This window comes from Crassostrea angulata, chromosome 5, assembly GCF_025612915.1.
Source record: "Crassostrea angulata isolate pt1a10 chromosome 5, ASM2561291v2, whole genome shotgun sequence".
Taxonomy (NCBI): Eukaryota; Metazoa; Mollusca; class Bivalvia; order Ostreida; family Ostreidae; genus Magallana; species Magallana angulata.
The window spans coordinates 10,592,632-10,664,720 of NC_069115.1; the positions used below are offsets into that span (position 1 = coordinate 10,592,632).

At 32.6% G+C, this 72,089-nt stretch overlaps 3 protein-coding genes, 1 long non-coding RNA gene and 1 pseudogene across 4 annotated transcripts; 2 read left to right on the forward strand and 3 right to left on the reverse strand.

The window, feature by feature from the left end:
* The first annotated feature begins 8,538 nt into the window (after positions 1 to 8,538).
* Positions 8,539 to 18,172, forward strand: LOC128183802 (uncharacterized; annotated as a pseudogene).
* LOC128185005 (uncharacterized) lies at positions 13,235 to 16,407 on the forward strand. Its single transcript, XM_052854677.1, has 4 exons — positions 13,235 to 13,442; positions 13,858 to 14,051; positions 14,313 to 14,381; positions 14,589 to 16,407. The coding sequence occupies exons 1-4, from the start codon at positions 13,247 to 13,249 to the stop codon at positions 15,237 to 15,239; spliced, it is 1,110 nt and encodes a 369-aa protein (XP_052710637.1). The 5' UTR covers positions 13,235 to 13,246; the 3' UTR covers positions 15,240 to 16,407.
* Positions 18,173 to 31,479: 13,307 nt separating the features above from the next.
* Positions 31,480 to 35,162, reverse strand: LOC128185035 (uncharacterized). Its single transcript, XR_008243810.1, has 3 exons — positions 35,023 to 35,162; positions 31,972 to 32,011; positions 31,480 to 31,877 (listed from the first exon to the last, which is right to left on the reverse strand). It is a non-coding gene; the product is annotated as an uncharacterized LOC128185035 (long non-coding RNA).
* Positions 35,163 to 35,379: 217 nt separating this feature from the next.
* On the reverse strand, positions 35,380 to 49,189 carry LOC128183803 (uncharacterized). The gene is made up of 5 exons (XM_052852960.1): positions 48,997 to 49,189; positions 47,056 to 47,150; positions 45,661 to 45,889; positions 45,065 to 45,184; positions 35,380 to 35,501 (listed from the first exon to the last, which is right to left on the reverse strand). The coding sequence occupies exons 2-5, from the start codon at positions 47,116 to 47,118 to the stop codon at positions 35,380 to 35,382; spliced, it is 534 nt and encodes a 177-aa protein (XP_052708920.1). The 5' UTR covers positions 47,119 to 47,150; positions 48,997 to 49,189.
* A 1,139-nt stretch (positions 49,190 to 50,328) lies between these two features.
* On the reverse strand, positions 50,329 to 54,456 carry LOC128183804 (uncharacterized). The gene is made up of 3 exons (XM_052852961.1): positions 54,361 to 54,456; positions 50,886 to 51,007; positions 50,329 to 50,548 (listed from the first exon to the last, which is right to left on the reverse strand). Exons 1-3 carry the CDS (start codon positions 54,454 to 54,456, stop codon positions 50,329 to 50,331), a joined length of 438 nt encoding a protein of 145 aa, XP_052708921.1.
* Between the last annotated feature and the right edge of the window lie 17,633 nt (positions 54,457 to 72,089).

The following is a 72,089-nucleotide window of genomic DNA, read 5'->3' on the forward strand; positions in this document are numbered from 1 at the left end:
TTGACCATCATGAGGAAACCCATAATTTTCATTTCAAAGTTACAAAATCAGTTTAGTTAAACAGTTATGAAACTCCTAAATCTTTTAGGATCAATGTTTGCATCCTTATTCCTCCTTAATCACAGTATTACAATGATATAACATTCATTAGTTATAGGAAATCTTCATTAATAAAAAATGTACACCCCCACAAGGAAACCCATAATTTTCATTTTAAAGTTAAAAAGTCAGTATAGTAAATCACTCAAATAAATCTAAAATCTTTTTTGATTAATATTTGCACTCTAATTTATTCTTTCTTACATTATTGCAAAGGAAATGTCACCATTTATTAAAAAAAAAATCCTTTAATTATTAAGTTAGACCCCAGGAGGAAACCCATAATTTTCATTTCAAAGTTACAAAATCAGTATAGTTAATCACTTATGAAACTCCTAAATCTTTTAGGATCAATGTTTGCATCCTTATTCCTCCTTAATGACAGTATTACAATGATATAACATTCATTAGTTATAGGAAATCTTCATTAATAAAAAATTTACACCCCCACAAGGAAACCCATAATTTTCATTTTAACGTTAAAAAGTCAGTATAGTAAATCACTCAAATAAACCTTTAATCTTTTTTTTATTAACATTTTCACTCTTATTTATTCTTTCTTACATTACTGCAAAGGAAATGTCACCATTTATTAAAGAAAAAATCCTTTAATTATGAAGTTTGACCCCCATGAGGAAACCCATAATTTTTATTTCAAAGTTACAAAATCAGTATTGTTAATCAGTTATGAAACTTCTAAATCTTTTAGGATCAATGTTTGCATCCGTATTCCTCCTTAATCACAGTATTACAATAATATAACAGTCATTAGTTATAGGAAATCTTCATTAATAAAAAATTTACACCCCAATGAGGAAACCCATAATTTTCATTTTAACGTTTAAAAGTCAGTATAATAACACACTCAAATAAAACTTTAATCTTTTTTTAATAATATTTGCACTCTAATTTTATTCTTTCTTACATTATTGCAAAGGAAATGTCACCATTTATCAAAAAAAAAATCCTTTAATTATTAAGTTAGACCCCAGGAGGAAACCCATAATTTTCATTTCAAAGTTACAAAATCAGTATAGTTAATCACTTATGAAACACCTATTCTTTCTTACATTATTGAATATTATCACATTGCTTGTTTATAATGAATTCTTGACTATGTATGTGGGTTCGATTCCCACCCTAGGCATAATGGAACAGAAAGCTGGTGCAAAGTGGGCAGATAGCCTAGTGGCCCCGCATAGTCAGAAGGATAGAATTTTTTTTTTCCTAAAACATTCAAAGTGCTTCTTGGAAAAATAAAATATCAATCACTGTTTTATTTAGATTAAGTCGTACGTATTTAATGATATATACATGTACGTTAAATTGGAAATAATAGATTAATATTATTATAATATATCTATGATAATTTTTAATATAGAAAACATGCATACGCGAAGAAATGTTCAAAATTCTGTCCCGCCTTGCTAATCTGGAATTTACTTACTATCATGCATATATAGTTCTCAACAATTTTGACAATAAATGCATATTGAGTATAACTTGAAAAATTGATGTACATAAGATTGGCCCAAAACAGGACTGAGGTGTATCAAGAGTATGCTCATGTATGGGAATATTTGCTGACGTGATTAAAGCTCTCAGTACACTAATTACACTTTTGCTATTTTAAGAAGTAGGACAAGTTGGTAGTTTATTAAGTTTATATCAGCTGCGTGTAGCATTTAACACACACAACAAAGGCAGTTAAAGTAAATACTTTTTCTTTATAATATGTATCAACAGTGTTGTGACTTGATGTCGGTATCAAAAATGTGAGACTTTGCTGTGTGCATCAACAATGTAGTGACTTTGCTGTGTGCATCAACAATGTAGTGACTATAGTGTGTGTCAACAACGTAGTGACTTTTTTGTGTGTATCAACAATGTAGTGACTATGATGTGTGTACATAAACAATGTAGTGACATTGCTGGGTGTATCAGTAATGTAGTGACATTGCTGTGTGTATCAGTAATGTAGTGACTATGCTGTGTGTACATAAACAATGTAGTGACATTGTTGTGTGTATCAACAATGTAGTGACTATGCTGTGTGTGTCAACGATGTAGTGACATTGCTGTGTGTACATAAACAATGTAGTGACATTGCTGTGTGTATCAGCAATGTAGTGACTATGTTGTGTGTGTCAACAATGTAGTATCAAAGGTGTATTGACTTGTTGTGGTGTTTGTCTAATAATGATACATATCTTTCTTTGTCTTGTTGCCTGCCTGTCTGTTTTAACTCTCTCTCTCTCTCTCTCTCTCTCTCTCTCTCTCTCTCTCTCTCTCTCTCTCTCTCTCTCTCTCTCTCTCTCTCCTTTGTTTTATGATGTTGTTTGTATACTGAAAAATAGCAAACATATACAACATTCCTATTTTGTTCAAGCAAAATTATAGTATTTTGATGAGCAGGACGTGATGAATCTCCAGGTCTGATCTGAATATATTAATTTTAATTGACAGGTGTAAATAACGTTGATTTATTTATCTATGTAAAGAAAAAAAATATTTGAAATGTAATAAAATGAAATTATGCGTCTCTCTCTCTCTCTCTCTCTCTCTCTCTCTTTCTCTCTCTCTCTCTCTCTGTTCAGTAAAGGATGATTATTGTTTTAAAGGACAAGAGCGTACAATGCCCGACAAATCCCCCGCACCAAGAATGTTGAAATGGGATATATACAGTCATATAAAAAGAAATTTACATTTGAAAATGAACATAAGTACATGTATAGTACAAAACATCATTCTCTGACAAATTAACAAATATATATTTATACTTTGTACTTATCTTATTTGTTTTATTAGTTTATTTTCTGAACATGAATATCATGGTCTCACATCTGTGCTAGCGCTATTATTATGCGACATTGTGTGTACAGAACATGAACATTACGCATTTTTTTTATCGTTATCTAGAGCGTTTTAAATATTTTTTTCAATAAATCTAATATTAAAAGAATGTCTTGTGTGAAACAACATAATTTTTTTTTAAAAAGTCGGCTAAGATTCGAACACCCTTATTCTACAAAAACTTATCCTTTAAAAGCACTTTTAGGATGGAGTCAAAATCCGTTCATACAGTATATGATCAATATTTTTGCATAAAACACCGTGCAGCTTAATTTGGAAACCCATATTTGTCATGTTTACAGAATGAAAACATTTTTTTGACCCACACCATAACATTCATACTATAAACAATGCTTATAAGCCAAATAATTATATTTTTACTGAAATTGAAAATCGTTCGTCTTTATTGCTCCACATGGGGGGGGGGGGGGTGTTGTTATACAGCGCCTTTTACGCCCCTGTCCTTTCTTTTTTTGCATCCACAATCGGCAACATTATTAAATGTAGTGACTTTCAGGTAAATTGAGTTGATTTACACACTGTAGTGAATTTCCAGTGTGTAATCACAGTGAGTCATGTGACCTAATGTAGTGATTATAAGGTGTAAAATCATGAACTTATAAAGTTAGATTTTCCTTGTTTCAAGTAGCAGAATAGTAAATAGAATCCCTATTTTACACAAAAATGTAAATATATATTGAATAGCATAACTAGAACATGGTGTAGCGAATTTCAGGTGTAAAGTCTGGTGTAGTGAGTTTCGACATTATACAAGTATGTGTGTGTGTGTGTGTGTGTGTGTGTGTGTGTGTGTGTGTGTGTGTGTGTGTGTGTGTGTGTGTGTGTGTGTGTGTGTGTGTGTGTGTGTGTGTGTGTGTGTGTGTGTGTGTGTGTGTGTGTGTGTGTGTGTGTGTGTGTGTGTGCATATATATATATATATATATATATATATACATATATATATATATATATATATATATATATATATATATATATATATATATATATATATTTAACTTAAAACTTTCAATATGAAATTAACTACATAGAGTATGATTTAGTGAACAAATGTCCAATGGCATGCAGTTTCCCATACATTTTAGTTTTTATATATGATCGTTTTGTTATATTTACATAGGGAGCATTTCTTCGAAAGAAATTTATAATTCAATTCATCGAGGACGAAAAACAAGTAAATCACTAATCCTATAATATTGACCTTTGTATGTGGGTTACTCATGTACTGGTCTTCCTGTTTATTATAGCATATCCTTTTAATTGGAGTTGTTATCTCCGTGTCAGTTTCAAAGTTCAATTACAGCAACAATTAAGTTTGAATTCAACACCACAGCATGTCCCAATTCGATAATATTTGTTGTTGACTTCTTATCTCTTATCATTATATATTATAACGGTTATTTGAGAGCTTGTATTGCATAATTCGATTAGGATTTAATTTTTGTAAGGTCAACTTATGATTAACCACTTCTGTGCCACATGGCCGATTTTGGGCCGATCACACAGTTGCATAGAGTGCCACTGGGCCGATTTTGGGCTGATTTAAACATAAGATATTTAATACATATTTTATGGTTTTAAAGATAACAGTAATGAAATTTTTGCACACATTAAATATTATATATTGCAATTTTTGTGGATTATATGTAATTTTTTCATAAATTAACAAGAAAAAAAATATTATACAGTATGGACATATGTCCTACATGTAATATTTAAAAAAAATAAAATTTGAGACAGAAATGATTCGATTCCAGGTTACTAGATGCTCTGTTTATGGTACGAACGAGTTCTTGCTCATAGCAGTATTGAATTAATGAAATAAAGATCAACTACATGTACTTTAAAAATGAAATAACTTGCACTGGTAGTCAGGTTAGAATTATAATTTGCACACGAAGCGATTTAAAATGACGTCGTTTTACGTAAGTGACGCCATAATTACATGTGCGAACTCGTATATTCAGCTGTTTGGTATCATGCCCCGCCCACTCAAACAAATGTAATTAACACCACAGAAAGTCATATCACTTATCACTTAATTACTATACTTACTGCTATTTTCTAACCAGAAATGTCAAAATATAGTTATTTGTCATACAAGTATTTGCCGAATACAGTGGAAAAAATATGAACAAAATATGTGAGTCGTATTATCTTTATGTGACATGGTGATCCAAACAATTTGTCAGAGTAGAATTCTTGCATGATACCATCATGTTATGTTTCACAGGTAAAACATTATGGTTTTGAAAATGTAATATATACTGATTTTTGTCAATCTTTTACCAACATACAGGCTTTAAGGGCAATGCTTATGTTTTAAATGTGTCACAATCTCCTGAACATTCATTTTCATATTTCCATCTTCCGAGTATAATTCATTCTATTTCTTACGGAAACGTATAGTTAATTCATAGCTCTATAGAAACAGTCAGAGTGAAAATTACGCGCCCCGTTTGTCGATTGGTCGAACCCTTCATCGACTGAAACTGTCAGGACTTAAATATACACGCTCCGTTTACGGATTGGCAAAAACCTACAGCGACCTCAGAGAAATCACGGACTGCACGAAATAATCATGATGATGTAAGACACAGTCTCACTGGAGACGATTTGGACGTTTCCTTTAGCTAACGTATTGATGTACATTAACAGTAATTTAGTGGATTTTACTTACTTTATACAATCAATTTATAATTTTTTTAAAAGAAAGATGTAAATATAAAAAATAAAATGCTTTTTTATGACTCATGTGGGTTATGAAGGTAGTGATCATTGCAGAAAAAAATCATGCATTTTTTCTGCAATATAGCCACTTTCATATTCCGCATGAGTCACCAAAGAAAGCATTTTAAAATTGTTTAAATAATCATCTACATGTTCTTATATCAGTTATCACATTTAAAATAAATAAAAGCCTTTTTTTCAAATAACCATTTAATGCCATTCAATTATTATCTCACGTAAAATTGTATGTTCTTCTGACAACTAGTGTTAAGATCGAGATCCAGTTAACTTGTTTAAAAGTAAAATTATATAAAAGAAAGGCGCCTGCATTTGCACGTAATGTACTCAGTCGTTTTTGTGACACGAGAAATGTATACCACACTCTCGAAATATTTACAATTATAGATTATCTTTTGTAAAAATGAATTTTGACTAATAGAATTACCCTAAACCTAGGCTCAAAATCATTTTACTGAATAAGAGATTTACTGTCATTCTAAAATTAAAAATCTACAAATATAATATTGTCTGCTTGAAAGGTTTAAATATTTGTTTGGAAAAATATTTGAAATTATATATAACCGTATTTCACCAAAATAATTAATCGAATTTTCATTATCGTTGTCATTTGCGTGAGAGTAAATTTGGCAATAAAGAGCACCCACTAAAAGTGCTGAGATTTGCAGGAAAAACAATTCCATAGTTCTCTTGTACGGAACTATGAAAATGCGACCTGAACTGTGTGCAATAATTGTTTATTAACTTTACTTTTGATCGGTTTTTTAAAACGCACTTTGAAAAATTACGCACTTTGATTTTTTTTTTTACATACATGTACTATTGATTCATATTTCAAAATCCCTGTCTACGCGATTCTTAAGACGGGTTCATATTTTTCTTTTCGAATTGTAGGGCTATTCAACAGAATAACTTAGAGTTAAATATTAAATTATAATAATTATGTTTATAATTAGCTAAAACGTACATTCAGTATAAAGAATGTTAAAATACTAGGATTTCAAAAATGAATACATTCTTTTACATGTTATCATCCATTTTATTATTTTGTTTTCATAATTTGATGCTAAAAGATATTCTTTACTCCACATAAGAACTGAAATTTAAATAACGACCGAATTAAATTCAAGAGCTAGCGACCTTATACTTAGACATCATAAACTGGGTTAGAACAACATTTTTAACGTTTAAAAATTAATACATTCTTTGTCTAAAGTGGAATAACACACCTTGAAAAAGTCACTCGAATTAACAGTAAATTATTTGATTATGAAAGATATTATGATAAATAAGCTGTACATATGTCAAATAAACGAAAAATTTGCAGTTTGGGAATAAAAAATGAATATCTAGTAATTCAATTCAGTAAGTAACAGCAAAGGCCCCCAATGGATTCGAACTCGGGATGTACGGATCATAAGCTCAATACTTTAACCACCCAGCTATGAAGTAAGCTACATGCTGTCGATAAAATCCTTTTAATATAATGAAATGTCGTTTCGATCAAAGGTCAGCCATTTTGTGACGATGTGTTATTCAACCTTAAGAAAGAAAATAAATTTAAAATTCATTGTTTATACTTTTATGTGGTGTTAAATGGTGTTAAATTGATTTGATCATCGCTTTACAACCCGCGAAGTTGGGAAGGGGAAGAAATATGAAATGTATATGTGCCCTGTTGAATCTATCTGTTTTTCTTTTCAATCGGCGCGGCAGGTGCAATAATCCCCTTCAAAAAATTGTTTCATAAATCTGTACATTTGTATCTGATCTCTAATAAATTGGCAAACACAATTCATCAGACATCTGGGAAGAATTGAATCCAGCGGCAGGATTCATGTTTTATGTAGAAAGCTCATCCAGCGCATGAAAAACGTCCATGTCAATACCATCTGACGATAATATCTCCCTTGCTAAAAGTTTCTTCTTCATTCCGGAAAGATTTTTTTAATGTAATTATTTCTATGTATATGTAACTATATCGATTTTACGAAAGCCCGTTGGTGCCATGTAAAAAGAAAGTTAAAAAAATTAATTAAAAATTTGAAGCTAAATTGCTCTTGTCAGTCGCTGATAAAAGATTGAATATTATAACAGGACACGGTGATTCAGTGACTGCATCATGTTGTTTACCTGACAAATGTAATTTGTCTCAATAAACTTTAATATTAATTATATCTCTAACTAACGGACCCACACTTTCTGTGTGCAGTATGCACGTCGATGATGACTTCATTTTATACAAACCAACAACAACAAAAATAACATATATATACTTGTTTCCTATCATATCGCGGGTTGTATGGTATTGCGATATTTCTGTCAACATATAGTACCACGCGCTGAAATTGACATTTGACATCGGGATATTTTTAGACATAGTTAACGGAGACACCCTAAACATCACTGAGGTTTATAATAGAGGAAACTTACAATAACATTAGTTTCTGGAAATATTTCCGTATTGATAGATTTTTGACAAAATGATTTAACTACCGCGATATCATAGGACCGGCTCATATGTTTTAATTTTGGTATAATAATTTATCAACGCAGATTAAAGTCACTTTTATTGACCACGATAGCTAGTACAGGCAATATTATCACGAGAGCGGATCCTACTATCCGATGACTTTATAAGGATAAACTAGGATAAGTGTCTAGCATTCATGGCCATATAAATGAAATTATTTAACTGACTGAGTTGTTAAACTCTTATTCCAAATCACATGGAAGGCAGTACAATAAAAAGATCGTGATCGGCCACAGTCTCTCTGGGTAAAAAACGAATACTCAGTTAAAAGACTTTACATGAATGACATGACTGATGGTCAGCATACCAAATTCAAACGTGAGAACATATTGGCTAAAAAAAACCAAACAACATAAACACTGAAATTACTTAATTTAATTCTTTCCTAAGAGTTTTGAAAATATGACTACAAGTTATATGTAAAATAACAAAATAAGGGGCATAACAAGGATAGCTTGCATTTTCATTCCATTCTTATTATGAAAATAATCATGAATGTAATCTAGCTTTCGACATGTTTATTTCGTGGTGTTTACATATTTCTTTGTAGGTAAACACCATTTGAAAAGACAGAGCTGCGGCTGTGTCAACATCCGTCTTCTCAACCAATTATAAATACACTAACACTCACGTTTAGCAAAATAATTTAGGTGGCGGCCGCTAGATAAATTATGCGGCGGCCGCCAGATATTAAGTGGCGGTAGCCAGAAAATTATATGGCGGCCGCCTGATAATAAATGGCGGCCGCCACATAACTATCTGGCGGCCACCAGATAAAATATTTTTCCTACGGGCACCATCGAGCTTCCGAACGATTTATCATGCATTGTATATGTATCTATTGTCATGCATTGCGAAGGTGTTTTAGTGTTGGGTAGTATACATGTACATTGTACTTACTGTACATGTATGTACGTATAAATGGTTAGCATAACTAAACACCAATTTTATGCTATCGTTCTTGATTCTTTTTTTAAATTTAATCTAACTAATTGCTGTTGTAGCTTGCGTCAATCCTTTTATTATTTTTTATGTCTACATATCTTTTTTTTAACGAGTTGCTCAGTATTAAAAATTTAAGAAAACCTAATAGCAAGCAATGACAATATTAATTTGAGCCATTTTACAGGTGCTTTGACTTTCGGTGGGATGTAACGAACTCTAGTCTGTTCATCAAAACAAGCTGTCAAATATTGATAACCATTTTATCTGATTAGCTACGAAAAACTCATTATTTGTTCGCACGCTTTTATATGTATATCTATGACATCACACATTTAAACTTTTCTTTATTATTCTTATGCATAATCTAAAACTTCTTGAAGCGCTTGCATAATCAATATGACGTCATTCATCATACCTCGTTTTTTAACTAGATAAAACATAAATCAAAGTCCAATCAAATCAAAGTTGCTATTGAGATACAATGATAAACATTACAAATTAAGATTAGAATTAAATAAATACAAATTTCTTCCGGTGAACATGATACTGTAACATCATGTTCGCACTACAGACCCTCGCTACAGAACAAAAATGAAGTTCGTGCATTTTATATGTATGTAACATTGTAGAAAAAGAATTACCCATAGTATTACATTCCTCTATCTCTATTAAAATGTTTACAGTTGCCTGCATCAAGTAAACTAACCATCTTTGTATATAAAATGTTCGTACCTATATCACAACTGGAAATAGATATCTTTTGTTTTCTAAACATAATCGTTGGTTATGCGTGCGATCGATGTAGCAGCCGTGACTTTCAAAATCAGAAAGTTCTTTTTTTGTGGGTTTTTTTCTTACAAATTTTGACGCTGTTTTAAAAAAAATATGCACCCCTAGATTAAGTTGGACAAGTGCCATTGCGTTCAATGCATTCATATCAGATCAGACTACAGTCAAACTGCTCACAGTACAAGCTCTTGTTAAAACGGCTCTAGATGAACAATTTGATAAATGATCATAAAGTACAAGAAAAAATGCTTTGATTATTAGAAATGATTGAACGATATTTTCTTTTTAAAGTTAAATTTTCAAAACCCAATAAAAGGTACATGTATATCAGATAAACACATGCGTTTTTCATTTCAAATTTACTTTTATTATTCAATATATACTTTTTAAAAATTCTATTTGGAATACTACGAGTAAAACAGGTGCGCTAAACGTCAATAAGTCAATTTGACGCGAAAGCCCTGCATTATATTATAACGTCATAAATTTCGTAACGTCATATACCAGTGACGTTACACATTTGGATAATTAAAAAATTTACGATGGCAGCGAAAGGGTTTAAACTACGTGCACGTGTTGTACAACTTGTAGAATTACGCGGCATGCAGAAATTATGACGTTTTACACATTAAATTAGGGAATTTCCCTAGTTACACGTGCTCGTACACGTACACGTTCCAATGCTTAACCTCTCTATTATTCCTAGCCAGTCAATATATATATATATATATATATATATATATATATATATATATATATATATATATATATATATATATATATATATATATATATATATATATATATATATATAATACACGTAGTTTAATCAGGATTATTTGTTTTTATATCAAATAGTCTGTATTAATTTTGAGACACACTGTATATTCGGAAAAAAACTCTGTACGAGCTAACCATTGCCTTATCCTGAAAGCCCCTGCAAAACCCCATAGTTTTCATTGAATTTTAGCAAGGAGCACGTGTTGCCTTTTTAGAGCAGTTCTACACAAATTTATACATATTTGCCCTCAAATCCCAGCAAGTGTTGGAAAGCATTCACCGTTCGCCTTGCCCCCAAAACGCAAAGCAGTGCCAGCAAAGCGTAAAGCACCCACAGGGACTCCAGCCCGAGCGCCAGGGAAAAACATTCCCCGCCATTCCAGAACAGGTAAGGCCCCGCTGCGGACCCGCGGCGGACCCGCCACAGGCCCCAGTGGAGGTTTTACCACCACCCCAGGCACGGGCTCAGGACCAGTTCCCCCCAGTGGTTCACCCCGAGGTCAACAACAACTCGGGTGAGTGCGAATTTGTACAACATTTAGTAGGCTTGCCATACCAACAGACGGCATTGCATCTCACGTACCAATAAAGTTAAAATTGATACATCTGGGAGGGTGGATTCATCGATATGTCTCTGTTGCTAACGTCGGCCACCGAATTGGAAGATTTTGACTCTCAAGGCGAAGTACAGTTTAAAAATGGCCGCCTCTGTGTAGTTAAACGTAAATAAATATCACAGTTGAGTATTGAAAATTGGACATCCGCTTTCATGATATATATGAGCATTATGTTTGAACACACAACCCTGGTTTAGCACAACAAATGCTTAAATATCTGTGCGATATCAGAATAGCTGCCAGTCGTTCCCATCACTGGTAAAAATATGATGAACAATGGTTTTCGCCCACGTCATTATGCGTTAGGTGGCGCTCGTGTACTATCGGTTATACAAGTATGGCGTCGCGGTCATATTTGACATGGAGCGTTCCCAAATTAAGGGCTGAATTGGCGACAAGGGGTGCCAGTGTTGGTGACAGAAAAACAGATCTTATTGAAAGGTATTGGATCTATTTATTTTATTCAAGTTTGTTATGGCTATGTTCCTCTTTCATCCCGACAAGTTCGATACAGTCATGCAACATGCACTGCACTGTAGTAAACAGATATACGTTACGAACGACTACACCTGCTTGCTTGCATTCATTTACATAAATAACGTCACTATAGAACGTATACTGTATTTTGAAAACTTATTATTATTTCTTATATAGACATTGATTTGCTGCAGTAGCTTTTGTTGAATTTATACACATCCCCGAATTTTCTCTACAAATGCAACCCTACGAACTAAAACCGCTTCCTAAAATCTATGTTTTAAATCTATGTCTATTTTCTGTTGTATATTTATTTACACATCAAGTTAAGGTGAGTTTTACTATTGGCAACGTTAAAAAGAAATATTCAGAGACCGTTTTATTATAAAAACTTTGTAGATTGAAAGCCTATGACAGGAACAGAGATTTCCAGCCCCCTCCATTAGAAAGTGTCCCTGTCCCTGTATCCGTTGGCTGGCCAGTGTCAGGCTATCAGCAGTTGCAGAAGGAGCACAAAGTTTTCTTGCCAAAAATAACAAAGGAACAAATAGACCAGTACTTTGTTTACCGTATGGCAGGTAACAAGTTAAACTTCAGAATGAGAGGCTTAATGGTGGTCTGAACTATACAGGAAGAAGTAAAAGTGTTACCCTGTAATTACTAAAAATATCATGAGAGTTTTTCAATTTCCTAAATCTTTTTCACCAATTAAATTATATCTTTGACAAATTAATTTGATTTTATCATTTATCAGTTTTAATTAATTTATATGGTCAATAGTTATACTTGTGATACACAAAACTATTTCTCAATAACACTGATGAAAAGATGACAAAATCTACAAAAATTGTCCCTCCTAGAATTCCACAATAGTACACCAGAAGGCATTAAATTGGTTGTTCACAGTGATAATTAGGTCATTTTAGTATTGTTGTGCTTTATAAATGTCTATATTTCTTAAATATTTTCAGGTGATAAGCAATTTACAAAGGACATCAAGGCAGTGTCAAAGGGTAATGCCATGTTTCAAGGAAATAGAGTGCAGGCATGTTCTGTTACTGTTAAAGACAACAGCATCTACTTCACAGGGATTGTCGGGGCAGCAATGAAAAACAAGGTAACAGTATCATTAAAGCATAGCAAAATATTGTCAACATATATACCTCCATGTCATCAAGTTCCAAAGACCTAAAATTGATTTTTAAAAATCTATATCATAATATATCAGTAATATATTAAAGTTCTAAAAAGTTGCAGAATTGCTGCATGAAATAATTGGGTAATTTGATAGACCATAGGAAATTATTTCTTATGGAAAACCAATATATCTGACACTATCTGTATACAAGAATGTACTTTATAGGTTTCTTATAACTATAAACTGAAAATGGACGAAAGTACAGGTGATACCTTGAATAGTGACTGCGAGTGTCCAGCTGGAAAAGAACCCCATGGCACCTGCAAGCACTTGGCTGCTGTGCTACTCATGCTGCAGCATTTTACAGAAACAGGAAGTGTTGTTATAGACAAAAGTTGCACTGAAAATCTGCAGCTTTTTCACAAGCCAAAATCAACCTACCATGGTAAGGACAATAGACAAATTGCAAAATTGGATTGGTATATATACATGTAATAGGATATTTTCATTTTATTTGGACACATATTATACACTATTAACTAAGAAATGTACCAGAAGATATCCAAGTTAACTACCAAAGTCCAAGTTATATTTATTTTGTGTTTTGTATCCCAAAGATTATTCATAACATATTTCCATTTTTACTGTTGATTATTTTCTCCATCAGTTCTGAGTGACCTATAATTATTGGAAATGTTAAACTGTTCATAGGTACAATATATATTTGTATAATTGTCATTGGCTAAATTTATAGAGCAGCTCAACTGAACACTCTTTATTAGTTAAGTACTTCTAAATTTGATAAATACCAAATATCATTTTGTACATGAAATAAATGTTTGATTTGTGGTTATTAATAGGGGTCCCAGTGGATGCAGAAAGTATTCCATCAAGGAAAAGGCCTTCTGATGAGTCCTTGGAAGATCCGCGTCCTGCAAAATTCCGTAAAGTGCCAGGTTACCAAGATTATGTTAGAAGTCTACTAATCAACTACTGTTCCATGACGTCAGAAGATATTGCTCTCCGATATCTTTTCGGAAAGGCTTATATACAGGTTTGTTTGCTTGCCATTCTTATACAATAATTTATTTTACATGCATATCTAGCTCCTTGTATTAACACGTTAAAAACAAACATTTTCATTTCTTTGTAAACCTTTTAGTAAGTAAATCTTAACTGGCCAAAAGTTATATTTGTTTGAATGTGTCCCAATGATTATTGCTCAAGCCTAAACTTTACCAGATACATACCTAAAGATTAAAACATTATCCTGTTTATAATTCTGACCAATTTTACTTAAATGTTTAATTTTTAGGTTGCAGCTGTTGACCATTATTATACTAGAATTCCAGTGACAGAGTACTGGGTAGATGAAGCAAACAAGGTAAATTTTTTTTTTATACAAACTATCAAAGATCTTTGCTAAGCTAAAAAAAAGTCACAGTATAGATCTGCATAAGATTTGAATCTTTCTTAACCTGTAAAAGACTTCCATTTGTTTGAGTAAATAATTGATCTTTACAGTAAAGAGAAAACACTAAATAAAATAAATATGGATATCAACAATGCACTGCTTTCAAACTTTAAATAGGTAACTGAAGCAGGTGTTGGGAGAATCGAAAAAGAAACTCGACAACAAGCATCTTCGAAATTATGGTTTCATCACAGATCCTGGCGTCTGACAGCTTCAAGATTTGGGGAAATCTGCAAGCTTACTTCACGAAGAAATATCACAAAACTATGTCAAAATCTGATGTCTGTTAACAATGCTATGCAAAACAGTGCCTTGGCACATGGTAAAAACTATGAGTCAAAAGCACTGAAGTCATTTGAGTCAAGATACAGCTGTAAAACAAGACCAGTTGGTTTATGTATATCAAGATCTAAACCATTTTTAGGTGCAACACTAGATGCATTATTGTATGATGATTGTCTTGTAGAAGTTAAATGTCCATATTCAGGAAGAAATGAGAAGATTCTTCCTGGCAAGCATTTCAGATTTTTAGATTATAATGAGAAAAATGAAATTATTTTGAAAAGGACAAGCAATTATTATTATCAAGTGCAAGGTCAACTTCACATTTGTCAAAAAAAATCATGTTACTTTGTTGTGTACACATTCAGTGACTTGTTTGTTGAGAAAATCAATTATGATGACGAATACTGTACTGGGTCACTTGTTCCAAAACTTGAAACATTTTACATCAAGTTTTTCAGACCTTTCATTGCTTCTACTCTTTGATTTGTTATACAATCTGATGAAAGAGAGAAAATAAGGCAAAGTGCTTAGTTGAAGTACTGCAAGTGTTTCTAAATATGTTTACTAACATTTCTGTCATGTGATGGTTGAGTTTTCAGATAATTTAACATTGTTCATGTAAAGAAATGAAAATCTTTGTAAATTTACATGGTATGAATACTTTATTGTTTGGGTATATCAAGAAACCGTTTTTCAGAAATGATGAAATTATGAATAAAATACATTAAAACTCTGTTGCGTTTAATATGCATGTTTCTAAGTATAGAAAACTAAACTTGTCATTAAACTATAAATATGATTTGTCTGGACTTCTGTCTGAAAGTTTGTCACTTCTGTCCATATGATTATGAAGTAATTAGTCGCACAAAAAATATATTAAGCATTTCTATCAACAATTGATTTCCTAGAATTAGATAACGAAAAGCACACAAAAACAATTCTTGAGCCAAGGTGCAATTTGCTCTGTGGTAGAGGATGTTTTAATATTTTAAATCCCTTGCTGAGTCCTATGACACGTTCTATGTGTATTCTCTTTGATGCCACTCTGCGATCACGGATAACTTCCTGTGGATCCAGTTGGGATTTTCCTTTCAACATCGTTGGGGTGTTGACATAAACATCTTGGGAGGCGAAGAGGTCTTGAACCATGATACCACGATCCGCCATAACACTGTCCCCCTTTTCAAACATTTTCAAATCTGGATTAAGAAGCTCAGAATTTTCAATGATTTGTCGGTCACTCGCTGATCCACCATATGCTTTAGAGACAAAACTTACAGCACCTTTTGGTGTACAACCTATCATAGTCTTCAGTGTGTTCTTGTGTTTATAAGCAGACCATTTGATACTCTGAGCATTCACATTTGATGGTTTGTTAATAGGAAGCTCGGTAGCATCAAGAATGACACGTGTGTTGGGAAACTTTCGTCCAAAATCAGAAGGCATAAACTTTTGAATAATATTTTTTGATGGTCATATGCATAACTCTTTCAGTTGGTAATACATAAAGTTTAGCCATGTATTAAATATGCGCGACACAGAAGATTCTGAAATGCCAAAAAATAGAGCTAACTCTACATTTTCTTTAGCCTGTCGCAGCTTCATGAGTACCATGAAAAGTTGATCTTCAGGATCCATAAGTGTTGTTTGATGGGACAGTTCAGAAACACAAGGTCCAAGGCAGTTGAAAAAAAATATGAACTGTTCAAAATCACAAAAGCCAGTGTAATACTTAATCATCTTAGGGATATTTTCAAACATTTTGACAGAAAATTTACCAAATGTTTTCAGTTCACACTGCACACTCTGATCAAACAGTCCATGCAGGTCTTCCTCAGGTGTCTCGATTGATGAAGAATTCTGAATTTCGGGAGTGTCTTTTACTTCGACAACACTCTGAACTTCTGTACATACCGGTGCATGTTGGTCATTGGTAACAAGCATGCCTTCTCTGTTTTTCCTCCTTAAACATCTAGGGCTTTCATCATTCAGGAAATCATTACTAGATAAAGAAAGGGCAAATGGGAATATCGAAGGCACTGCTCCTTTATTCAGTCGTGGACGTTCACCTAAATTTTAAAAAAAGTTTTTTCTGCTAAAATGATCCATAATACCAATGAATTTTATGTACAATTTAAAGCTCTTGCATAAAATTCAGTTTTTATTTTTCATTTGAACAAATGAACTGTACGTATGATTCATAAAATAACTTATAATAACAAAACAAGAATACATGCATGAAATGTCTAGAGCTTGTCAAAATAAAGTGATTTTTAGATAAAATTCTGAACTAAAATTGGAATCTTATGTTTCATTGAACCAATGGATCCTCATATTTGTTCAAGGAAGTTGAAATCCAGCTCATTATCATCAAAATTCTGTTATTTGAGGCCCTGAAAAATAATAACAAACCACAAAGCAAACAAAGCCAAAATAAAAGGATAATAAACTGAAATAAAATGTAAACAAATGAACAAATTAAGTTGAATTTAAAAATAATCAAATAAAGCATTTAACAACCACAGTCCTATATTGATTGTTTATTATTGTTATCTGTTGAGGAGAATAATAACTCTGCTCGCGGTTTTCACCGATGTAAACATACATGTACATGTAGTATACATGCATTTGTACACAAAATATATGGCCTAGTTTATTGTAGGCCTACAGTAGTTGATTAAAATTTATCCCATGAAAAATATTTCATCAGAAATAACTAATAAAAACATGACATTCGTTTAAAAGAAAATATATTCTAACCTTATAGTGTGATTTTGTAGTCCGTGTCCTTAAAATGGGAGGAACACACAACATCGTATTTTCCTGGTTGCCATAACCGCTTCGTTCGGGGGTCCATTCTTCGTATGACCACGCGCCATTTTTGTCGTAAATTGATGTCTTCAGGGAATTTATGACCCCCATAGTTTGTATAATTCGATACACAACAATATTGTGGCATCAGGGGATAATAATTTAAGCAAAACACTCGACCTCCAGGCACACTTTCACTTTAACTTCTTTTAGTGTATCACGCGAGGTGTTCCGAAAGTATAACTGATAGTACACGAGCGCCATCTACACGCGGGAAATTCGGTGAGCGAAAACCATTCCGTCTGCGCAAAGTGTTCAACCCAGCTATATCTTGGGGTGATATACAGAATGAATTCTGGCTTCTTTATGTCACAAATCAATCAACCAATGTCATGTCACAACAAGGTTCTGATTCTCAATTTCAACAACACAACAAACCTATAACACATGGGTCTTCTCCAATCCCAAAACAAGCTGATGTTAAACAAACCTGCAATACTTACAATAGGGGTAAATTCTGCACTTTCTTCCCTAGATGCCGCTTCAACCATGCTTGCAGCCATTGCGGAGGAAAACACCACAGAGTTACTTGTGCACGAAAATAAATATTTGTATACATTTGGACACACTCCCATAAAAATTCAGGCACTACAAAACACTTAAAGGGTTATAAACATGCAAAATTCTTGCTCAACGGTTTCAGTTTTGGTTTTAGGCTTCAATATCTGGGTCGTAGGAAAGCTCGAATAAGTAACATTTACAAAGTTTGTATAAATATTTGCCCACAGCACTTGAAAAAATCAACAAAGAGTTACAACTCAACAGAGTAGCTAGTCCCTTTCCACAACCCCCTTTTGTAAATCTTCAAGTTTCCCCCCTTGGGTTAGTACCAAAGAAGGATGGGGACATGCGCCTCATACATCATTTATCATATCCTCACGAGGATTCCATAAAAAAAAAATTCATTCATCCCACTGCATGCTCTGTCAAATATTCCAGTATCGATGAAGCAGCAGACATGATTTCTAAGTTAGGGGAGGGCTCTCTTATGGCCAAGTCAGATATTTAAAGTCCGCATTTAGACTCTTACCTATCACTCCAGGTGATTTCGACTTGTTGGGTTTTCAGTTAGAAGGTTATTTTTATTTTGACAAAATGGTTCCATTTGGTTCGGCGATCAATTGTGCACTGTGGGAAAAATTTGCTCTTTTCTTGCATTTGCTCACTCAACAACACACAGGCAACAACCGTATTTTACACTACCTGGATGGTTTTCTCTTCTGTGGACCTAAACAAGATGTGGTCTGTCAAAATACACTTGACAAGTTGAAGTCACTCTGCCAAGAACTGGGGGTTGCTATTGCTTTAGAAAAAACTGTAGAACTAACTGCAAATCTTATTTTTCTCGGCATTACTTTTGACACCAATGAAATGACCATGTCTCTGCAATCAGACAAATTAGACAAGTTAAAGTCAGTTATCAATTCCTTTCTATCAGCAAATAAAATTACTCTTCAAGAACTACAGTCACTCATTGGATTACTCAATGTTGCTTGTAAGGTGGTAGCTACCGGACGTGCCTTCTGCAGACGCCTCATAAATGCAACTATTGGAATTTCAAAACATCACAGAATCAGGCTTAACAACAATATCAAGCAAGACTTGCGCATTTGGCAAATTTTCCTTAAATCTTATAATGGTGTTCCTGTTATAAGAACCCAATTATTGGATAGTCAATCCATACAGCTCTTCATAGACAGTGCAGGGGGTAAGAATGGGGGTTTTGGTACCTATTTCGGTGGTAGGTGGGCACATGGAACATGGCCTCACTCTTGGTTTTTACACGGTCTTACCAGCTATATGACTCCTCTTGAACCATTGGCCCACACCTCTACCACCTCACATTTGGAACATTTGGAGCAAGAAGCATCAAAACATCTGTACAGATCTTTGGCCCCAAACACCTACCAGCCTTATAACACCGCTTTAGCAAAGATCCATCAGTTTAGGGCTCAGTATGACTTGGCCCAAAGCTAGCCTGTACCAACAAACCAACTCGTACATTTCATTGCTTATTTATCAATCAACAATATATCATACAGAACTATATGTCTATATATAAGTGCAATGTCCTACCATCACAAAAGTTTGGGTGCTTTAGATAACACTAGGCATTTCATAGTTACCAAGTCTCTCGAGGGTGTTCGGCGGTCAGTTGGTGTCAACAAGGATATTCGACTCTTCATTTCAATCCAATTATTTACAAAAATTATCGATTCCCTCAAATCAGTATGCCGCTCACCCTATGAGTCATTACTTTTTGCGGCAACATACACTGTTACCTTTTTTGCTTATTACGAGTAAGCGAAGTTCTTGCATTGCAAGCAAATAACATTTCTCAACATCAGTTGGGTCAGTTTTTCATTACTATCAGCTCATCAAAGACCAACCAAACAGGCAGGAGCTCGGTTGTGCAAATGCAACAGCTACCTCAAACTCATTACTGTCCATCATCAACAATCACTCCATTTCTCCAAGCTAGACCCCCGAGAAAACCCACTTTATTTCTTCACGTTGATGGCTCACCAGTTACACGTTCCCAATTTCATGCAGTTTTGGACAAGTCACTCTCTTTTTTACAGGTCAAAGGTCACTACAAGTCTCACAGTTTTCGCATAGGCATGGCTACTGAATTGGCAAATCAGGGTTTTTCTAATGAAAAAATTCAAGAATTGGGGAGATGGAGATCTAATTCCTTTCTTACTTACATCCGCCCACATAACTCACATTAGGTTTCCAGTTACATTCTCAATTTATCTAGCACCACTGTTTTTTTGACAACATTACATACACACACTCAACACATACACCAGTAGGACTCCACACTAATTTTATCAAAGCCTTTTTAGATTTGTCAGCCTGGATTGTGGGGTCCTCAATCCCCTATTGGACTGAAATTGCAGCAGCGAATAGACCGGGGGGGGACCTTAACCTGCAACAACCTGTAACCATTCAGTGGAAAGGTATCCGGGGACTACAATGGGAAGATTTCGACAAGACGGTAACGTCAATGTCAAAATACCAGACTCCACCAGATTTCTTCATCATTCACCTTGGTTCAAATGACCTAACCAAAGATCAAATGACCTCTAAATTGTTTTCTGAAAATGCACAATGTTCATTGTATAGATTGCATGCTTTATGGCCAAAAACAACCCACATTTGGTCTGCCATCCTTCCTAGAAGATATTAGCATTTTGCCCCTGTAGGTATGGGAAACAAAATCAATAAAAAGAGGGTCAGAATTAACAAGTGCATGAAAAATTTCATGGCAGACCAGGTGGGGGTTGTTACATCGGCCATGATCACAGCATCAAGGCAACCGAGCTTGAGTTGTTTCGATCGGATGGTACACACCTGTCGAACACTTGTAAGAACATATATCTGAACAATATACAATGCGCTCTACAATATTTCATTGATGGACGAGGGAACCAGTCTCCAGTGGTTAACTGAAAAGCAACTGTTCACAATCACTTGCATTCATATATGTACAATTTTTATGTTAGTATTCAGAAAGTTCTGATGCTTGTCTTGTGCTCATGATAAGACCAATGATTTGGCCCAAACAATTTATTTTACTTCAAAGCATAATGTGCTGCCATACTTGGTATTGGTCATTTTTCATGTTTTTTTTTGCAATTTCATGTACAACCTAAGACAAATATAAATATTAACCAGTCTCTAACAATTTTTGCTTCTTTATTTTTCCAGCATCTACACAAATTATTACATGTATAGGTATTAGTTTTACATATCAAATATTAATTTTATTAAGGGTTTTGTGGGGGACGTTGTCCCAATGTCTGTGGCGGGACTGGGGAGTCCGCAGTGGTATGTGTTGGCACTCTCTGCTCCAAAACCTGGGTGTCTCCCCCCACTTGCTTTCAAAGCTAGGGAATAGTATATAAATTAAATCTTTCAATATGGTTTATAAAAGGCAAAGTTATTACAGTTAACTGTGCCATGTGGTTACAATGTAAAATTGGGTTTTTGAATAGTGGGGCCTACACTGGGTATAGGTGGGGTCACATCTACCTAACTCCAGTGAGGGGATGCTACAGGCTGGTGCATGTAATAATTGGTTGATAAAGTAGCCTTTGTCATGCAAAGTTCTAAACCAGGTAGCACTGCAGGAGACAGGATGAGAAGGGCAGGTCTCACTACCCTCCTTAGAACGCTGGGGATCGTTCAGGTCCGGGCACTGATGTGTCATACTCGGGCCCACAGTGTGTCCCTACATGGGTAGTTAAACTGGCACACTGGTCGGCTCCACGGTTACCCCACAAAAAATCATTATGCGACCAACATCCACCAATTGTTTGTAATAGCGGAGTAATAAATATTTCTCATACTATTTATTGTTAAGTTCTATTTCATAATTCCTGAATGTTGCCAAGCTCTATGTCTTTCAAGCGAATATAATGCATAGTGCTGGGTTAGCTTGGTTAATTCAATAATTAATCAGGATTATTTGTTTTTATATCAAATAGTCTGTATTAATTTTGAGACACACTGTATATTCGGAAAAAACTCTATACGAGCTAGCCATTGGCTTATCCGGAAGCCCCTGCAAAAACCCCATAGTTTTCATCGAATTTTAGCAGCCACCCACCCAGCCCCCATTTTTATTAACAACTTTAAACTTAAATATTGATATCTTTTTTCAACATATATTTGTGCTTTTGGTTGTTTCTTTCTCGTATTTCTTTTCTTTATTTTGACAGGTCATTAAGTAACAAATCGAGAGCAAACTGGAAATCCTCTAGAAGACTAGAAAAAACAGCCAGACAGGATCACAAGCAGCTCGGTGTCATCTGGACTTGTGTTCAACAGTTTATCTTTTTTGTCCCCCGCCGCAACGCGGTGCGGGGACATAGAAATGCCGGGCGTCCGTCTGTGCGTCCGTGTGTCCGTCCGTCACACTTTTTTGTAAGCGCTCTCATGCCTACAAATTTTGACCGATTTTCATTGAATTTATACCAAATGTTTATACCACTAATATTTTGGTCAAATTCGAAAATCAGCATTGGTCGATACTTTTTGTTGGAGTAATAGGACTTTGATCACAATAATGACTCTGTTTTATCCAAAAATTGACATTGTAAGCGCTCTCATACCTACAAATTTTGACGGATTTTCATTAAATTTATACCAAATGTTTATACCACTATTATCTTGGTCAAGTTTGAAAATTAGCATTGGTCGATACTTTTTGTTGGAGTTATGGGACTTTGACCGCAATAATGACTGAGTTTTATCCAAAAAATTGACCTTGTAAGCGCTCTCATACCTACAAATTTTGACGGATTTTCATTAAATTTATACCAAATGTTTATACTAGTATTACCTTAGTCAAGTTCGAAAATCAGCATTGGTCAATACTTTTTGTTGGAGTTATGGGACTTTGACCACAATAACGACTCCGTTTTATCCAAAAATTGACCTTGTTAGCGCTCTCATACCTACAAATTTTGACGGATTTTCATTAAATTTATACCAAATGTTTATACTAGTATTACCTTGGTCAAGTTCGAAAATCAGCATTGGTTGATACTTTTTGTTGGAGTTATGGAACTTTGTGATGGATTTATCACACTTTTTTGGAAGCGCTCTCATGCCTACAAATTTTGACGGATTTTCATTAAATTTATACCAAATGTTTATACCACTATTATCTTGGTCAAGTTCGAAAATTAGCATTGGTCGATACTTTTTGTTGGAGTTATGGGACTTTGTGACCTTGTAAGCGCTCTCATGCCTACAAATTTTGACGGATTTTTATTAAATTTATACCAAATGTTTATACCGCTAATACTTTGGTCAAGTTCTTTTAGATTGTAGTATTTTGGATATATTTGCGACAGGTAAAATAGAAAAAAAAATGGGTGGTGGGGTAAAAAAATGTTCCCCCCAACCTCCCCACACATTTAATTCTGGAACAGCCCTGAATGTTTGAAAATATTCCAATATACAGTATACTAGTATACTGCTTGACCGGCGGGGGACCCTGGAATTCTATTCATGTTCAATAGACTTTTATCTTTTATACTTGTACATGGACCTTTTTCTTGTCGCATCACATTTTTAGGGGGGATGGGGACTGGGGAGTCCGCAGTGGTGTGTGTTGACACTTTCTGCTCCAAAACCTAGGTGTCTCCCCCTACTATTTTTCAAGGCATGGGGATAGTATATAAATTAAATCATTCAATATGGTTTATAAAAGGCAAAGTTATTACAGTTAACTGTGCCATGTGGTTACAATGCAAAATTGGGTTTTGTATAGTGGAGCCTACACTGGGTATAGGTGGGGTCACATCTACCTAACTCCAGTGAGGGGATGCTACAGGCAGCTGGTGCATGTATTAATTGGTTGATAAAGTAGCCTTTGTCATGCAAAGTTCTAAACCAGGTAGCACTGCAGGAGACAGGATGTGAAGGGCAGGTCACACTACCCTCCTTAGAACGCTGGGAGTTGTTCAGGTCTGGGCACTGATTTTTCATACTCGGGCCCACAGTGTGTCCCTACATGGGTAGTTAAACTGGCACACTGGTCGGCTCCCCAGTTACCCCACAAAAATCATTATGCGGAGTAATAAATATTTCTCATACTATTTATTGTTCTATTTCATAATTCCTGAATGTTGCCAAGCTCTATGTCTTTCAAGCGAATATAATGTATAGTGCTGGGTTAGCTTGGTTAATTCAATAATTAATCATAAGATGACCTTACAAAAATTAAATCCTAATCGAATTATGCAATATAAGCTCTCAACCGTTTTAATATATAATGATAAGAAAAAAAAAGACAACAACAAATATTATCGAATTGGGACATGCTGTGGTGCTGAATTCAAACTTAATTGTTGCTGTAATTGAACTTTGAAACTGACACGGAGATAACAACTCCAATTAAAAGGAAATGCTATAATAAACAGGAAGACCAGTACATGACTAACCCACATACAAAGGTCAATATTATAGGATTAGTGATTTACTTGTTTTTCGTCCTCGATAAATTAAATTATAAATTTCTTTCGAGGAAATGACCTAAAAAATTTATTTCAAGGTCAAATTAGATAAAAACTTCATTGTTTAACTCCTGAATATACTTTGACAGAAGGACTTCAAGCTTTGAACAAAGAACAATAATAATACACTTAGGTGTACTATTGATTGATATATGACTTTGACCATGTTTTACTCAAGGTCAAATTAAGAAAAAGATAATAAAACTTTGCCTGGGTCTGGGTAACATATAGCTGACATCATTCTTTTTCAATTGTTAAATTTGCCCCATATTACAATCCTTAGGGAGAAGGGGAGACATGTGGTTTTTTTGTTTAAAAAAAAAATACCCACTAGTTTCATATATATATATATATATATATATATATATATATATATATATATATATATATATATATATATATATGGCAGTTTACGCTTTTTAAACAGCGAAGTGGTTTATAAAAAAAGCGTAAACTGCTTCAAACGATTTCATATCGTATAAAACTAATAAATATTGAATTCATTGGTTATGATTTCATTTTTTTCTTTACTCTTCATTGATGATAAAAACGGCCATTTGACCTTTAAACTGAAATAAAATTGCACAAAATTCAAACGCAACGTCAGGCGTATTGATACGTTTTTGACGTTAATCTTACTATAGTCTGTACAAAGTTATAGCTTCCATCAATTTTTGATGCTTATTAATAAAAATACACATACCTGTGAAAGAAATATAATTGAAATCGATGAAAGGGAATATATCTAAGATAACTTTATTGAACAATTATGCCCTTTCACTCATAAATCTTAACAGGAACGAAAACAATTTTCTTACGGAGATTTATAATGGGAAATGTTTACATCTTTTCTCCATTCGGAAGTACCCAGGATACCTCCCGCATTTTTTAACGTTATCATCCGGGCTTATTAATGACTGATGCAATGCAAAATCTCCGTAGGCTTTCAATTTTGGGATGTGTACTAAAACCTGAAGCGGTAGAGGGGGCGTTTGAAAACAGATAATCTGGACATTTTTCATACTAGTGGATGAAAGTAGTTTAAGCACAAAGGTATTTACTATTATTGAAATGTCAAGCAAAAAGTGGTGAAAGCAAAAAATCGGGACAGAGTATAGGCAACATTTTTTTATAAAATATATTTTAAAATTTAGCCAACCATAGAGCGCGTTACAACCAGAATTAAATTATTGATATCTATAACCCACATTTCAGACAAAGCAATCTGAATTAAAAAAAAAAGGGGGGGGGAAACAAAGAAGGAAGTTATATTTTTAATGCCACATTGTGACGGCAGTTAATATTTTGTATTTCATGTACTGCAGAGATGAGTGGCATAGCTGTGAGCAACGTTGTGCTACTATTGTATTTGTTTTTTAATTGCAGTAGAGCTGATGATGCTATACCGACGTGTAAAGAGTTAGTCTTATTCTTAGAGTTATGAAAAGTCATTTTCTTTACAGATAGGGGTTTTCAAGCTTTGTGATATACACTGCATGACTTATTAGTGTTTATTAGTCAAATGAGCAAAACTGTTTTATTTATGTTATAGGAACTACAAAAAATGTTGTTTTGGTTATATTTGGATTCCTCAAGTAAGGCCTGTGAAAGTAAGTCGTAAATAATGTATTATTTTTTCACAACAGATAAAACTTATGGTCGCATTGATTACAATTCATACTGAGGTTAAAAGCGTTCTTACTATATATTTTATACATTGAGTTTACTTGTTTTTACTTGTTATTTGATAATATAGATTGCATGAACGGGTACACAGGATTGAACTGTACATCTAAATGTCCTTATCCCACATATGGAAGAAAATGTCAGGGAATTTGTGATTGTAATCCGAATCAATGTGATGCATCAAGAGGTTGCAAATCTCAAACATCAGGTAATGTTCTTTTGAAGGTATATGTAGTAGTAAATAAATTTTGATCTAACAATCAATAATTATTATTGAGTGATGCACTTTTATGATATAAATAACAAACCACTTTAATATCATAACACCAATTTGAATAAATTTTTAATTGGACATATATAATATGAATAAATTGAAACTTAAGAAGTATTAAAAACTATGGCAGCTAATTAATTCTGTAATCTTGGATATTTTCTTTACACAGCTTGCAATAGTAACCCGAAGTATTTGTTATACTATTCTTTTAAACATAATACTTTAACATCAATTTTATATATATACTGTAGACTTTAAAAATGCTACAATGTTTTGAGTTAGACATTTTCCCGCTACCCTTTTTAAAATACAATGATAAAACTACAAAATATCTGTCATATAATCTTGCTGAGTTGAAATATCTATTAAAACTAACATGGATATTGCTTGGTCCTGACTTCATCGAACTATCTAAAAATCATGATTTTTTTTATAGTGGTATGCAATTGATATCGTGTAGTTTCTTTTATTTTTCATATGATGAGAAAAATGAATAAGGTGTTTTATGTAATATGAGAATCACTAAATTGAATTGAATTGAATTAAATACTGTATTTATATCTCAGAATTATATGACTTTTTATGTTTGTTATTTTAGTTTCTGTTTACAATTGCTGTCTATAGAATATGTATGTTTTAATGACAACATGGAATTTAGTTTTTAAAACTAATTGTGCTAGCTATAGCCGAATGACATTCTTCTTATTATTATCATTACAGTCTTATCCTTTCATAGCATTATCCAAAAACACAAACTGATTTGTGATTATGATAAGCATATGATATGCACTGCATCAACTTTACAAAGATTTACAATTTCAATGCAAATCTTTTCATTTATAATCTTTGTTCATCAATGATAGACATTAATTTATAACCAGATTTATCAAATAAATGGATGCAATGAATCCAAACTGTCATTATTACTTTAAAGTAAATCATATAGACATATTAGAATCATATGATAGGGATTATATAATTCTTATATGAATCAATTTTGATATCATTCTTATGTGATTTCGATATGATTCTGATATGAAAAGCACTTCATATCAGAATCATATGTGGCGAAATTGCCTATGTTAAAAGGGCATGTGCACGATTTTAATCAAAAATTATTTTTCCGAATTTAATGTTTACAGTGCTTAATTAGGGCATTTTTAATATGCAACCATAATTTGAGTGTCATTCGTTGAGTTACAAGCTAGTTACAGAGCTCACAATCTCTATGTAAACAATGCTTTTGTTTACATTTTGAATGTTGAAGTGAAAAGTCCAATTTTAGACCTTAAATGAATGTGTTAAACGTTATGAACTGTGTAAACAAAACCAGGCCACGAGTCTTGTTTACATAACAAAGAATTGTGAACACTGTGTCTTGCCTATAAACTAATGACTGGCTTTCAAATTTCATTTCATAATTAGAAATGTATATCTAAAGCATTGTAAATAATAAAAACAGAAAAATAGAATTTTTACAAAAATCGTGACCATGCCTCTTTAATACAATATTCACTGTTGTGCCTTCCCGTGATATACATGTTCGCTTGCCATAGGTACACGATTCGTTAGTTAGCGCAGAGACATAAATTTAAGTTTTTAAGTTTAATCATTTTTATGCCCCCGTCCTAATCAAAGATTCGGGAGTATATAGTTTTTGCCCTGTTTGTCCATCTGTTTGTCCGCAAAAATTTATGCAGTGGTCTTAATTTTTGAGTTTGTAAGACAACTGCTTTCATATATCACAGATGTATTCCTTGTGACAAAACTTTTCTTAAAGTACCGCCATATTAATAAATACCGTTTACTGGTACTTAAAATTGGTAATTTAGATTATATATCCCGAATAGTAAACGTTACAACTGCATCAAATGAAGATGAATGAGCAGTTTCTGCAATTATAAGACATCCCTCCCCCTTCCATTTTCCTCTCAATGCACACCATTTGAGCTTGAAAAATCATCGGTTATGTCTGCATAAAAATATAAAATTGGCATATTGAATTCATAAAGAAATAAGACCTTCATTCGTGCATACATACAAATTAAATGTTGAAAACTTATATGTTCTGTTCCTATTATATTTTTATATTTTGAAAATTCATATTTAGTAAAACTATTTTTTTAATGGTGTTCATGTCCACGTGTCCGGTTTGGAGCTCATGCACACATGTACGAGAATTCAGTTTCATATCTCTACTTGCATTTAATTTTATATTTTAAATGAACCAAAATTGTGTGCATGTACAACTCTCGTGCCTGTGATTAAAATAAATGTAAATATTTCTGTTTTCACACGAGATGGCCCTTCTTCCCCCGGCATATTGTATCCTTCGATATGTCGTTTCAATAAATAAAATGGAAACGATGTTACTTCAATTGTACCAAATTGTAAATTGTCAATATGAAATTTATGATCTCCAATGATAGATTTACAGTGAAGTCGTTGTGCTCGTATCCAAACCGAGTCGTACCTAAACCGACTTTATCAAATGGTCCGTCATACTGTTTATATAACAGAGAGATTCCGAAAATAAGCTTCCGAAAAATCATCATTATGAAGATGAAAGCACAGCATATAATACTGTGTCTACATCACAACGAAATGCAAAATCTACCGCACGGAATGCTGACAGGACCAGATATAATATCCAACGCTCATTATCTTCATAATTACAGAAATACTACATGAATATTCTGTATATAATGTGAGAAATACATAATATAATGTTGTGTTCACCGCATATAATGTTAGAACGACCGCATATAATGTTAGAAGCACTTCATGAAATGTTGGAAGCACCTCATATAATGATAAAGTACATAATATAGTGATATAACTACATCATATAATAAAAGAAGTACTGTAAGTAATGTAAAATGCACACGATATAATGTAAAAAAGACCTTATTTAATAAATATACTACCAAATATAATGAGGAGAACACAGCGTATAATGTTTAATCCTCATATAAGACAGTCCCGGCATTCCATATTATATTATAAAATCACCATCTTCATACAACAAAAGCACCATCTTTATATAATAAAGCACCATCTTTATATAATAAAGCACAATATTCATATAACAAAGCATCATCTTTATATAATAAAAGCAGCATCTTCATATAATAAAGCATCATCTTTATATAATAAAAGCAGCATCTTCATATTATAAAAGCATTATCCTCATATAATAAAGCACCATCTCCAGATAAAAAAAAATTACCAATATCATATAATAAAGCACCATTGATACTTTCATTCATTTTTTGAACGAAAATTTTAAAATTTGTAAAGAAAAATGTATTTTAATATATAAACAAAACAAAACAAAAAACAAAATGTTATTTACAGTTGCATGTCTGTCTTTGCTTAGAAGCTTATAAGCACAAAATATATTTAGATTACACAGAACAGACCATGCAATTGATTTCTTATTAACACATGTTGACTATTAACATAATTTTTAAAACAATTACACACACATACACATATATATATATATATATATATATATATATATATATATATATATATACATATATATATATATATATATATATATATATATATATATATATATATATATATATATATATATATATAAAAGGCTTGGGCAAATTATTTGGGCTAAATTACATTGTAAAACAATGCGTTATATTACCATTACTTCATGCATTTGAGCTGTAAATTACCATTGCATTATTTTCTTAAAGTAACCATTACAAGAGAAAAGCAATGCATTACCATTACCACTGTTTTGTGAAAAATTAATTCAATAATATGTCTAATGTTTCAATATAAAACACACTTTTTCATATATACAGGTCTTGTTTGTGCACAATCAGGTTAAATTTAGTTAAGTATTCAAGATTACTCTTGCACTTTATGAGCATCAAAGTTCCATGCTGTCTTTTTGAAATCTTACTAGCTAAACGTTCTATAGGAGCATGTGAAAATGGGACTAAAAGATACTGTTTGAAAATCTTCATCTTTGAATTTATTAAGTGTAAAAGCAATTATGAATAAAAAAAGAATCTTGTATTTCCTATCAGTGCATGCTAAAGTACTTAATATGCAACAGAGAGAGAGAGAGAGAGAGAGAGAGAGAGAGAGAGAGAGCGTAATCATTTTCAAATATAAGAAGTTTTTTATGCTACAGAGATCATGTTTGGACAGTGTGTTTATTTTTGCTGTTAAAGGGCATGTCTGTCCTCTATTCTGTTTGAACACAGTCAGTAGAAGGGGAGTGTGGTATTTAGCTCTTCTTAAAGCAATAGGCTGTTTTGATACTTAGATTATATCCTGAGGGCATTGTATGTTGTTGATACATGCTTCACGGTAAATGCACAAATAATTTAACTTTAAAGTAAACTTTCCAAACGATTTTAAACTCTTAATAACGACACTCTTAAAATGTTATTGAATTGTGTTGTTATAGCTAATAATCTTGACAATTTAAAAATGGATTAAAAAAATAAAAACACAATTGAAATATTCTAATCTTAAGAATTATTTCTTTCTTCTTTGAAAAATTTTTCAATCAAATACAATTTCATTTATACAATTCATCATGATTTTTAGAATAGTAATGCTAAGTAATGCTCTGTAATACCAGCATTACACTAGATTTTAGAAAGTAATGCATTACACTGCCATTACATCTATTGCTAAATTTGTAGCATTACACATTACCAGCATTACTTTGAAAACATGCATTACTATTATATTTAACATTATACCAAGCCTAATATATATATATATATATATATATATATATATATATATATATATATATATATATATATATATATATATATATATATATATATATATATATATATATGGCATCCCGGATTTTTTTTAACATTATATTCTAACTTAAATATTGTCAAAGTTTTGTATAAAAAAATTCGACCTATTATTACCACACATGACATTTCATTGACTAGCCAATTAAATTAGCGGATTTTTCATGATGAAAGGAGTTTCAAAGTTGCACTTCATTTTGAGAAAGAAACCCCCCCCCCCCCAATACAGCAGTTTCACTTTTTAACTTAAAGGAATATGAAATCGTATTCACTTTTTTATTAACTTCAGTGCTTTAAAACCAAATTTTTTTGTCATCTACGCTTTTCAGTTTCCTTTTTCTTTGCTTCTAAGATACCATTTGACCTAAATTGATTTCGAGGAAAACCCAAATCTAGTCTGTCTTCTACATATAAACACCTCTTTGACGATCTCGGAATAGATATTCTGTCAAAGAAAAAAAAGAAATAACAAAGAATTATTTTACGGAGCTACAAAACTTTCTTATAGTGAACAAGTTTATGTACAAATCAAAACAAACCTAATCAGTACCTTCTGTTATCCTTCTGGGAGGCAATCAGCTGAAATATAAATAAACACAGATCTCAAGATTTTGAACACAGTCATATTAACTCGCTTGTCTGTGTGTATATATGAGTGTGGACATACTTAGAATAGGTAAAATGTACACTGCCACTAAAATGATGGCCATCTTTACACTGGATACGATTTAAATGAGGACATTTTTATTCGAAGATAGTTTAATTAATCTGACATCAGCACATAAGTTCCGGGTTTATATATATATATATATATATATATATATATATATATATATATATATATATATATATATATATATATATATAGTATAAATCCACACACGTAGTATTTCGGTGTTGTGATTTTTTTCATATAAAAGAAAAAAAGCAACTCTAACTGCTAAACATAAGCGCTTTCATTGGTAAAAATCTTCAGACGTTTTACAGAGTACTACAAAAATAAAATACTGGAGATGCTAAACAACAACGAGTTTTATTGCGAAATAGCTGAGAACAATGATACAAAAACCATTCAAAAAGTGAAACGATTACTTAAAGACCACCAGACTTCTTCCAATATAACAACCAAAGAAGCGGATTTTTTAACGGATTTTGATTTCCGGGAAAGTGTCTTTTATGGACTTCCTAAGATACATAAGTCTAAAACAATTACTAATGCCATCAAAATGCAAAATAATGCATATATCACTTGTATCAAACCGGACGATCTCACATTTAGACCTATAGTGGGAGGACCTAACGCTCCAATACAACGACTGAGTCATCTTATGGATATATTACTAAAACTCTTATGCTCAGAAGTAAAAAGTTATGTTCGAGATGATCTTGATTTCCTGAGATATTTACCAAATAAAGTTAACCAAGATGCAAAGTTGGTCACTATGGATGTAACAAATTTGTATACAAACATAACCACAGATCTCGGTATCAATGCCCTCAAATACTGGATCAATAAATATCCACAAAATATCAACAGCCGTTTCAGCAGAGAGTTTATCCTAGAGGCAAGCAGTTTAGTCCTTAAAAACAACACATTCTCTTTCAACGGCAAACATTATTTGCAGCTTAAAGGAACGGCTATGGGGACTAAACTGGCACCTACTTATGCCACCCTAACATTAGGATACTTAGAAGAGAAAATGTATGAAAAGGCTAGACGGCAATTTAACCATTAAACCGCACAAAATATAAAAAATGGATGGAAAAGATATCTTGATGACTGTCTGGAACGAAAGCGACGCCAATTTAACAGTCTTTTAGACATTGTAAATAATCAGGATCCAAACATCAACTTTACGCTAGATGAAAGTGCGATCTGTATTCCATTTTTGGATGTGCTCATTTCTAAATGCGGGGAAAATATAACTACCGACATGTATTACAAACCAACAGATACCCATCAGTACCTTCATTTCAGTTCTTGCCATCCGGGCCATATTAAACGCGCAATTCCATACAACTTAGCAAGGCGTGTATGTACTATAGTTAGCGACAACGAAAAAAGAAATGAACGTTTACATGAATTGAAAGCAAGCCTGATAAAACAATGTTATCCAGTAGGAATCATAGACGATGGTATCAAAAAGGCATTAGCACTGAACAGGGAAAATATTATTCCTCCTGAAAATAACATTTCTGATTTAAAGATATTACCACTCCTAACTACGCATAATCCAAATGATATTAATATTATTCCAGTCGTACGTCAACTTAACAACATTCTACAAACTGATGAAAAAATGTCCGAAGTGCTGAAAAAATACAACTTCATCAACAGTAAAAGACAATCCAGGAATCTCCGAAGGATACTTTGCAAGTCTTCTTTTCAACGTCAATCTTATTCTGTCAGCAAGTGTAACGATCCCCGCTGTGGAACTTGCCAATATATTAAAGTCGGGAAATCGTTCAAGTTCGGGGACAAGGACTTTATTGTTAATGCGAACATGTCTTGTGCCTCTAAAATGTTATATACAACATTACGTGTAGCGGATGCAACGAATTTTATATAGGAGAAACTGGAACAACCTTACGCACCGTTATTCGTATACACAAACAACACGTCAATCAACCCGAGTACAGAAAAATTAAACTTGGTGAACATCTTGATATTTGTGCACGTGGCCACGGACAATTTTCAGTTTTTCCGTTTTATAAACTTTATACTGACAATGCAGTTGAATGAAGGGAAAAAGAAAAACATTTTATAAAGTCACTTAAACCTTCGTTAAATAGTTTGATATAGACTGTTTCATCGTCTTTGATTTTGTTTTACTGTATATTACGCTATATAACTTTATTCTATGATTGTTTCCTTCAATAAGCATTATGACGTCATAGTATTATTGTTGACGTTATCACTAGGTAACGTAATTACGTCATAGTTTTAACGACTGTAAAACGTCTGAAGATTTTTAAAAATGAAAGCGCTCATGTTTTGCAGTTAGTGTTGCTTTTTTTCTTTTATTATATTTTTACCGGACACTTAGAAAATACTTTTGTGATTTGGATATATAATATATATATATATATATATATATATATATATATATATATATATATATATATATATATATATATATTCAATAAATCCTTTTTTCTTGGTACCGGGGATGAATAAACTCAAAAATAAGTCCAATGCTCAAACAACTTTTATCTATAGCGCTTTCGCCCTACCTGGCTCTTCAGTAGATTTTTATCTATAGCGCTTTCGCCCTACCGGGCTCTTCAGTAGATTTTTTTAAAATCTACTGAAGAGCCCGGTAGGGCGAAAGCGCTATAGATAAAAGTTGTTTGAGCATTGGACTTATTTTTGTGTTTATATATATATATATATATATATATATATATATATATATATATATATATATATATATATATATATATATATATATATTCAAACTGCATTAATCGTTATTGTTAATTATTTTGATACGCATAATAGAAGTTTTAAATAAAAAATTAATCATTATACAATCACTCCATTATGGAATGCATATGGCAATAAATTAACAATATAAAATGTTTATTACCTTTTTCTTGGTGTTTTGTTTGAAGTTTGTACTGTTTAACACGATAGTAAAAACCGCAAATTGCAAACACTACTATTCCCAATGCCAGCGCATTCAATAACAATGATAAAATAACGAGTGTCTTGACTTCATATCCTGACCTAAAAACAAAAATTGATACTTTTGCACATTGTGAAAAAATCCCCTTTACATAAAATTTAACAAGCAGTCTAAAGCAACATTTATCTATTAAATATCTGTTCTTTGGTGATATAATTTTCATATCCTTAATCTCACTTTTCATTTTTTTTATAGTAAGAGATTTTCGAAAAGGTCCAATGATTGTTTTTATTGCATTTATAATCTTGTTCAGTCTACTTACACATGATGTTTTGTAGACAAATCACCTGCTTGGTATATGACAGTGGTTGACTTTACACTTGACTTCCCGTCCTCTGTTACTATTAATGCTTTTTTAGTCAAATTATAGCAACCTGGATCTTGATTTAAAATAAAAAGTTGTAATAAATATATATATATATATATATATATATATATATATATATATATATATATATATATATATATATATATATATATATATATAATTATATATATATATATATATATATATATATATATATATATATATAAAGCACTGAATAGAATCAACAACACTAGGCATCTTTAAAGTGTCGGATCTAATATATATTAGATACATGTACTAAGCCAGTAAACTGAATATATAAAGCACTAAAAATGGCTAACGACAAGGACATGGTAATGAGGGCAAGTTTAGACAACCCGTTGCCAAATGGTGGTTTTAAAACATGTTCCGATACCAGATGCCTGTTGTTCAAACACAGCACCAACGCGGACAGTTTTAAAAGCCCCATCACGGGTCGCACCTACAAGATATTTAGCAACACTTCTTGCCGCACAGACAACTGCATCTATCTCATCAGTTGCAAAGTTTGCTCTAAGCAATACGTCGGTGAAACAGGTGACCTCCGCAGAAGGATCAACAACCACCGCTCTACCATAAAGCCCAAAAAAGTCAAGGAGCCCGTCGGAGAACATTTTAATACAAGTGGCCACAAATGGGAAGACATGACAGTATTGGTTATTGACCATAATCCACATTGGACAGACGCGGAGAGGAAGAGCAAGGAAAAGTTCTGGATGCACAGACTCAAATCATTCAGACCTGATGGCATGAACAAACAAATGGACTTCACTAAAATGAACGTCTCATAGCCATACATCACCTGACACCCACATAGTAATTTCATGAAATCTGTCAACTGCGCCTCTTCCATTCATTTATTAGTTTCTTTACTACCTTTTATTTGTAAAACATTTGTTTCTTAATTTTATTTAATTTTATTTATGTATTTTCATTAAATTTTATCTCTTTTTAATCAAAATTCGAGTCTATATCATAAGTGCCGTACGAGTTAACAACGGGGGTTCAAATTTTCATTTATTAACTCGGACGCCAATTTCAATTAGCTAATTAACTTAATCAGGCGTGAAGTTGGCAGTCGATTGATTACTTTAGAGCGATCGGTGACAGTAGCAACACCTTCTTTAAGAATGTGAACAAATGTTTATAATGTAGCTGTTCTTTTTTTATAATAGGCTACCTTTTGGTCTGTGTAACAGCCCAGCAACTTTTAGTAGGATCATTCAGCTGGTATTACAAGGTTTAACATGGACTGAATGTTTAGCTTATTTGGATGACATCTTAGTCTTAGGTTTTGATTTTGAAGATCACTTGGAAAAACTGGGACATGTACTGGCACGTTTCAAACAATACAACCTCAAATTGAAACCAAAGAAATGTCATTTTTTTCAGAAAGAGGTAAAATTTTTAGGTAGAATTGTCAATGGCAATGGAGTTATGATTACACCCGAGAATATTGAAACCATGAAAAATTGGCCTGAGCCTAAGAATGTGAAAGAATTAGAGTCTTTTTTAGGATTTATGAATTATCATAGAGATCATGTAAGAAACTTTGCTGAATATGTTGAACCATTACACAAGTTAGTCAGTAAAAAATCAGAGTACAAATGGACTGACCAACATCAGGAAGCATTTAAAAACTTGAAAGATTCTTTTTTATATGCTACACTTTTACACCCTCCAGATCCTGATGAAATGTTCATATTGGATACAGATGCTTCGGACAAGTGTATTGGGGCAGAACTGAGTCAAGTTCAAGATGGTATAGAAAAAACAATTTGTTTTGCTAGCAAGGTTCTAACACCACAACAAAGAAAATATTGTACCACAAGGAAGGAACTTTTGTCTATTGTTGTTTTTACAAGACAATTTAGACATTTTTTATTAGGAAGACCTTTTATATAAGAACAGATCATAATAGTCTTGTTTGGTTGACCAATTTCAAAAACATTCAAGGTCAGTTAGCTAGATGGTTAGAAGAATTATCACAATACAACATGATCATTCAACATAGGTTTGGTGTAAAGCATCAAAATGCAGATGCATTGTCTAGAATCCCTGATTCAATACCATCATGTAATGACTATAGATCAAATGTCTCTTTAAGTGCTCTTCCTTGTGGAGGTTGCCCATTTTGTACAAGAGCTAGAAAACAATGGGGAACTTTTGAAGATGATGTAGATTATGTAGTCCCTATATCAATCAAATCAACAACAGTAGATTCAATTAGTCCATATTTGGACCAGTCCAGTGAGTCTACAAGTGTACTAGGGGATAAACATAAACTCAAACTTGCTCAAGAACAAGATCCAGACATTAAACAAATAGTATCATGGTTAAAAAATAACTATGAACCATCAAGTTAAGAACTTCAATTATCTAGTAAGACTGTTAGACATTTTTGGTTGTGCAAATCCCAATTACAAATGAGAAATGGCATTCTATACTATCTATGGGAGGATCCTATAACACCAAAAGTACTTTATGTTGTCCCACAGTGTTTACAACAAGAAGTTTTGGAACTCTGTCATGACATTCCACTCTCAGGACATTTAGGTCAAACAAACACATTTGAAAAATTGAGAAAATATGCAATATGGTATCACATGCGTTCAGATTGCAAAGAATATGTAAGATCATGTGAAGTATGTAACAAAAACAAAAAACCTAATGTCAAAGCTAAGTCACAATTGGGACAATATCATTCTGGTGTTCCATTAGAAAGAATACATATGGACATTTTAGGACCTTTACCTGAAACAAAGAATGGAAATAAATACATTTTGATGATTATAGGTCAGTTCACAAAATGGATTGAATGCTTTCCTTTACCTAATCAAAAGGCAGAGATTATTGCCAAGAGCTTTGTAGATAATATTATCTGTAGATTATGATGCCCATTAGAGTTACATACTGACCAGGGAAAAAATATGGACGGTACTATTATGCGTCAAATATGTGAACTTCTACAAATTGCTAAAACAAGAACAACACCATATCATCCTGCATCCAATGGACAGGTAGAAAGATGCAACAGAACTCTTCTACAAGCTTTAAGGTGTTACATTAAAAATAAACAGGATACATGGGATGAGTATTTGCAACAATTAGCGGGCGCATTAAGGGCTTCCAAGAATAGACAAACAGGGTTTACACCTAATGAAATGATGTTAGGTAGGCATGTTATTCAGCCATTAGATATCTTCTTAGGTACTGTAGATCATGAGGAAGATAAAGATTTAAACACATATGTGAAGGATCTTAAATCAAACTTAGAATCTATTCACAGGGAAGCTAGAGAAAACCTTAGAACTTCTCAATGTAGACAAAAGCGAGACTATGATTTAAAATCAGTTCAAAAGACCTATGAGATAGGGGATATTGTATACAAGACAAATCTTGCTACAATTGTAGGTACAAGTCCAAAGTTAAAATCTCCATGGAAAGGTCCCTATGTAATAACAGAGATAAAATCTCCAGTATTATACAAAATTCCAGATCGAAAGAAAGAAGAAGTGATTCACCACGACAGAATTAAATTGTGTCAGGACAGAAATAACCCTTTGTGGCTATCAAGATTAAGAAATCAGATTCTTAAAGATCAATACAGTAAAGATACATGTAATTCAGAATTTGACGAGTTAAATCTTGATACAATATTCAGATTACCAGAAAATGGTGAATTATCTGTGGCTCCGCAGTCAATGACGTCGGATAGTCTGATGTCATTGTCTAGTTTAGATCTCGGAGTTACATTTAGTCCATCAACTGGTAACAACAATGCAGGTCCTTCAACGTTAAATAAAAGGGTTAGAAGAAAGCCAGAATATTTGAAAGATTATGATCTAGATATCTAAATCATACTGGTGTTTTAAAAAAAAAAATAGAATAAATTAAAAATATTCCTCATTTTTAGGACAGAATATAATCAACGACTTGATTATCATTTGTGTATATATATCATGGTGTATTGGTTTTATGACTTAATATTCTTATTTCTCTTGGGTCTCCTAATTACAATAGTGTGTTTATGTATTAATAAACGTATAGTTTTTTTTTTTTAGAAAAAATGTGTATCATGAAGTTTTATTACCAATATTTACTATATGTTATATTTTATAATATTATGTAGTTCATGATGGAGGATGAATTCATACCAGATTATGAATTTGGATCAGACATCGAACCACCAAGTCCGCCTAAAATTCAACGAGCCACCAAAAGTAAAAAAGGCAAACCATGTCCTGTGTGCTTGGCAAAATTTACGCATGTTAAACGGCATATTATTAAAGATCATTTACCTTGGTATGCTTCACCATCGACATGTTGTTCGGTTGGTCATATTAACTTTGGACAAAAACATTTTTTGGATTTACACAATCAGAAAAATCACAACAACAATTATATTTCTCAACATTTGGATATTTTTTGGGTTGATTTCATGTTTGGTCTTTTGTTGCGCATAATTCAGATTCTGAAATTGGAAAACTTTGAAAACTTGTACAAATTTATCAACAACGATGAGCGCTTTGAATGTTGTCAGGGATCAGTGTTTAGTGATGAAGATTCAGTAGTTGGAGAAAAATTTCTTAATCACAAGTTCTCTGGTGAAAAAATACCATTGGTTCCATATCCTGTTACAAATGCAGCTTGTCTATTACATTGGAAAATTTTAAGTATTTCCTGATCATTCATTAACATTGAATCAAGATTGTATTCGTAAAGTTTAGATTTGTCCTTATACATGTATTTGCATCTTTGTTGTTTTATTATACAATTTTTATTAAACTGAACACCATCCTTCATTCTACCTCGTATTGGTGGTTTTAATTAAATCTAATATTTAAATCGGGTATGTGATTTTGGCCTTGGTTTGTTGAGTCGAGCTGACGAATGGCCTATTTCCTCAGCTCGTGAGAGTTTAAATACCCATGTAAATTTGATGGTGATCTGAATCTTGAAGATCTGTTTGGACGATGAGAGCCGTTTCTTGCAACATGTCCTTCTTCACCACACTTAATACAAATACTTTGACTCTCTCTTTCAGCACTATTGGATCTTGATCGTTGAATGGATCTTTGTCTTGCTGACCAGGATCTGGATCGTGACTCTCTCTCTCTACTTCAGTTGCCTTCATTCTTTCTAGTATTTCTTTTAGCAGTCTTTTTGTTTCTTTGTTGTCATTTTCCAGAGCTGTAATTCTTGTTTCTAGAGATGGAACTGTTTTTTGAACTATTTTAATATTTGTATTTTCTATGTTGGGTAAAATTTCATCTTCTAATGTAGCTCTTCTGATGTCTTTCTTTTGTCCTAGCAATAGCTTTTGATTAGTAATTGCATTCAGCATGTACTGAACAGCCTTATCCAGTGTTTCAGGATCTTTATCCAGAGTGATTAGGGCAGCTCTTTTTTCCATACAACCTCTTAAAAATACATCAATAGTAACTGTGCTTCTCCAAAAGTGTGGAAAGTCTGGATAAGCTTCCATTGATAATTCTTCTATTCTTTCTGCAATTTCTTCAAGAGTTTCATCTACCTCTTGTTTGGCCTCCTGAAGTTGACGTCTCACAATATGAGGTTGTTCACGCTTGTCAAACCTTTCTTTGAATTTATGACACAGCAGTTTGAAATCACTTTGAACATTTTCTGGTCTTGAACTGAAGAATTTTAAAGCTTTCTCTCTCAAACATTCAACTAATTTGTCTAACTTTTCTCTTTCATTCCACATGTATTTCTGGGCAATGTAATTAAATTGAATGAAATAGGGTTTCCACTCTGCCGTTCCATCATAAGTTGACAATTTGGGTGCTGTGGGACTATTAACTATTTTAGAACAACAGACAAACATTTTATGCTCTCTTTCTGATTTGATTTGGCTTAAATCTCTCTTTTCTCTGCTTTTGTACAGTAGTGCTATTTCTTTTTCTTTCTCATCTAATGTAAGGTCTCTTTCCTTCAATTCATCCTCTCTTTCTCTAATAACATTCTCTCTTTCTCTAATAACATTCTTTCTTTCTCTAATAATTTCTTCTTTCTCAACCAGCTTTTTTTTCAACCTCTCAATTCTTTTCAATAAATATGTTTCTTTCATGTTAGACTCTTCTGTGTTTAACTCTTCCATTGCTGCTTTGTTTACCTCAATAGGAGTAGCCATGATCTTGATCTTTTACTCCTGTACACACTTACCTAGTACTGATCTTAATATATGTATTGTATGAACTAAATCATCAGACAATCCGACGAAATAGTCAAGTTGTAGATCTTAAACAACATGCAAGTGTATACTTGAAAAAAAAAAGAAAAGAAAAACAATAGAAAAAAATCAAATAAACAAGAAAAGTAATACAGTTCTTCCCAAAATATACCAATACTTTAATTGAAATAAATAAATATCTTCCTAGATCGAAAATGGAAGACAGAAAAAAAATAATTATGGCGCCAAAATGCACGAACTAATATGCGGGGTATTTAATCTGAAAAATAATCAGACATATACAAACACTTCTGACACCATTGTTATGACGGTATATATTTGGCAATGATTCTCACAAATATGAGTTATGAGTTGTTAAAAACCTCTAAAGTCTGACGGATAAAATCTACGTCCAACTCGGGCAAGGTACAGGTAACAACTGAACTTTGTTTACAATGGATATATATTTATGTTGTTATTTATGGAATTCCGAACCCGGTGGTAATATTCACAACAGTTTCTTAAGTAGTTTAGTAGTAGCTTTAGATTTTGTTTTCTTTGTTTTGTACTCATGTAATTTATTTTTTGGTCCTGAAGAAGGGACTGGTTGTCGCGAAAATTTGACAATTTCTATTGTTCGTGTCGTTAGCCATTTTTAAATATCAACAAACAAGATTAACTAAATAAAATGGTTTACATAGCTACAAAACACAAATTGGTGATGTAATCAACTCCATGAATAAAGTTTTATTCTTTGATGTTTATCTGAACATAAGTATAGTTCTGTCATGTTATCACGTACGTCAACAGATATCATAAAAAGCATTACAAAGGCTGATTTTATAACGCAAAAACAATAAATCCAATCACGATCATTATTTCTAATATTGCCATTAGCGACTGATACTTGTAAATACAATGAAGTAACAAAATAGTTGAAGCAATTAAGCAACAATACAACAATTATTTTGACATTTTCATATCAGATTATCAAAAGCATAAGCACATTACAACATTCGTAAAAAAAAGAAAAGATTAACGTTGCAGAACACAGCTGACATAATTACACGGTAGCCGACCTAAACACTACCATAAATGTAATATCAAGATACTCTTTGTTTGTATTACATAGATTATACATTGATGAGGCCATAGCTGATGTATATTTTATTGTTAAGCATTTTAAACAGATTCAAAATACAGGAAATCAAAGCGCTATTAATAACATTTTTTTGGGTAATTTGATATCAGAATTAAACAAGAGAATATTGTAACAAGTGTTAACTTTATTAGATATTCGCTAACAGAAATGTAATTATGCTTTTGTACCATAGCCTGGTATGTTTTCTATTGTTAAAAGTGTGGGTTATCTGTACATATCGCACACCTTATTTTAAACTCCACCCACTATCTCAAGTAAAAACAACATCAAGAATGTTGTTTTCTAACAAGTCCATGATATTGTTCACCAAGATCAAAACTGCCAATAACTGAACACGGATAACTGACGATAACTGCCTCAAACCAAGTTCGTTGAAAAAATCTTATTTGTACGTAGTTTGAGACAAAACAATACCGGCAACTATATCAACATCAAATAAATCTAATTTCAACAGAAGGATTGCTCAACGATAGGTTCGTAAACATAAAATTGTGTTAATAAGTTTAATTCTTAGAACCAAGTTCTGGCTTATATTACAAAAAGAACACACCTTGATCTCTATAGCTAGTATTTAGTAGAACAATTTTTTTTTAAAGTTTACATCTAACGCCCTTTAACATGTTTCTTTCATTACTTATTGCTGATTTTTGACTAATTTCTTTATTTTAAGACAACAATGCTTTTGTTAATTTTCAGTTTGTCTTGATTATTTGTAACGGTTTTGATAGTTCGTAAAAATGAAATGAACCTTGTACACTAATTATTCTAAATCATCATATTTCAAAGCATTTTTGACGACATAAAGAAAAAGAGATTTTTTAAAGCCAGTGTTTTCGACAGGCAATAGCTGCTCTATGAAAATGAGAAGTATAAGTAATTGAAAGTGTAATATTTCTATGTATCCCTCATCCTTTTTTATTTCTAGAGCTAACCTATATTCTCACTGAATTCAAAGATGGGACCCCGCAAGTGCTTCTGAATCGTCCAATTGTTAGAGAAATATGTTGGTTTTGTGATTTTAAATGATGGGGGGAAGGGGTCGTATTTGACTTAATATTGATTTCTTAGGAAGTCGAGCTTTTACAATTAAATTATTTTGTATTTACATTTATTAAAAGTATAGCCTATAACACAGCAATATTACAATTTCTAACAATCTAATGATGTATTATTAAAACGTTTTAAAACCTGAATACCTTTAGTTTGAGTACGATCTAAAATTTAAGATCGTACTCCACAACTCTCGGGATGGTAGGAGTGTTAGTAGTTCAACTCATGAATATTCACAAAGCACATCACGATTCATAAATATGCATAATATTATATTTCATACATGCCTTCCGAGTGATATTTGACTTCATTCGTTTGTTATAAATGAAATACGAACAAAAAAATAAATGACCTCAAAAATAGAAATGTATCTCTTTTGTTTTTATGCAAACAAAAAAAAAATAAAAAAAAAAAAAACAAACAAACAAACAAAACAAAAAAACAAAAACAAAAAAATACCCCAAAACAAAACACAGAATACAATAGTCATTGTAATGACTTTAAAAAGGGGTAGGGTGGGTTTTTTCTTTTCTTTTCTTAACATTACCATCTTAATTAAAAGTGAAAAAAGTGTGTATGTAGGTTCCAGCTATATATGAATATCCGTGAGCTCTGACGCGGACGGGCTTAAGGATTCCATTGAACACCTGCCTCTCGGAGGGTGGGTGGTGGCATTTGGTTTGTCAGGAGTACAATAATTGAATGAGAGTCGCTTAATAAAATGCACCTTATATGATTTTAGCAGAAGCTTTGATTGAACAGATATATTTTGTCTTTACGTGATATGTTTATTGTTTTCTGAAAATTTTGGGTAGTGTTGTTATATTTCATTTTTACTAATAAAAAGACTACGTAAGCTATTTTTAATTATCACGCACAATAATGCAACGATATGGTAGTAATGGGCGATTCAATTTTAAATCATTAACTTTTATATAAACGGAAATTATCAACGTTTTTTATCTCAATCAAGAGAGCCATTTAATTACACGATTTTGTATGTAACAGTTACAGTTAAATTAAGACACTAAATCGATCAGAGAAAGCAACTTCATCTTTAACTCTAAATTTACAGTATACACGTCTATCACTCTTTTATAATTAAAGCCATATTTCGAGCAAAAATACTTTAATTCCTTTCATATCACTTGCATTTACTGCAATTGACTTTTTCATAACAGAAAATACTTACATTTGTAGGCCTCCGAGGAGCGATAAAAAATTGGGCATGGATTCTTTTTAAAACCTGGACAATATGTATTTGCGCTTTCTTGAATCATATTTCCACTGACACTGTATTCCACACAGAAACCTGGATCAGTACAATGAAATACTTTTGAATGACAAACAATATATACAATAGAATTTCTTTAATTTAATGGTCTTGATGGATGTGATCAATTTTCGACAAATTTAATGTCTTTTAGCTGAAGTTGTATGTTTAAAGATAAAACATGATATTCAATTGAAATAAAATACTAGGACAAACTTTTCTGTACTAAATAATAGTTTTTGACAAAACATTATGTTTGAATTTTTTAGGTAGTCCTTGAATTTGTTGACCATCTGGTCTCTTTAGGTTACAACTTTCAATCAACTTAAACTCTTCTAATTCTTAAATCCTAATAAATAAATATTTTTTTTCAAATGAAATGAATGCTATATATATTATATGTTCGTTTTGTCATTGTTTAAATTTGCGTACGATTTATGGTTTTAAGAGTATAACAATAACAAATATTTGTCAATTTGTCTCAGCTTGAATTAAGTCGATCGTAAATAGCTTACCTAACACAATATTTTGTGCATATGCGCATACTTCTAGTGTCTGGTTGAGAAACGGGTTGATGACGCAGTGATACTCGAGCTTCTCGGGATCACTGCATTGGCTAGCATATGATGCACAGTTTTTCCTTGCTGCTGCCTCCCTCCATCTCTCCTCACTTCTTGGACAATCTTCAACAGTTTGTACCGTTGTTCTTGATACATCACATGAGTCACTGCTTGCTTGCAAAGTCTTAAACAATTTTAAAAAGCAGCAAAATTGTAAAAAAAAAAAAAAAAAAAAAAAAAGATATGCGTATTTGATATATTTTGAATAGAGAAAGCATATTCACATGCACAAAACAATAGAAATACAATTAAAAAATTCGATGGCATGATAAAGAATCTATAAAATTGTAATTAGTTAATCAATACCAATTAAAACATGTCCTTTTTATAATTCACAACAATCAGTTAAAGGTTCAAAGGCGTTGTCAAATACAATTTCATGCAATTGTGACATTATGAAACGATGCTTTCGATGGTTCTATTTAAATTTTCGGTGTATTCATAAATGCCGATATCTAGCTTTGGGGAGGGGGGGTAATTCGTGTTCTTTTAGAGACTTTTAATTTTCGATATGAAGTTATTTAAACGTTGTACGTATTGTGAAGAAATATAGCAGATACTATGAAAAAAATGTTTGATATGATTTCACTCAGAACATTCATATATCTTAGGCAAGGCGATACCACAAATAGTAGAACATTGTCGACGAGCAATATTTTTTTTCATACTTTTACATGATATGGTATGTTATAGTATGCAACTCAAATTAAATTATCCGGGTAGTTAATCGAAAACACAAAATTATGTTTTGAATAAAAATTATAACAATCACAATAATTGCTGATCAGGTAAAATTTAACTAAAGTGTACGGACATCGACCCATATTTCTTAAAATATCAAAAGGTGTTAGCAGTAACTCCTTTACAGGCTTATTTGTTAAAAGCATCGGTTTTTTTGCGATTGGACAAATTTATTCATCAAAAATAGAATAATTCATTTATTCACTTGGTGTAACCATTATAATTGTTAATAAATTGATAAAATATTTATTTATGTGCCAATATTAAGCTTTGTGGATTTTTTTGTCTGTTTTAGTTTTGTTTTACGTAATAAAATAAAATGCCCTGCTTTACGTGCACGCTGAAAGAAATACACGCACAAATGCTTCGTTTCATTTAATACATATTTATAACACTTAGTTTTGCTATTTTTTAATATACATAACATATTTTTTTAACGATTTGTTCTTCTGTATTTCAAGTTCATTAGTATACGTATTCATGTAAGTGATCTTGGATATTCTGTAGAGTTTTATTAACAAGATCAATAGGTAAAACGGTTGCACTTACCTGCAATAGATAGCAATATATCAGTGAATATGTTGTTAAACGTGTGTTAATGATTTGGAACATTTTTCTGACACTAAAGGTTTCTTTTACGTTTTCTGCAAAACAATTAAGGTCACCTAAGAAACTGTAAATTTAATGCCGCTCATTCATCGATAATCAAATACAGGTACATGTATATATTCATAAAAAGGTTAACGTTTAATCATATCATAGTAATACAAGATTATTACTTATTAGGTTTGTTTCTGACTGTTTAAAGAAATTTGTGGGGTCGGTAAAGTCCATAGAAGGCTCGGCTCCGCCTCGCCTTCTATGGACTTTACCGACCCCACAAATTTCTTTAAACAGTCAGTATCAAACCTAATAAGTGTTTTGTTTTGTCGAGGACCTGAAGTTTGATATGTAAACAAACGTTTGTATAGTAAATCAGTTCAAATATCGTTACGTCCGTCATGTTGCGCTATAAATTTTGACGCTTGCCTTTTAAAGAAATTTGTAAGGCAGCCACGTGACGCGTTTCATCCAATGACGTCGCGACATTCTAGTCCGAGGCAAAACAAATATAATTAGACATGCACAGCCTACAAAAATGATATAATGATAAAAAAAAAAAACGAGCACTATATTGAAAGCGTTTAAACCGTATAGAAAACGTATATACTGTATTGTGCAGTGTATTAAAAAGAAGGCGTTTCGTATTTTGTAAGAAAAAAATGTATAACGAAAGTATTGTGCGAGACGCACTTAATATTGTAACTGATTTGAATTCTACCGTACGAGAAACGTATCTTTAAAACCGTTTAACATACGAGAATCGTGTGTAAACTGACAGCTGTTGAAGTAATACGTCTGTATATGTTTTCGTCAGTTTCTGTCTGTGTCGTGCGTTAACAATAGAACAGTTTGCTCATTATATGGAACTTCTTTTGTTATTTTGAGGTACAGTACCGATCAGTTCAAACCTAACAGAAAGTATACCCCAACTAAACCCTGGGGTTTACTTTTTGGGTTTACTCGGGGTGTACTTTGGGTGTACTAGAGTGGACCACGAGTAAACCCAAAGTAAACCCAGAGTGGACACAGAGAGTAAACCTGGTCAGACGTATACCCCTAAAAGCAGACGCTACATGTGTATTCGGAATATAAAAGGCGCAGGAATTATAGACATTGGGATGTTAGGATGAAAGACAAATCTGCTTCACACTTTAATGCATTAATTTGACCTCAATAGCAATTTCTAAGTAAACTCAAAGTAAACCCCGAGTGGACCCAAAGTGTCAAAAAGGAAACCCAAAGTAAGCCCAAAAAAACCCGGAGTTTAGTTGAGGTTTCCTCTGGTGTTGGGTTGGGTCTGATCGGTCCTGTATACAACATATAGACGGAAGTGAATATATATGTGTATGGCCATTCACGATCACTTACATAGTAAAACTGTATAATACGTTATATAACTTTCTGTACATTGGAGATCACCTAAATGCAATTGATATTATTTCCATAGAATCACTAACCATATGTCAGTGACTCGGTCTTTTTTTCAGATCGTTTGAGTTAGTGGGATATCTTATTAAAAGTGTTAAAAACTTTTTTTAAAAAGAGCGGAGGTAACAGTCAAAAGAGTCAAAATTAAAGTGTATACTCCAAAATCAGCTTAAAATGCAAACATGAGTCACTCTGACTGGTCAATTCACGAACTATGATATTCTTGTGACCGTCGAAGCCTGTGAGCCTCTTGTTTTGCTAGATGTATTTTTAAAACGACACTGTATTCGTATTGTACATTAATTAAGGTATATCTTAATCCCTACAGCTAAATCTCTAGCGATATGCTTTACTTATCACCATTATTACCTTCCAAGGTTAAATTTAGTCTCTTGATATTTAGATAAACATGACTTTTTCGATTATATGACACGAAAACGCATTTAGATAAAAAGATACCTTCGATCAATTAAATAATCATCCACCGGTCCTAGTTCCTTCTTGCTTAAAATTCATATGCCTCAAACTTTGATTTAGAGCTGCACTTGGGAGTTTAAACAAACCAATATGACTGCATACAACTAACTGATAAATAGATATGTAAACTATTCTATTAAATTTACAAGAACAGATAGGATAGCGCCATTTTATATTCACATGCACCCAACATTATTTAGGCTATCATTTTACAGATAAATAACATATGATTCAATTTACAATAGGGTTATCAGATTATCAAGCACATGATTGGCTATATAATGATAATCGTTAGATTAGAAGCACTACGATATTAAATTCTTTCTGGTCTGAAATATTTATTTTTTATTCCTCTCCAGAGGCGGATCCAGCAATTTGGAAAAAGGGGGTTTCCATTTGATGAAAATGTGCAAAATTCGTTATATGTCAATAAACAAAGACTTTTTGAACGTTTTCCGTGCGTATACAACTGTATTTTATAAACATTTATCTCATCACTATCTATTTCACATCTATTTCAACAGCAGTGTGCACTGCATTATTGAGCGTTTTGCCGTTTTGGTTTAGGTAAGGAAGATTTGCATACGATCTAGCCACAAGAAACCATAGTCTCCAGCAATGAGAAAGTGTGTCTATGCTTGACTGAAAAGAAACACTATGAAACAAGAAATAACTCAGACTAATTACGACAAACTATAATAACTATATATAAATGGATATTTTTGGTAATATTTTTATGTATTTGATGTTTTTAAATTTTGAACTATTTATCGATTTTGACTTCTATCGATTGCCTTCTTAAGTAAAGGTCTAAATGATAGGATATGACAAAAAAATGGGGATAATTTATCGGATGAATAGATGGTACGTGTGTTATACGTGGAAGACGCCATAGGTGGCGTTGTTTAGTCACGTTATGTCCGCCGTCACGTTATGTCACTGGTGAGAATCGAGATAAATGCAGTTCCGTTTACACGATGTGACTATTATTGTGACATCATTTATTTAAAATTAGATGAAGTATATTCAAGTGGTAGAGCTCAAACACATATCTTCACATTCATTTATTTGTATTCACAAAGACATTTACATTGTACAATAAATAGTGTTTCCATTAGATTTTAAAATTTATAAGATTGCTTGTATTGCATTAGTTTATTATTTAGATAGTTATAGTCATGGATGATACAACATGCTACTATTGCTATATTCATAAATATCTTAATTTGATTAATTTTTTTTCATAAAGTTAACTAGTTTTCTGTTATATTTTTTATTTACTTTGCAAAAAAATGAAATATGAAATAATTATACCTACTTGTTGGATCCCGGCAAGTTGTCATAATGCTGTCTGTAGTTGTAGTATGTCGTACGCAGATTGGAAGGGTGCAGACACACAGGTTCAAAGCCGTTGTGCGCTACTATGCATGGTTTTCCAGGATCCTCCTTCAAAACTGTCATGATTTGAGGGATCTCATGACAGCACACTGACTCCTCAATGGTTGACATTAGAGGGCAGTTACCACATGTGCACCTATAAAAATAGTTGTATCCACATTAATGAGAATTACATGTACATATTACAATTAAAGATGGTTACAAATTGAGGGCTCAAGATAATTTTGATGAATAATCCTCTCTAATTATCAAGATAATACCGCTTCCAATTGTATTGGCTAAATTGTTGATAATTAATGATGATGTTAAAAGAAGCCATTTTGAAAATAATTTTTGTATAAATGTAATTGAATATGTATATACCAACGCTCAGAAGAAACAAACTGATGAATATTTAATAAACAAAATTGTACATGATAAAATGAATGATTTATTGGCAAAATATATGCGCAAAAGGGTTTTTAAACACTAACCAATCGCTGTTTCCCAGTCGGTCCTCGTTGTTTGACTCTGGGGAGGATTGCTGGTGAAATACCCCATCATCCGAGCCGGCCTCGGGTTCAAAAAGATAAGACTGTGTGTCTAGGGGCACAATGTACGAAAGCCGAGAAGGATCATTCGAGATTCGAGATTCAAAATACGAGATTCGAAATACGAGATTCGAGATTCGAAATTCGAGATTCAATATCTAAATTAACCAATCAAATCATGGATCTGAAACCTGTATCCTAGCAACATCAAACTGTTCTAAATAAAGATCATTCGTACATGCTCTTTCCTACAAATAAATCCTATGTTCACCCTACCTAACTAAATGATTATTTGTATTTACTTTTACACAGAATATCTAAGTAGACTAGTAATAATGCAGTGTGCCTCGCGGATCTAAGTGATTTTGTTTGCCCTGGTTCATTTTCACCTGATGCGTTTGAACCCTGGGGTATTTCACCACCAGTAATAGTTTAAAACCCGGGTTTATTCACCCCTTTTGTGTAAAAATGCGGTTATGGTAGAGAACTTCATAAGCGTAGCTGATTTTTTCTGTAGAGGGTCCTAGGCCAATTTTAAAAATTTTTACTATGTAAATTTGATAAGCTCCAATTTTCCCGAGGAGGGGGTCCAGATCCCCTGACCCCCTCCTTTCTAGATCCCCGAATGAAGATTAGTACATATATCTAAATAATCTAAATATAAATAATCTGACCTGTTTCACTAATAAATATAAGCATAACTTATCGTTTTTATGTATGCATACAGTGATACACTAGTACTATGATTATAAAAAATCATTGCGATATTATCACATCATACGGAATTATTAATAAATACATTTTTTTTCCTTTTCCTCAGTAAACAACTTATTATGAGTCTTACTTTTGGAATTGTTTTCTATATAGAAGGATACCTACTCTCTACAATTAAAGGTAGGGATGATAGGGTGCCAATTTGTTCACATTGCCGATTTCTTGTGCAGAGAACAGTAAAACCTTTTAAAAATTTGATTGTGCATGAATATTTCAAAATTAATTGTTGTACATGTCTTTGTTATGATTAATTCATTGATATATCAACAAGAAAGAATAAAAGCATATGTTTCACAGCCAAGTTAAGTTTCTCTGTAGTTTCCTACCCCCCCCCCCCAACCAAAATTGACAATAATTACATATAAGTCATACAAATGTTTACTTTTTTTGTAAGTAAAGATCTAAAGATGTAAATAAGCACTGCAAACAAATATGTGTGTATTTAATATACTACTACATTACACTTAGCCAGATAAAATGTAGTCAGGATGAAGCTACAAGGAGTGAGTGCTGCAAATTTACCAATTTGTCGCCATACACACAGAACGCCAAATAAAGAAACTGTGAGTGGTGTGTGGAATGCATAAAATATGGCGGCAAATTATCTCAAATAATCAGTGCAAAAACCCACAAATAGGCTGTTATTTGTTACATATCCTTATCATTATCATTGATAAAAAATGTTATCGTCCCATAACATAGCCGATTAAGTTAATGTGTACATATGGTCAACGTACGTGTAATTCTAATATACAAGAAGGCGGACGTATCAGGCGGGGATCCAGAAAATTAAATTTCAAAAATGATCGGTTGAATTACATTAAATGCTTTGAAAATTGTTTTAAACTATCGCACGGGTCGAAATGCATGATAGAAGCTATGTACAGTGTAATTGGAAACTTTCATTTTATATCAATATGTAGTATTACCTATTATAACAAATGAGAGTATAGCACAACTGCCACAAGCAATACATGTCCTTTTCCGGCACCACCTCCCTCCCCATAAAAAAAAAGAAACAATTGTCGTTTTATTTGCTAAAATGTGTGTGGGTCAAGATTTTTCTAAAGGACATACCCGATTAGAATTGAAAAAGAGTCGTACGTTTAAAACTAATGTTGTCAAAATATTTAGATTCATTTGGTTATATTTTGGTTCATTTGGGTAAATAGATGCACCAGCGCAGCTCTAATTTATATATAATCAGGCCATAAATTCAAAATATTTTCAAAAATTGATAGCTTTAAATCCAGTGGATGAACAAAAGGAAAGCAAGTCGAACTCGATGAGTGCTAATACCTGTGTTGAATGAATGGTACAGTAGGATATGCGCAAAAAGTCCCGTCTACTCTTTCCTACCCTATATTTATTGGAATATTAAATCCGATTATAAGAGTCAAATTAAAAATCAAGTACGGATAAGACATGTTTACATCTATCGAAAGTAAAACTACTCATATTTTATCTACAGTGCATCGTTATGGAGCTACACAGAAAGTTTTATATTAATTTGCCGAGCCAAATAAAAAAAACCTGAAAAACGAAGAGAAAACAAAGTGGGGACAGAATAACTGGCAAACTAATTAGGACTATATAGCCCCCCCCCCCCCCTCTTGAAATGTATATACTGAAAACAGATTATTGGAGTACAACATCCGCACACAATTTAAAGAACATTTCATGTTTTTTTTTTATCATTTTCGCTAGCTAATGTAAGACATCACAAATACCCCAAACCCCCTCACGGAAAAGGAAATGTTAGGTGATGAGAGAGAGAGAGAGAGAGAGAGAGAGAGAGAGAGAGAGAGAGAGAGAGTCGATGTAAAATTAAAGCTTGCTAGTTGGTCTGCCCTACCCTAGCTACCTCCTCTTTTCTCCTTTTAGAGGCTTAATTATTGTCTATATATGCTTGTAACAAATCAAATTAATTTCAAATTCTAATTCAAAACTGAATTTGACACAACAAAACTCTCTGTCTGTCTGTCTGTGTCTGTCTGTGTGTGTCTCTCTATCTCTCTTTCTCTTTCTCTCTCTCTCTCTCTCTCATCGACAATGGCACTGATACCCTACAATACACTATTCCTATCTGGATTGTTGTCGTTGAGGTTGTAAATCATTATATCTTCTATGGTTTAAAACTTTATGATAACCTATAATTTGACATGTCGATTATTTCATTGAATTTCGTTTCATAGCTAAAACCACATTCAGTTTTTATTATTTAGATTAAACAGATCTTTCTTCGCGAGCCGATTTTTACACAGTTGGGGCGAATACACAACGGGTTAAAATGGTTCGGGGGGGGATACATACAGGACAAACAAAATCACATAGATTTGCAAAGTCCACAGTGTTATCACTAATTTAATTGTTTATCCTGTGTGGGGTCAATTTATCAATGTTAATTTAACCATTTTATAACCACAATATAAGAGCTATTAAGACATTTATTTGTAGGAAAGAGCATGTACGAATGATCTTTATTTAGAACAGTTTGATGTTGCGAGGATACAGGTTTCAGATCCATGATTTGATTGGTTAATTTAGATATTGAATCTCGAATTTCGAATCTCGAATCTTGTATTTCGAATCTCGTATTTTGAATCTCGAATCTCGAATGATCCTTCTCGGCTTTCGTAACAATGTCTTCCATCTCTTCAAAACTGGATGACCCGGCTTCCATCATAGGGTCTAAACTCTCACTGCTTTCGTCGCTGTGTTGACTTGTATTCGATGCCATCGTCCTCGTTGTGACGTCACACAAGCAGAGTCACTATATCGAGCGTTTCGTATTTGGCTTAATTGGATTTCCTGTTCAGGTAAAACAAAAAGACAAATTTGAAGCACTGTAACTCTGTTAATATCAAACAAATTTTAATGTGTTTTTTTTTTTCGATATCGTCTTATCTCTTTATTCGCAACAAAATATAAAAAAAAGGGAGTTTGCATTGCATATACCCTTTAGTGCTATATGCACATGGTCAAAGGCGTGGTAATTGTAAAGATATCAGTAAACATTACAGAAACAAAGTATTCCTTTTCAAAAAATGATAGGCATGTAATATGAACTGTCAGCACTATTGAATAAGGTAATGTTATGACGAAACTACAACATGCAATAAATAGCTTAAATCGCGATGGTTTGTTGTTTTCCGGTAGTGTTTAACTTTACTCTTTAGTACACGAGGCTAGCTACTTTAATTTTTTTTTTACGCATTTAAACATGGTTGAATAATTATGTCATTGTATCAAAGTTAACATCTCAAAAAAAAATTGATCAAAATATAAATCTATTTTACAAGAAGCTGTCGTCACTGCATAGTTAACAATGTAGTGCGATGCGTATCATTTGCGCAAAATCCAGGCCCGTAGCATCGTTTTTGAAAGGGGGAGGCAAACTCATCCAAAAAACATTCTGACAAGCAAAAAAAAGACAATTTCCAGAATTTATGAAAATTATAATCCGTGGGCAGCCCCTCTTCCCCGTCCCCCTGATGCTATGTGCCTGAAAAATGATATTCGCCAATTGCTAAATACTTTACATGTAATCTTCATTGGAATAATTCCTAATTATATTATGAGTACATACGTGGACTTTAAAAAAAACGATTTTGCCATTTGACCAGATAAAAGACAATTTAAATGAATTTCACGTACTATATAGGACTCAAAAAAATCAAAAGTATTTAACGTTTGGCTTTTGTTCAAATGTGTTACATGTACGTGTCACTTGATCAACTTATTTACACAATATAAAATCTTAAACACCCTCCTTTTGAGTATATAGTACGTGGTCAAAAACGATTGCTTAATTTTATCCAGTTTGAAATGAGTTGGGATTATGAATGTTATTGAACCTTGAAACTGGTATAGAAGTGAACATCTCAAATCAAAAAGAAATGCCATAATAAACAGGAAGATCAATGACCGACTTATCTATGCACAAAGGTCAATACCTTTTGAACAGTGATTAATTTGGTTTTCTTCCTCTTAAGCCCCTTTAACAATTGGCGCACGAGCAGAAGCGACCAAATGTTCGTGCGACCGAAAAAAATAGATATGAATCGTCAACTGTTGCCGAAATAATCGCATATGAAAAAAGTATTCGTACGAATTTCGCACGATCTAAGCGAGCGTTGTGCGATGTAAACGCATAGAATATTGCGATATGTCTTGCGTCTGTATGCGACTGTTGTACAATGAAAGCAACTGTTGAAAGATAATACGATAGGAACACGCGAGAGACTATGTGATCGGACGATTGAACGCGCCAATGTGATTGGACGTGCGATTATGCGTTCCATGATACGATTGATCGTGCGAGTCAGAGGGGGTATATACACCGCCCATATTCAGTAGACTTAGCTGAAAGCGAGAAAAGATGCCGCCCAAGAAGATACAAATATGCAGCAGCATTTATCATTATACCTCAATATGATTATTCTATTATATCTGATTGGTCTAGAAAGTCACGTGACAGGGCGATGTCATAGGAATGAAAAAGCCGATATGAGCATACGATGTAGACAAATATGATGAAATCATAAATATTAAATCATTATGATTCTCTTTATATCTCAGAACCAACTTAACCATCTATGATTTATGAAAGAAAAGTGAGACAGTTAAATGGGATATCAAACAATCGCGACGTTAATGTTGCGACTGTTGAAAAGTCAAACATAATTAGAAATCAACGTATTTTGTGTAATCATATGTAGCTTGGTATAATAAAACGTTTATTGCATTAATGTTCAGGGAATATGAAGATTTATTCCCCAGAAAAAACAAATATCTCTCGGGCGATGCCCTCGGGAAAATGATTTTTCTTGAGGGAATAAATCTTCATACATGTATTTCCCTCACGATCATGCAATAAATGTATATCGTAAATTTTGTTCTGAAGCAGAGATACTTATACAGGGTATATATACTAATAGCAACGCATGGCATATTGAGGCAAATAAGTCCTGCAATGATAGTATAACGTTGCAAGATTACACGAGACACGTTGAGCAACAGTCTCACAGTCGCAAAACAGACGCATAAACACCAGCGATTTATCTTAGAATCTTTATAAATCGTGCATCACTCTTGCGAGTAAACAAAACGTTGTAAAACGTTCGTACTAATGTTCGTGCGTTGCACTGCGATAATTTGGATCGCGTTCGGTCGCGTCTGAATAGTGTGCATGTCCACTATTCAAAGAAGACTTGTTGCGACCAGTAAATCGTATGCAACAAATGCGAGAGCTCGTGCAACGTAAGCGATGGCTCGTGCAACGTATGCGAGAGCACGTGCGAAGCTAAAAAAATTCGCAAAGTGGTGTAAAGTGGTCGTGCGCCAATTGTTAAAGGGGCTTTATGAGCAATATAAGTTGAGTTTATATAAAATTGTACAAAATAATCGGAAAAAAAGAATTTACTTAATGTCGCCTGCTACTCGATATTTACTCGGTATATTGACGACTTGTTATTAATTAACAATTGTTCTTCCGTCGACTCGATATATCCTAGTGAACATGAAATTAAAGATACAGCAGAGTATATGGTATGTTTCATATTTTGATATTTTACTAGAAAAAGACTTTGTGGTAACGTAACAAAATAACTTTCATAAACGTGATGTCGACAACTTTCCTTACTTATGTAGCAATATACCTTCATCACCTGCATATGGTGATTTTGTCTCCATGTTAACTCGACACACAAGGGCATGCTTTTCGTATGAACAGTTTCTATAAGGCGAGGCAATTTACTGACAAACAAGTTAATAAAACAGGACTATTAACAGTCTCGATTAAATAATTTTTTCGTAAGTTCAGTGGTCGATACAACGACCTTGTCAACAAATACAATCTTCCGTTAGGTCGAATACTGACTGTTCATACTTATTGATAGGCCATTATTAATCACAGAATCGTCTACGGACTTTAACTTTTTCCAAATTACACGGCGATTGTGACCAGACAGCCGAGGATGTTCACTCCTCTGTGGCACCTGATCCTACCTCAAATTCTCGTAGAGGTACGTGTTTGCTCTACTCTTGTTTTGTATGTTTTCTCTGGACTTTTGATATTAAACACTGTTTGTTTTCACCACGGTTCATTTTAAATGAATTGATCAGATAATTTTTTTTATAAGACGTTTGTGTTGTCATTGCTATTTTAACATCTGATTGGAAATTTGTTGACCCCCGATATCCTCATTAAATGAAAAAAGCTGACTATCAAACAAGAGGCCCAGGGGCCACATCGCTCACCTGAACAACAATTGCCTTAATTCTGATCAAATTAGCATTACAGTATCAACATATCTTGACAACTAAGTACAGTAGATCTTGTTAAAAAAATTGAAAATCTGCGAATTTTTATCCACCTCTTTTTTTTTGGTAAAAACCAAGACCCTTATATTGTTGTACCTGTAAGAAGATTTCTCTCTATTCCTATATACCCCCCCCCCCCATTTCGTGGCCCCACTTTTCTCTAGGTAATCATGGTTTCATCAAACTTAAATCTGCATAACCTGTGCTATTACACTAAGTACTGAGTTTTGGACCGAAAACTTTCCCAGAATATTTTTAAAGATTTTCTCTATATATTCCTATGTAAAAATTCAAACCGCCATCACGGCCCCGCCCTACCACTAGGGACTGTGATTTTGCAAACTTGAATTTACACTACCCGAGGATGCCTCTACACAAGTTTAAGCTTTTCTGGCCAAATAGTCTTTAAAAAGAATATTTTTTAAAAAATTCTCTATATATTCCTATGTAAAAAAAAAAAAAGATTCCCCCATGGTGGCCCCACCATACCACCAGGGAATATGATTTGAACAAACCTGAATATACACTACCTGAGGATGCTTCCACTCAAATTTGGGCTTTCCTGACGAATAGTTTTGAGAAGAAGATTTTTTTAATATTTTCTCTATATATAAAAATGTCTCCCCCATTGTGGGCCCGCCCAACCCCCAGGGACCATGATTTGAACAAACTTGAATCTTCATTATCTGAGGATGTTACACGCCAATTTTAGCTTTCTTGGCCAAATAGTTTTTTAAGAAATGTTTTTAAAGATTTTCTCTATATATTCCTGAATAAAAAAAATTCCCCCAATTGTGGCCCAATCCTACCTCCGGGGACCATGATTTGAACACACTTGCATTTACACTATCTGAGGATGCTTACACTCAAATTTGAGCTTTCCTGGCCATATAGTTTTTGAGAAGAAGATTTTTAAAGATTTTCTCTATATATTCATTTCTAAAACTTGATCCCCCAATTGTTGTCCCACCCTACCCACGGGGACCATGATTTGAACAAACTTGAATTTACACTATCTGAGAATGCTTTTACTCAAATTTGGAAGTTCCTGGCCTTATAATTTTTTAGAAAAAAGATTTTTTAAGATTTTTCTCCATGTATTCCTATGTAAAATCCCATTCACCCATTGTGGCCCCGCCATACCCCCAGGGACTATGATTTAAACAAACTTGACTCTACACTATCTGATGATGCTTCCACTCAAATTTGAGCTTCTCTGGCCTGATCGTTTTTGAGAAGAAGATTTTTATAGATTTTCTCCATATATTCCTATGTAAAAATCCATTCCCCCATTATGGCCCCGCCATACCCCTAGGGACTATGATTTGAACAAACTTGAATCTACACTATCTGAGGATGCTTCCACTCAAATTTGAGCTTCTCTGGCCTGATAGTTTTTGAAAAGAAGATTTTTAAAGATTTTCTCTATATATTCCTATATAAAACTTGATCCACCATTGTGGCCCCTCCCTTCCCCCGGGGACCATGATTTGAATAAACTTGAATCTACATTACCTGAGGATGCCTCTACACAAGTTTATGATTTTCAGGCCGAATAGTTTTTGAGAAGATTTTTGAAAAATGCCAACAAATTTTCAATAATTCTCAATTATCTCCCCTTTAAAGAGGGCGTGGCCCTTTATTTGAACAAACTTGAATCCCCTTTACCTAGTGGTGCTTTGTGCCAAATTTGGTTGAAATCTGCCCAGTGGTTCTTGAGAAGAAGATGAAAATGTGAAAAGTTTACAACGACGACGACGACAACGACAGACAACGGACAAATTGTGATCAGAAAAGCTACCTTGAGCTAAAAAGCCGGTGTAGGGATTAGATTAAATACATACCTACGGAATATTTTTTTAAATGAATGATGAAAAATGATATTTTTGATAACTTTTGTCAACAAAACCAAATATCCGGCTTTTCTGTAAATTTAATTCCTTAAAGTTCATTCTTAGAGTAGAATTCAGAGAATTTTTTTATAAATAAAAAAAAAAAAAGATAACAGAATCAAGTGTTAATTGTTATATTCAGAAAATTTATGCATGCGTGGTTGTAGAAATGATGTTTACTCTTGATATAAATTATATACAAAGGATTTTGTTTTATTGCCACAAAATCCAAATGAATAAATTACCACTAAATTAACTTCTAAACTATCAATCAAGTATCGACAAAGCCTGTAGTTTTAAAATGGTGTTGTTACCTTAGTTTTACTATTAAAAGAGTTTATTTCGCTCAATTAAAAAAAAAAAAGAACTATAATAGCAAATATTTTCGACATTTATAACAAACACATTGCAAACAGTGCTGTCAGAGTAAAAAAAAAGGAAATATTTATTTGCATTGCCACATTGTGACTAAAATTAATACTTTGTATTTCGTGCACTGCAGAGATGTATTACAAAACTGTGTGTAGCGTTGTGTTACTATTGTATTTGTTTTTAAATTGTAGTTATGCTGATGATGCTATACCGACGTGTAAAATGTAAGTCTTATACTCAGAATTACAAACGGTCATTTGTTTGATAGGATTCTTCGATTTTAATGATCTATATATGGCATAGTTTACCATTGTTTATTCATTGTTTGAGCGGTCCTTTATTTCTTATAGGAGGTACAAATATTGTTGTTTTGGTTATTTCTGGAATTCATCAAGCAATTCTTGTGAAAGTAAGTCGTAGTTTATGTATTTCTTTTTTGTATAATAGTTAATAGCATCGATTGCAAATATCGCTGAAGCTACAAAATTTTCTTATTATAAATTTTCAAATTTGTTGACATTAATTTTACATCTTTCATATATTAGATAATACAGATTGCATGCCTTGATACATAGGATTAAATTGTTCTTCTAAAAGTCCCTATCCTTCATATGGAATACATTGGCTGGGATTTTGTAATTGTCATTCGAATCAATGTGATGCATCTAAAGGTTGCAATACTCAAGCATCAGGTAATTTTTTTCTAAAGGTAGTAGTAATGCTTATTTAACAATCAATTCTTAATCCTTTGAGTGTTGAACTTTATTGATATAGCAAACACATTAAGTATCATAAAACCAATCTGAACTAACACATATAAAACAAATATTTGTGATTGGGCAAATACTACATTTGTAAATTGAAAATAAGCGGTTTTAAATAATATTGCAGCCATTATTTCTGTAACTTCGAACATTTTCAAACAATGCTTGCAAAATTAACCTGAAGTATTTGCATTGTTATTATTTCAAACATAATACTGAAACATCAATTAAAAAGAGGTTAAACATATCATGATCATAGATTGTGCATTTAACATTAATTATATTTTTTAAGCGTTTGGACATTGATTTAAGTTTTAATTCATATACTGTTGACGTTGAAAACATTTAGGTGGATTTTTATTTTATTTTACTACGCTTACAAATAAACAATTTTCCGCTAACATTAAACCGCCGCGAATTATTGTGCAATAATAATGTAGTTATTTTTGCGGGGAAAGGTGGGTATATATCAATTTAAGAGGTTAAATCAGTTACTTAATCTGACTTTGCTAAAAAAAATTAGCTTTTTTGGCTTAAGTAAAATATAAAGCAAAGAATGGAAGTAAAATGTATCATAATAATATCTGATCTTTCCTAAGCAAATGATTGCTCGACTGCTTTCACGTGACCGTGCTATAAATTTTGATTAAGGTCTTATTATATATATCTTAAAAATAGAAAATATATAAATCTCACTTTACTAAAAATAGACTTTCATAACAAAATACTAATTTTGGCATATGCGACACTGTGGCGTCACAATAGTAAAATCAACACTTAGATATGATAATGCAAATTTTTCACTGTTATACTCTTAAGAGAATTAGTTTTGGAGGTCAATACATGAAAGTGTATCAACCGAGTCCGAGATTGATATACGCCCAACAGGCCTATAAAACCATGCATTGACTTCATCAAAAGGCTTTAATGAAGGTCTTCTGTTTCCAACATAAAAAAAATTCTGGTTATTGCTTTGTTTCTTTTCTTTTATCATTATTAAGGCCTTCTGTTTCCAACGAAAGACCTTACCATTTGGTTTCTTTTTCTATCTTTTTTGTTTGTAATTTTCCTCAAAATGTTTTATCCTAATTTGATGAAATTTTCAGATCTTTCTATTGAAATAATTCGGCAGAAATATTCCCGCCATTGTTTTAGTCGCCTCTTACGTTACTGTGGTATTTAGTATTTTATGTTTTTGCTTGTTCACGATTTTTCTCAAAAAGTATCAAAATTAGAACTTTCAAATTTTCAGTGATGGTACATAGTCTTCAGCCGCAGTGCCCTTTGCATATCCAAACTTCAGCCGTTTCTCCCGGTCGTCAGCGGAAGGTCACAAAAAGCCTTTACTTATCCACTATTTTTTGTTATTTTTCGATTTAGATGTAAAAAAAAAAATAAATACAGAATCTGAATATTTTATAAAAATCGATCCATGCATTCTCGATATTTTTGGCATCAATTTCCTTAAGCGAGTCGTGAACTTGTTTACAGGCGACTTGTGTTCAATCTTCGAGTGGCTAATCTTCTTTTTTATGCCCCCCTTTGCAGGGTATGAACATATTAAAAAGAAATTTGGTATACAAGTTTATCATGATAATATCTAGTTCAAGTTCGATGTTGGATACGATAAATCAATTTCGACAGAGTTATGGCTCTTGGTCGCAGAAGAATTCCAATTATTTGCAGTTTCCGATTATTGTCTTTGCAGAGGGTGCACATATTGATATGAAATTTGCTATACAGGTTTATCTAAATAATATATAGGTCAAGTTTGATTTTGGTATGATAGAGCAATTTTAGACAAAGGTATGCCCCTTGGACTTTGGAAAATTCCAAATAATTGCAGTTTACGTTCATTCATTTTCTTTCTGAATGTTTCCAGGAGGGGAGCATAAGTATTTCACAAACATCTCTTGTTTTTATTGTGTTTAAAGAACTATATATGATAAGAGTTAAATTTGGCCCCAATAATTCGCCATTTTTTAAGTGTTTCGGGTACAATAAAATGTTGACTGATTTTTTAGAAGAATTAATATAAAATATATTTATTTGATTTATTTGCACTCATTGGCAGTATATGACGTCAGAAGTGACGCCATTTCTAGAACTCAATCAAAATCAGCCAAAAATTGACAGGTTTCTTATCTATTTACGAATGGGAAATATAGAGCGCATGCTTGAACAAGGAAATATTTTTTGTTACTTATTAGTCTTGGCTAGATACATCTCTGATTAAAATATTTTATTTGTTCAAGAATGCGCTCTATGTTTTCGGAAGGAAAAGCTGCTTGAAAACAAGCTGTTTTACGCTTAAAATGCAAAAATGGCGGGAAAAAGTTGTCTTTACAATGTCATATTTCTAAATTGTGGGCACTTAAACCAAAATGAATATTATGTAAACACATCACATACATATCAGTACTAAGAAAACAAAGAATGATAGTAAAATGATGATGTTCATTTTAGGGGGCCATTTTAGGCCCTTATCATATATAGTCCTTTACGATTTTATCTTGAAACTGATGGAATTTTCTATTTTGCGTCTTGATTTTCGAAAATCACAATAATATCGCCTTTTTTAGTATATGTCTGTTAGAGTCTTTAAATGGAATCTGGAGAACTGATAAAAATGATAGAAAATAACAATTATATTCCGAAAGCCTATTTTTAGGTGAATTTAAACGGAAGACCTCTCGTTGCTAGCAACGAAATCGCATCCATTTATCGATATTTTTGGTAACGTGTTTTCTTATTCATGACAAAATTTGCATGAAGATTACCTGTCATTTTTTGGTCGGCACGCCCGGTACCGAGATATATAAGATTTTGAGTTTTTGCTTGTTCGCGATTTTTTTTAAAAGTATCAAAGATAAAACTTTCAATTTTTTTACGGATGGTACAGAATATCCAGTTGCAGTGCCATTCACATTTACGAATGTCCGCCGTCATTCTCAGTTGTCACCAGAAGTGAACAACAAACCTTTGTTGTTCAGTTTTTAAAGTGTTATACATGTTTCTCTATTTTTGATAGAGACGCTTAAATAAATGTAGAATATGGTTTTTATTTGTATTCCCGAGATTTGGGGCATCAAAGTTTTAAATTGGAAGTCCACTCATTCGTTAGAGTGGTGGACTTGTGCCAAGGTGACACGAGTTCAATCTATGAGTGCCGACTTTTTTTTCCTTTTTATTGTGTTTCAATTTATGATTGTATCTTTAATATGATATATTTTACTTATTTCCGATTTGAATTTTATCAAAATAGCGCTCTTTTCTGCAGGAATATGTGTGTATTGAAATGTTACAAAAGGTTTTTGAAGAATTGTTTAGAAATTATAAAAACAACAACTATCCCGATAACATTTTTTAAGGTTCATTCAAACAGAAGACCTCTCGTTGCAAGCAATCGCGTCTAGTTGTATGATAAATTATAAAATCTTGAAATCAATTATCTGTGAAATTAAAACCACCGTGGAAAGGATCAACAAACTAAATTGTGAAAATTTTGACACGTTGAATAAATGATGTTTACAGAGTGTTTTGATTTACTTGGATTTATAGAATGTGTGCCTGGATACATCGGGGTAAATTGTTCTTTGAAATGTCCTTATCCCTCATATGGAAGAAAATGTAAGGCAATTTGTAATTGTAGTGAAATCCTATGTGATATATCTGGAGGTTGCAGTACTCTTACACCAGGTAATTTTCTTTTTTTGTCATATTGATACTGGACACCGTTTCACAAAAGCGTCGTAAATCTTATGTAGTACGTACATGTAAGAGCGACGTAAGTAGTACGTAGCATTTTTTTAACGGTTTCACGAATGCGTCTCAAAAACAGTTACATCGTATATTACGTCATAACTATACGTCATCTCAAAGTTTACGTAAAATTACATATCAGCGCTATTTTTGGACCATGCAGTGATCACGAAGGTTGTCTATAAGTGCGGATCTCTTAATCTACGCTATAAATTACAGGTATTTAGTACTGCACATTTTTCATCTAGAAATTAGAAAACATAACAATAATAAAAGCACAAATAAAACTAACACAGGTAAAGCAAATATTTATGGAACTTCAAATTTTTCATTCATATAATAACATTTGCCGTAGATTTCTTATAAAGAACAGTTTTGTGTTTGTTTTTGGGGGTTTTCTGTTTGTTTTGTTTTGTTTTTGACAAAAAGCTTTTATATATTGTTTGAACAATTTTCCTTTTAATATATTTTCTTAAATCTAATAAAAGAATGTTTTCATATTCTTGTACATGGTGAAATGAGAAATTGGTGGAAATTGTAAACAAACAAAAATGATAGTGTAATCAAGCAATAGAACATTTATCATAAAAAAAATTAACCATACTTTGTTTAACATGTCAGGCCAAGGTTTATTTAATAAGTTAAACGAAAGATATAATAATTTACGTAACAACTTCATCAATTTAAATTATTTTCAAGCGAATATTTTTTTCTTTCTTTTTTTTCGGTATAAAGGTACATTTGTACAGCAACACTTTCATATTAGAGACACTAAGCGCACTTAGCGCAATTTCTATCAAAAATAAATTCTTGGACTTAATTTTCAATCAAAGTCTCTAAAACGTTTAACTTTCCAACTTTTGCATTCTCTCACTGTTTGCTCACAGTGCGTTAAGAGTGTGCTCACCGCGTTCAGAGTGCACTCACCATGCGATCACCGTTCACAGTTTTCCGAACTCCGCTCACAAACCGTTCACAGTGCGCTATAGTGCGTCCAGTATGCGCTCAAAAACCGTCAAGCGTTTAATCACCTTTCATATTTAAATAATCGCTCCAAACAGGAAAGATCATCTTAGAAAACTTGAAAACAAAATAGCTCAGTTTTTAATAACGAAAGTAAGTTCAATAAATACAGTGTGAATATCCTTTTGTTTAAAATTTCATCAGGGTTGTCGGCAGTAAATAAATTCATTATGAGTTGAATTGTTAAAATTCTTTTATTTATTTATAAACCTCCTGTTCAATCTGTCTGACAATATTAAAACTCGCTGTAGAATTAATTTTTAAAAAAGCAAATAACAAGTTTAAATTCATATATTTCAAATATTTATTCATAATGGACCGACAAAAATTTAGAAACTGCAAGTATTCTTCATTTTTTTTAATTTTAACACAGCTTTGTCTATCACCTAAAGATTAGCCCGACATTTTAATATTACACGAAAAACAGTTTGCAAAAGTAAAAGATAATAATTAATGATTAGTCAGACTCTAAATATGTAACATGCAATTATAAGAAATAGAAATGTACAACATAAACTAAACAGATTGAATTTCAAGTTTATGTAGCTGTTGATGTTAATTAAAAATCAATTGCGAACGATTTGATATTTCCAACACACAGGTGAGAAAATTATTTTGTTCATTAGAATTTCGTTTTTTTGTATCAACATTGAATTCTAAGTCCTTAGATATATTGCAAGCTATCCAATTTATACCTTAATAAATTTAAACAATGGGGAATAAGATAGCGCAAATACCTATTTGGTTTAGTTGTAAAATACAATTTTCTTTTTTTCAAATTCAGTATATTTGATCTGATATTATACAAGTTAACAAAAGGAAATAATGATATGCATTATGTTTGATATGGTATTGCAGAAATATTTCAAATAGGGGGTAGAGTGGAAAATGTGCTGGCCGGAAGCACATCATCGTTTGAAGCCACGGTTCTGGAATCCACGTAGGTAGGAGAGGATTGAACATATTAAGTGTGGTTTGCTATAATGGAGGTACATGCAAGATTTTCTTTTCAGAAGGAGGGGGATAGAAAGCGGCCGCTTAGAAATTTCAATATAGTTTAAGGGTCCAGGAATGAAAGTTTCTTAAGTTTTTGAGTCTTTAAAGAGTAAAATAAAACGTGGAATTAACCTGAATATTTGTAATACCATTAAAGTGAGTTGATTAATTTACATAATTTTCAAGAAAAAAGAAAATTTGCAATAAATTACTGGATTTTTTTGTTAAACATGAACATGTTTATAGTTAGTGAACAATCTTGCTTTTTAACAACGCTGCAAAAGTTTATCATTTGTCAACATTATCTAAAAATCTATCTTTTATAAACAAATTATGAATTAAAGGATTTTTTTTATTTATGGTTTTGAAAGTATGCATGATGATAAAAAAATTTAAACAGCAAAATGCATGTGATGTTGTCTCCTCAACATTGAAATAGCAGTGTCTAATACTAATTAAAGACCATCTTATTATTTGATTGTTTTATTTTTGTATAACAAACATGCATAGCATCTAACTAAACTTTACATAATTTTAAGGACATTGGAATCCCATTTTTATGCGTTTTAATAAAGAGGAGACAAAAATAATGATACTCTTTTAGAAATTAGCGTTATATTTCTGAAAAAGAAGGACTGGATACAAGTTTAAACGCTAAGATATTTTTTTCTACTATAAAATACAATTTTTGCATAAAATATCTAAAACCAAAGCTTTTTGAGGTTGCCCATTCATAACTATCATATTTCATAATAGATTGCAAGTTTGATCACTTAAATCGTATTGTGATTTTAAGAAGTTTAACAAATGATAAAGATTAACCTTTGAAATCTTTTTAAAAATCTAATATCAATGAATTTATCATATGTAAACCGAAGTTAACATTGAAGTATATGGTAGAAATGCATTTTTAAATATATTTCTTTAGTACAAGCAATTTATCACATCTTTCTTGTTAAAAAAGTTGCAATAGCTTTCCCTCTCTTTGTATATGCTAAAATAGTTCATAGTTTACCATACATATTTTCAGAAAGGGATTTTTAACAATTTCTCTAAAGGGCAGACAAGTCTTTAAAAAAAATGTTAAAATGCAAAAAGTTCATTCAATTGACAACATACATACACCCGAGTTTGATTTATGTCAGCCTCATATTAGCTTTAAAATACATATTTGATGTAGTATAGATCAATCAAAATTGTTAAATTCACCTTAGTTTTGGATAGACTTCCTGAATACTAATATTTATAAGCTATGAATGATCGGCAAGCCCCTACAATTGCGTGTCGTACTGTGTTTTCAATATTCGTGGATAAAGAGAAAATTACAGTTTTTTTAAACAAGTTAATTACAGGCACCTTGCATCGTTTAAAAGTGGGAGGGGGGGGGGGGCAGACTCATCCAAAAAATCTTGACAAGCCAAAAAAAAAGGGGGGGTAATTTTCCAAAAAATCTTTAAAATCCTACTTCGGTGTGTGTGTGTGTGTGGGGGCGGGGGGGGGGGGGTAGTATATCTAAAACTAAACCTTCAATTTCACTCCAAATTTCCATACCAATTTTTTACATACTCCCAAAAAAGTCGGGGGGCCAACTCTATAATAATTCAATTTTTTATATGTGAATTTTAAAAAATTAACTGCTGCGAGAAAAGAAGCCATGTTGATACTCAAGTCTGATATAATAATATTGTACTTTCAATAGGTGTTAGGAACAAAAATAAAATATTCATACTGTACATATACATGTACATATGCTACAACACATACTGTACTTTTGACATTAGATACATTGTACATGTACATTATATATTTTGTCGCAAAATACAATTAGGAATGTTAATGCCTTTTTATGGAAAAATAGATCAAGAAGATCAATTCCATAGACGGCGAGACCAAGACAAGTACTCTATGAGTTTGATCAGTCATATATATGTCCTTGTTTTAGAAATATCTGAAATGCCACATTTCCGTTGGTTTTGATATGACATTTATCTGCCGGGTATATTTCTATGTCCATCTTGTTAGAATAAAGTTTGGCAATTTGGTCGACGCCTTGCCTACTCAAGAAAAATTTCACATACTTTGACACAAAACCAAGTTCAGTCGGTTCTTTTTATATTTGGAGTAGTTGTCCTTTGAAGTTACTTTTTAATTAGAGATGTTGCCGACTTGACGTCACGTTATTGTGTCTGGAGCAAAATTAAATGGCAACGTCAAGATTTACTTAGTCCTCTGCGGAGGAAAAAGATAAACGTAAATAATTAAACAGGAAAACCAAAATGTAAGTGAACAAGCTAATTAATTTTTTTAAATCATCGTTCTTGTGAAACAAAAGCTCCCTTTATTGTCCCATGGGGAACAAAATACTTATTAAGTTTGTTACTGATTATCTACAGACATATGAAATACATTAGGTTGTTTAACCTCATAGACGGCGTTGCGAATTTGACACAGTCGAACTCATCTATATTCACATTCTAATCTTACACATTTGAATTTTTTTTTCATTTCCAAAATTTTTTTTCTATCTCCCAAACACGGTTGGGCAAATCTTTTCGCTTCTCCAGACACACCAAGATAACATTTTTTCAAAGAGCAACTACTCAAAAACACTTATACAGAAAGATATTTCTGAATTAACATAAATTAAATGTTAAGACAAGTATGCGATGCGTCAGTCCTATTGCCGAATATAAATTTGTTTATTTATATATAATATATAAAATATTTATGCGAATATTTACACGCCAAGTATACTTTGCAAGTAAATTATTTGGAAAGCTTATATAAAACCATAACATATATGGAACTCAACGAGATCTGTTGGCAAATCCCGATTATTTTACCATAAGGTGTCTCTTAAACAATTATAAATTACATACTCTCCCTGATCATATTAGACCAGGTTCTCTGGATCATCTAAAGCTATCTGTGCGTGCACCTTGTTGGCATGTCTTAAACACTTAACTCTAACGTGTATGTCAGTATGGGCGTTGAGATAAAGAAGAAAGATCTACCGTTTTGTATATCGGAATATTGTACTGGTTTTAATTCATTTATACTACATGTAGTATACTTTTAAGATTTATATTCATAACAACAGCCTTTTTCAGATTTGGCAAAAAGAGATAGACACCTGCAGCTTTGGAATCTGACAAAGTGAGATCAGTTATGTCATGAACAGCATAGTACAGTGTTGAAGAATGCTGCCAAGTCTGAAATTGGATGAAGACTTCAAAGGACAGAAAACATCAACAGTTTAAAAATAAAAATGAATTTTAGAACCAAAAAATATAATTAACGTTATAAGGTTACTTCAAACTCTCAACCTCACTTTTAATGCATGTAGTATGATATATTTAAGACGTTAATTCACGAATTTCATGGATCAAAAAGGCAATTAACATTTACAACGACGCATTTAGATTTACCTTTCATAATGCTTATCTAAAATTCAAAAAAACTTCATTAAACAATATTTTGAATATCAAATTTTAATAACAAAACCTGAAAAATTCATCTGTTTTTTTTTTTAAATATCACAGCAAAGAGGAAAAACAATGGATAATTTTTAACTGTTTAATATATAACTTATCTGGATGAGGATAAAAAGATAGACTTTGCAAGAGGTAAAATATCATTGTATATAGCTTAAATGCAAACTTAAGGTAGAAAATCTCATTTCACTACACGTACGAAAGTATGATATACTAGATGATTGTATTGTAAGGAAAACTGATATAAGAATTCTTTTCTAAAGCTCTTTTCATTTGACTCATTCCCATGGATTTTTTTTTAGGAAATAAAAAGAAAGAAACAACGAATTTACCTTTAATAATGTTTTATTCAAACAATATAGTATTAGAGTTAATATGTCAATAATGTCAAATTTATTATATCTATCATGTATATTGAAAAACAACGATGAATTCACTTTTTTAAAGTAATACGTTTTCTCATATATACAAAAATTGTGTATGACATGAAATTTTATAAAACTGCGATAATTAGTGCTTTGTACTTCAGAGGTTAGTTTTATGTTTATTGTTTTTGTTTTGATTAAATAAGGTAAATTGTAGTTAAAACATTACTTATTTCTGAATAATTTTTTAAAGACAAATACTTCAAAGACATGTCTACAAAAAAAACCGTTTGAGAATACCACATCGCTAACAACGCAACGACATATTTATACTTCCGAGGTTAGTTTTATGTTTATTGAAAACATTTATAATAATAATTTGCGACTGCAATTGAAATTGTCTTTCCCCATGATTCTCATTTGTTTGTATAATTGTATGAGAAACAAACAAAAATTTTAACTTTATAACTAGTAAATGAATAATAAAAAATTGTTTTTGTTTTGATGAAATAAGGTAAATTGTAGTTGGAACATTACTTATTTCTGAATAATTTGTAAAGACAAAAACTTCAAAGACATGTCTACAAAAAAATCGTTATTAGTTGTTAGAAAACATAGAAAACATGTAAAAACGTCAGAATGATGGCATGGATTCAATCTTCGTACTTTAATAGGTACTGGAATATTCACAAATGCTACTTTTTACATTGTCATCTACATCAAGTTTGAGAATACCACATCGCTAACAACGCAACGCATCTTTATTTGTCGCGGTGGGATCGCCTAGAAGATTATAGAACGCCATACGACGGTGCGCACTTTGAACATGCACAAAGTTTGCACCATGGATCTGCGTTCTGGTAAACACGCAGTGGAAACGGTGTGAGGTCGCCGTGACAGAGCCATGCCTCTTGATCGAACGATTATAATCTTTAAAAAAAAAATAGATGTAATTTTACTTCGTTTCCTTATAATAATGTATGTACAAAATGTAAAACATTTTTTTTTAAATGTCAAATTTTGAAACCAGTAAGTTTTCAATTTAATGTAGATGAGGTATATTAATTGTTAATAATTTACGTTATTTAAAGTTTATTGATTCAATAACAGTATAAATTTTACATACTTCTAATTCAATGTTAAAAAATCAAACCCAAACCAATGTTCTAGTGTTTACACGTCATATAACTTTAGTTACAGACTGGACTGAGCTTTTTTGCAGAGAAATGGAACTTTGGCAGTACAGCCAAAATCGGCCCATGCTCCCCCCTGGGTAAGAGACCACAATACAATCATCATAGTCAGTGTAACTATTGGGCTCCACTGGAGACCAGTTGTAGAAATCCGTCTCAACTTGTATAGACAACGAAAGGCATACTAT

Bases quoted from the DNA above. Each gene is read 5' to 3' on its own strand.
- LOC128185005 (XM_052854677.1), top strand. From the start codon at position 13,247: ATGGACGAAAGTACAGGTGATACCTTGAATAGTGACTGCGAGTGTCCA. The intron at 13,443-13,857 runs GTAAGGACAATA...GGTTATTAATAG, and splicing joins GCCAAAATCAACCTACCATG to GGGTCCCAGTGGATGCAGAA. The intron at 14,052-14,312 runs GTTTGTTTGCTT...TTTAATTTTTAG, and splicing joins TCGGAAAGGCTTATATACAG to GTTGCAGCTGTTGACCATTA.
- LOC128183803 (XM_052852960.1), bottom strand. From the start codon at position 47,118: ATGTTCCAAATCATTAACACACGTTTAACAACATATTCACTGATATAT. The intron at 45,890-47,055 runs GTAAGTGCAACC...AAATTGTTTAAG, and splicing joins TATATTGCTATCTATTGCAG to ACTTTGCAAGCAAGCAGTGA. The intron at 45,185-45,660 runs GTAAGCTATTTA...GTACTGATCCAG, and splicing joins TGCACAAAATATTGTGTTAG to GTTTCTGTGTGGAATACAGT.
- LOC128183804 (XM_052852961.1), bottom strand. From the start codon at position 54,456: ATGGCATCGAATACAAGTCAACACAGCGACGAAAGCAGTGAGAGTTTA. The intron at 51,008-54,360 runs ATTGTTACGAAA...CGGCTTTCGTAC, and splicing joins GTTTTGAAGAGATGGAAGAC to ATTGTGCCCCTAGACACACA. The intron at 50,549-50,885 runs GTTAGTGTTTAA...CTATTTTTATAG, and splicing joins CGACTGGGAAACAGCGATTG to GTGCACATGTGGTAACTGCC.